Below are 72,089 nucleotides of genomic sequence, written 5' to 3' on the forward strand. Positions count from 1 at the left end.
TGAGGTTTTGTTGTTTCCGAAATCTGAAGGTGACATGGATTTTATATTTTGTTTGTTAATCAAGTTGGAGCGTCTTGAGGGAGAATCTTCAGACATTGTTGATGTTTACTTCTCGAAGGATGAGAAGCATTGTAATGGTTGTTGATATACGAGTAGAGTTTAAACCCTTGAGGTTTCTGAAGGTGATTGTTAACTAAAGAGGATAATTTTTAGAAGATGGAACTTAGAAAGTTGTGATATTTCAGCGCTGCTGGTGGACGGTGAAGTTGTCAGTTTTAGTAGCCCTTACGTATGATGTCGACATTTAAACGATGATAGAGTGGCAGATTGCTGTAGACCTTGTTGTGGGATCCTTATGCGTGATTGTAAAATTTGTTGAAGTTTTTGGAATATTTTGAATCGCGAATCAGAGTCGGAAACGCGAGGAGATGAGTACGATTTCAAGAATGGTAAGTGTTGGTACTGGTAAAAAGAATTTTTTTTATGATGTTATCGTAAGATGTGTAATAGTATGTTCTTGCATGACGTCGGTGTTCGCATTTTCGTATAACTTTGGAAATTCATATCTTGTGTTCCAAATATCGGATTGATGTTCTGTTTGAACTTAAGAAGAGATAAAGAAATATATTCTATCCTATGAAAGTTTTTTCAAATATGGTAGATGCATTCCTATATGGAGGGACTCTGAAGTCAGTTACGGAACTAGAAGCTTTTGGGCATAAATAGTTGTCAACGTAGTCGTTCGAGATGAGGTCAAGTGTAATATGTTGTTGGCGAATAAGTTGAGAAAACGAGATGTTTGGTATTAAAAAGGATGTGAAAGTATTGGAGAAGCGCATAGAGACGCAGCTAATGCCGATTAACAATGATTAGAATGAAGATGTCCTTTTAAGGGAAGATTCTTTTAAGAGGAATTGGAGTCGTGGTTATGATGCCAAAGTGGCGGCATGGGTAAAAGAAGAATTGGAAAATGGTGGAAGGAATTAGAAACCTCTAAGGAGATTATTGGAATATGGTGCTTCAGGTGACTTGAGTACAAGTTCTAAGGAATGCTATTATAGTTTGGTAATGATGGTTTATACTCCATTATGGTTGTCGGCTATTTATTGACAAATTAAGGAACTGATCACCCTTAATCTCTTGTTGATAGTAGACGAGATCGTGTTGGATGGATATACTTGTCTTGATATCTAAATAGTGTGTAGGTTTATGCTCTGGGAGATTGTTGTTGTTCGTTGTAGGTTTATGCCAATGTCGAATTGATGCTATTGTTCTTGTTGTTTGTGGTAGGCTTATGCCAGTGTTGAATAGTTGTTGTTGTTTGTTGTAGGCTTATGCCAGCGTTAAATAGTTGTTGTTGTTCGTTGTAAGCTTATCCAATGTCGAGTTGTTGCTATTGTTGTTGTTGTTTATGGTAGGCTTATGCCAGTGTTGAATAGTTGTTGTTGTTGTTGTTTGTTGTAGGCTTATGCCAGCGTTGAATAGTTGTCGTTGTTGTTGTTTGTTGTAGGCTTATGCCAGCGTTGAATAGTTGTCGTTGTTGTTGTTTGTTGTAGGCTTATGCATGTGTTGAATTGTTGTCGTTGGTATTGTTGTATTCATAATGTTGTCGCATACATCGCATAAAAATTAGGAGCTTATGCTCTGTAAATTGGTCTGGACTCGCAAAATTTTAAAGTTGAAGGCTTATGCCTTGTTGATGCCTCTATTAATTGGCAATATTAAGTTGAGGGTTGATGCCCTGTTGGTACCACATGCATTTGCATCGTAACGAGTCACATTCCAAGTTGCATTTTTGAGTTGTTGTGATGATGAGATAATTGTTATATCATGTTGATGATTTTGTTGTGATAAACGTTGTTAATTAGCTGTGAAGCGATGATTATGTATGAACTGATTCTAATATAGTATTTATCATACATCCGATTATATTGTTCGATATCTCATCCCTTCTGTTTGAATTTTACCCCTATGTTGGTAACGTGCAAGTAATCCAGAGTGAAGGTTATTTACCTTAATTAGTTTGATTCAGGTTTCGTTGCTCTGATACGTAACATTCGGGAGGGATGAACGTTTGTTGCCTTATTGTGTTATTACTTAAGTTGCTGAATTTTAAGATGATTTCATTAAGTACTTTGTTGTTTTGAAGTTGTTTTCAGTTGGTGTTGAAGCGATAACGCGGCAAGCAAAAAGTAATAGGTTTATTATTACCGGGTGATATAGGTTATATCGTATCGTAGTCCAAAGAGATTGGTAGAGAAGAACTGCCGTTCAACGTTCTCGTATTCTAAGTTTCATGATTGGGTTACGGAAAGTAAAATGCGGGAAAAGTAAATAAAAAATAAACAATCTATTGTAGCTTAAGAGATTTCATTCTGAAATCATATTTCTACTCAACCCGTCGAATACTTAAATCTGAAGATCTTATCGTAACACACTCACAATACGCATCAAAATCACCAGGCATCATTCGAGACGCCACTTATCAGTGTCCATTTCTGCAACACCAATGAGAGCTCAACCGTAATGCTCTTTCGCCGATTTCTCCACCGATTGAAACAACAGAGGCATTAAACTCGATACTCATTATGATTGCCAGCCCTAAATCTATGTCTAGAGTTTAGAACTAACAGATATCATTCCTAATCAAGATTCGCGATGTCTATTTCTACAAAAACACAAATCCAGAGCATTTAAGCAAAAAGATCAAGAACAACACCAATAATGATTTGTAAAGCAAATATATATACGATCCCAAGATCAACAAATGTACATACAAGAGAGGCAAAATATACATACAAACCCCACTATTGGAATGGGTCATAGGGAAGAAGAAGAACAAATGGAAACTTATTGTGTTGTTGACACAATCGGAGCCACCCGAGCTCTATCGACATGATGAGAAACCCAATGATGTTGCTTGAACCTCTAAACTACAAAGAATGGATCAGAGCTCAACTTTGTCCAAGAAGAGATGATAAAAACCCTAAACTACAAAGCTGAACTATAAATAGAAAAACTGAAAAACGCAGACCGCACTAAGCACAAAATAGTGCGCTTAGCACGCTCATCAAAACATCAAAATTTTATTTCTTCAAAACACATTCGCAGCCGTGTCTTCGACACTTTATTCCTCAAAGCTACGAATACGCAGAAATATCTACAAAAAGACAACAAAACTATCCATCGTTACATATTTACACGAAAACGTAACAAAACGTAAACGATAAAAATATACACAAAACGGGGAACTATTCAAATGGTATAAACAAAAAGTCTCAATAAGTGCCACTATTTACATACACAAAATAACTTCATTTTGGCACTTATCAAACTCTCCCCAACTTGAATTTGTTTGTCCTCAAATAAGGCCAAACACTCAAATCGCAAAAGTAAAAATCCAAAGAATCAAGAATCAACAAGATTTGGTAAAACGAAACAATTGTACGGTTCAAACAAAAACGTACAAACTGTTAGAACATAGTTTGGTTCTAATCTTATCTTAGTGTTTTGATGATAACAATTAAGTAAATTTTGTATAAGTGAATATGATACTCTAATTATGTATGTCTTATTTCCGAAGAAGTTCTAATCGTATTCTGAAGATCAAACAAAATTAGTACCATCAGAACTTGGACTACATACAAATGCTGAAAGACAGTCACGCTGAAGAAGTTCTAATGAAGAAGCTTCGTTAACCACCAACCGCTGAAGCATAACTCTGATAGACATTATCTCTACAAAGTCAGAAAAGAAGTTTTCTTGAAGAAATACAAATATAAAATACTCTGAAAGAAGAAAGATTACCGTTGGAGACATAATGATTATTAACGGCTAAAAGCAGATTTAGTTACTAGTGTCAAGAAGCGTGGAAAGCAAGTTTATCCAAGATAACACGCAAACATGAAAGGCTAAGGTAGCCTATTATCCAGCATTGGACGAAATATTCTAAACGCTATAAATAGAAGATCATTTGTACAAACAAAAGACTACAATACTCATACAATAACGCAACACAAGAGAGCTAGAATACAAAGCAAGAACACCTGCTCGTATTCAAACGAAGAACTCTTACGTTGAAGAAATTTATCTTTATTCTGAGTTCACAGTTTCTGTACTAAACACTTAGTGAAATATCACAGTTGTGATTAAAGCTTTTTAGAAGCAAATCTTAAACACTATTGTTAACTTGTAACAGTTACTTGAGAGACCAGTTGGGTCAAAATTCTCAAGAGGTCTGGGACTAGTTTAGTCTTAGAGGTTGTTAGTCACAAGCAGATGGTTTATGCGTGGTTATTTGTCACAAGCAGTTGGTTTGTGCAGTGTATTGTTAGTCACGACAGTTGGTTATGCAGTTGTAATCAGTTTTGATTATAGTGGATTAAGTCCTCGATTGAGAGAGACGAAATCACCTTGGCGGGTGGACTAGAGTAGGTAAGTTATAACGAACGAGGATAAAAATATTGTGTCAATTTTTATATTGTGAACAAAAAAGAAACTACTTATTCAAACCCCCCCTTTCTAAGTGTTTTCATAACCTTCAATTGGCATCAGAGCACTTGGTTCTGGGTGCAAACACTTAACCGTGTCAGAAAAAGATCCAGAAGGAAAAAAATATGGCAAATGAATTAAACAACAATGGTTATACAAGACCCCCTGTGTTTGATGGAGAAAATTTTGAATATTGGAAAGATAGAATAGAAAGTTTCTCTCTAGAACAAGATCCTGACCTATGGGATATTGTGGTAGATGGCTACAATCATTTTGAAGATGCGGGTAAAAAGATAGACAGGAAAAACATGACTGATAAACAAAAGAAATAATTCAAAAGTCATCACAAAGCCAGAACTATCTTGCTAAGTGCTATCTCACATGCAGAATACGAATCACAAACAGAGATACGACACACAATATATTTGAGTCACTCAAAATGACTCATAAAGGTAATGCTCAAGTCAAAGAAACAAAAGCTCTGGCCCTAATCCAGAAGTATGAAGCTTTCAAAATGGAGGATGACGAATCCATTGAAGCCATGTTCTCAAGATTTCAGACTCTGACTGCTGGCTTGAGAGTTCTAAACAAAGGATATATAAAAGCTGATCATGTCAAGAAAATAATCAGAAGTCTACCAAGAAAATGGGGACCAATGGTTACAGCATTCAAAGTCGCAAAGAATCTTGATGACGTATCCCTTGAAGAACTCATCAGCGTATTAAGAAGTCATGAGATTGAACTCGATGGAAATGAGCCTCAAAAGAAAGGTAAGACTATCGCCCTTAAATCTGTTAAAAAATTTGAAACTAACGCTTTGCAGGCTGAAGAAGAATGCTCGAGTGAATCCAGATCAAAAGAAGAAGATGAGCTATCTCTTCTCTCCAGAAGAGTCAACTAACTCTGGAAGCATAAGCAAAGGAAGTTCAGAAACTTCATAAGACCAGAATACAAAGGAGAATCTTCTAGATACAAGAGGACTGGCAGAAAAGGAACTGTATGCTATGAATGCAATGAACCAGGACATTTCAAGAATGAATGTCCCAAACTGCAAAGACAAAAGGCCAAAGAAAATATTCGAAAAGAAGAAGAGTCTAATGGTCACGTGGGATGATTCAGAATCTTCTGATGAAGAATCCAACTCAAAAGATGAACGCGCCAACATAGCATTCATAGCCACCACAGAAGATGACTCAAACTCAGAATCAAAAACTAACGAGGTAGTTTTTGAACTCACTAGAGATGATCTTGCAAAAAGTTTGTCAGAACTTCTGGAAAATCATAGTAAATTAAGAATAAAATACAAGAAACTTAAAAACACTCTTGCAGTTGAAACACAAAAACTTAAAGCAGAAAATTCTGATCTTAAAGAAAACAATCTGAACTTCATAGAGGAATTGAAAAGTCAAAAGATTTCTAAGTCAGATAGTGCTTCAAATTATAAAGATATTTTGAAAGAATATGATGTCAGCTTTCAAAAATTCCTAGCTAAAAGTATAAACAGAAGCAAGATAGCTTCTATGATTTATGGTGTAAGTAGAAACAATAGAACTGGAATTGGCTATGAGACACCCAAGGGAAAAGAACCATATCAACCTAAACCGATTGATGAAATGAAATTCACATATAAACCCTTGCACACACAATTTAATTTTGGACACAATCATGACATCAAATATACATCCTATTCTGATAGTTTTCATGCTAGACCTAAGTTCAAATAGAACTTTAGGCACACTAACACAAAAGGACCCAAAAAGATATGGGTATCTAAGGAGAAAATGATTTATGTTGGAGATGTCCTTAGCATTGAAGTTAAAACACTAGTCATGGTACCTGGACTCTGGATGCTCGCGTCACATGACGGGAAGAAAGTTTATGTTCCAATGCTTGGAACTTAAATCAGGCGGAGACGTTAGATTTGGAGGGAACCAAAAAGGAAAGATTATTGGTTCAGGAACTATCGGTAATTGTAACTCACCCTCTATAACTAATGTTTTACTAGTAGAAGGATTAGCTCATAACTTGTTGTCTATAAGTCAATTAAGTGACAACGGCTATGACATAATCTTTAATCAAGAGTCTTATAAGGTTGTTAGTCAGAAAGAAGAATCAATCCTTTTTACTGGTAAGAGAGGGAACAACATTTATAAAATTGATCTTTCTAAACTTAAAACTCAAAAAGTAACTTGTTTTTTGTCTGTTAATGATGAGCAATGGGCTTGGCACAGAAGATTGAGACATGTTAGCTTGAGGAGATTATCTCAACTCAACAAACTCAATTTCGTAAGAGGACTCCCAAATCTGAAGTTTAACTCAGATGCTATTTGTGAAGCATGTCTGAAGGGAAAGTTTTCGAAAACCTCTTTTAAATCTAAAAATATTGTTTCCTCCTCTAAACCATTAGAACTTCTGCATATTAATTTATTTGGTCCAATTAAAACTGCATCAATCAGAGGCAAGAAGTACGAATTAGTTATTGTTGGTGACTACAGCAGATGGACATGGGTAAAATTCTTAAAACACAAAGATGAGTCACATACTGTGTTCTTTGACTTTTGTAACCAAGTTCAAAATGAAAAAGAGCTTAAAATCATAAAGGTTAGAAGTGATCGTGGAGGAGAATTTGGAAACCATCAATCACAAGAAAGTCACTCCAGCTTCCGAGTACATCAACGCTGATCAACAGGTTCTGTTGTACTTCATCTCCCAAGAGATGAAAGTTCACCTTCCTCATATTCTGTTCAAGCATCTGAAGGACAGTGTCAAAGAGACAAGAGATGATCAAAAGGTCAAATATTATTGGATACCGTTCGGAAGACTCATCTCAGCAGTGTTAATGGAAAACATTATGATTAAGTATTTGAGTGAGGCTCAACAATCTGATATTATAGAATCTACATCTGAAAAAGTAAACTCAGGAAAGAATCTGAAGAAGCGGTAGAACCTAGCAGATGATCAAATTTTTTTTGTATATCATGTTTATATTAGTATATTTCTATTGCATGTTTTTCTATTTTCTATCAATCAAATTTGTTCTTTGTCTCGTCCATTTTATTTTGCGCTTTTTGATCATGACAAAAAGGGGGAGAAAAGGGAGAAAGTGAAATTTTTATCTGATTAAAACATAACAGTTACTGGGATAAAATCTCAAACATTTCTAACAAAGTACAAAGTACAAAAAGTTTCTTTTTGGAAGTTTGCAGGTAAAATAAATTTTGAAAGAAAGAACTTCTAAAGAAGTACAAGAACTCATTCTGAAATAAAGATCTTCTAAAGCAAGTGCTCTATACGATATCTGAAAGAAAGATACTTTAGAACTTCTAAAAGATGCGCTTATGAAAAGCCATATCCATCAATCTTTTGAAGAAACAAAGCTGAAGAGAAAATTACTCAGGGAAGTTATCTTTTACATTTCGCTCTAAATATTTATTTCAGGGGGATATCGTTTTCTCTTATATGCAAAATTTCTGATCAGAATGTAAATGTTTTATCATCATCAAAAAGGGGGAGATTGTTAGAACATAGTTTGGTTTTATCTTATCTTAGTGTTTTGATGATAACAACTAAGTAAATTTTGTATAAGTGAATATGATACTCTAATTATGTATCTCTTATTTCAGAAGAAGTTATAATTGTATGCTGAAGATCAAACAAAATTAGTACCATCAGAACTTGGACTACATACAAATGCTGAAAGACAGTCACGCTGAAGAAGTTCTAATGAAGAAGCTTCGTTAAGCACCAACCGCTAAAGCATAACTCTGATAGACGTTATCTCTACAAAGTCAGAAAAGAAGTTTTCTTGAAGAAATACAAATATAAAATACTCTGAAAGAAGAAAGATTACCGTTGGAGACATAATGATTATTAACGGTTAAAAGCATATGTAGTTACAAGTCTCAAGAAGCGTGGAAAGCAAGTTTATCCAAGATAACACACAAACATGAAAGGCTAAGGTAGCCTATTATCCAGCATCAGACGAAATCTTCTAAATGCGATAAATAGAAGATCATTTGAACAAACAAAAAACTACAATACACATACAATAACGCAACACAAGAGAGCTGAAATACAAAGCAAGAACATCTGATCATATTCAAACAAAGAACTCTTATCACAGTTGTGATTAAAGCTTTTTAGAAGCAAATCTTAAACACTATTGTTAACTTGTAACAGTTGCTTGAGAGACCAGTTAGGTCCGAATTCTCAAGAGGTCTAGGACTAGTTTAGTCTTAGAGGTTGTTAGTCACAAGCAGTTGGTTTGTGTAAGGTTGTTAGTCACAAGCAGTTGGTTTGTGCAAGGTTGTTAGTCACAAGCAGTTGGTTTGTGCAGTGTATTGTTAGTCCCTACAGTTGGTTATGCAGTTGTAATCAGTTTTGATTATAGTGGATTAAGTCCTCGATTGAGAGAGGCGAAATCACCTTGGCGGGTGGACTGGAGTAGTTAAGTTATAACGAACCAGGATAAAAATACTATGTCAATTTTTTATATTGTGAACGAAAAAGAAACCACTTGTTCAAACCCCCCTTTCTAAGTGTTTTCATAACCTTCAATTGGCATCAGAGCACTTGGTTCTGGGTACAAACACTTAACCGTGTCAGAAAAAGACCCAGAAGGAAAACACTATGGCAAATGAATTAAACAACAATGGTTATACAAGACCCCATGTGTAAATACTTACCACAATCCTACAACGACAACATGAAAACGAAACAAATCCTAAATACAAAAATCATACATAAAATTCTAAAACAAAGCAAGCTCAACCACGAATCACGCATAGCGAAAATTCATCGATAGATGAAAAACACCGAAAGGTGAGGACTGTGACACACACCCAACAATCTTGAAAACAATAGCCAAAATTATGCACTCATCCAAAAATAGTATTGAAAATGCAACGACATGAATCACAAGGGCTTTAAAGGTTGTAATGCGGCTTGGTTAATAAACATTTGAAAGTCCTAAAGCTAATCGAAACAAAAAATTTCCTAAACCTAAGGGAGTAATTACTTCCACAAAGTTTCAAACAATACAATTCCAATCCAACTTTCTTATTCATCACAAGTTGTCAAACCAAACACAAAACTTATTAGCACAATTTTATTTCACTACTCTTTTTGTTATTTTCTTTTTCAAACTTTTTCTCTTTTTTCTTTCTTTTTCTTTTCTTCTTTTTCACATATTTTTTTCTTTTTCTTTTCTTTTTCTTTTCACAACCTCATACCAACAACAACATAAGTAAGCAAACATCATCTCCCCAACTTGAATACAACTATCATCATAATAAGAATACTCCCTACTTTCTAAGACAAGGTAAGAATTCACACTATAAATCATAGTTGAGGGTTCAAGAAAACTAAGAATCAACATCCATACACAATTGAGAACCGAACATTCATACACAAGCATTTAGAAAAAAAATATGGACATTGACAAAAAAGTTCAAAGGGGGATTACTAATGGTCACACACTCAAAAGGTGATTTGACATTTGGCTATAGTAGTTGTGCTCAAAATCAAACAAGTGCCTTGATCACTTTTGTGCATTCACAAAATCAATATAAACGGAAGATTAAACACAATAATATCCAGTTAAAACAAGAAATGTCGGTCACTTGCATATGTACACAATGGAAAACCACCTCACATTTATGGTAAAAAGGGGAAACTAATGTGATTCAAGTCATGAGCAAGTTATGCAAAAAGAATGAATAATATGAAAGTTATACAAATGAAAAGTCTCATAAACATATTATGCTATAGAAAGCGATAAACGAGTACCTTGCTATGTACAAATTCAAACAATCATTATCGCACAATTTTCATGTTGAATCAATCAAAATTGAAGAATTACCAAATGCGAATTCAAGTAATCGGGTCCAAATTTGAGTCTAAACAACAATAAAAGAATTAACACATATTACTAATAATTACTACACTATAAGGCCTTGGTGGAAGTGGGAAAAAAGGCAAGCTAAGCGAACAATTAAAGAGAGTTCATTGGCCAAAAATAGCAGAACGCGTTAAGCGCGGTGAGCGTGCTATACCAGTTGGGTAAAAAACCAGTACAATAATAATGCAGTCCCATCCACTCTCCACTTCACACCTACACAACTCGTCTACAGAAAAATTAAACAGAATTTACAACCGTTGGGGTGCCTCCCAACAAACGCTTGTTTTACGTCGTTAGCTCAACGCTTTTATTGTCTCGCGAATGGCAAGTGACTTCCTCGCGACACGCCAATGCTTTTGCCTCAAACGCAACCTAAAGAAAGCGACCTGACCAAATACTTAACAAACGAATCAAAAGCCAAAGTATATACAAGTATGTGTACAAACACAAATATACATAAAACGCAATATTTACAAAATCCTTAATTTGCTAAACAAATTGAAAAGTGGAGATTTAGAATTTATGAACTATCCGGATTCAATTTGTTTAGCCAACTTCACCTTGCTAAATAGCAAAAGTAAAGAGGAACAAAATCAAACACACAAACATGTACAAGAATGAAAATATAAACATGGTATCAATATACAAAACTAAACAAGTATGAGAATATGCATAAAATATACGATATGGACATATTTACGAAACTTAGAACGTGAAACCATTGCAATGCGATTAATCTCAAAACTAATCCCCGACAACGGCGCCATTTTATTGAAGCGGTAAAGCGGCAAGAAAAAAGTAATAGGTTTATTATTACCGGGTGATATAGGTTATATCGTATCGTAGTCCATAGAGATTGGTAGAGAAAAATTGTCGTTCAATGTTCTCGTATTCTAAGTTTCATGATTGGGTTACGGAAAGTAAAATGTGGGAAAAGTAAATAAAAAATAAACAATCTATTGTAGCTTAAGAGAATTCATTCTGGAATTGTATTTCTACTCAACCCGTCGAATACTTAAATCTGAAGATCTTATCGTAACACACTCACAATACTGATCAAAATCCCCAGGCATCACTCGAGATATCACTCATCAGTGTCCATTTCTGCAACACCGATGAGAGCTCAACCGTATTGCTCTTTCGACGATTTCTCCATTAATTGAAACAACACAGAGGCATTACCCATTACGATTGCTGGCCTTAAATCTATGTCTAGAGTTTAGAAACTAACATATATCATTCCTAATCAAGATTCGCGATGTCTATTTCTACAACAACACAAATCCAGAGCATTTAAGCAAAAAGATCAAGAACAACACCAATAATGATTTGTAAAGCAAATATATATACGATCCCAAGATCAACAAATGTACATACAAGAGAGGAAAAATATACTTAGAAACCCCACCACTGGAATGGGTCGCAGGGAAGAAGAAGAACAAATGGAAACTTATTGTGTTGTCGACACAATCGGAGACCACCCGAGCTCTATCGACATGATGAGACACCCAATGATGTTGCTTGAACCTATAAACTACAAAGAATGGATCATAGCTCAACTTTTTCCAAGAGATGATAAAAACCCTAAACTGCAAAGCTGAACTATAAATAGAAAAACTGTAAAACGCAGACCGCGCTAAGCATCGAATAGCGCGCTTAGCACACTCAACATAACAGCAAAATTTTGTTTATTCAAAACGCGTTCGCAGCCGTGTCTTCGACACTTTATTCCTCAAAGCTCCGAATACACAAAAATACCTACAAAAAGACAACAAAACCATCAAACGGTACATATTTACACAAAAACGTAACAAAACACAAACGATACAAATATACATAAAAATGGAGAATTATTCAAACGATATTAACAAAAAGTCTCGATAAGTGCCACTATTTACATACACAAAATAACTACATTTTGGCACTTATCAGTTGGACAAGACGTTATGTCATTTAAGTTGAGTTTGTGATTCCGCTGCTTAAATAATGAAAGTTTTTTTGTTTTCAAAGACCAAATTATGTTGTTATCGGTTCATCCGAGTTTAAGTGTTATGTAATTGTTTCATATGTGATTAAATGTCGTTGTTTTTGAGAAGTAAATGCAGCATCCTATTTGTTGTTGAAATTTTGTAACTATAATTTTAATATTATTTGCCAGGGAAAAAGGGGTGGTACATTTATCGTATCCACAGGGATTGGGGCGATATCAAAACCGTTCAACAATTTATATAATTCTAAGTAGAAGTTTCAAGATGTTCGTTTTATAAGCTACGAAAAGTAATTGCGAATGTTAAAGAAACATAAGTTTCAATATGCAAATCTCAGATCACTTATACACAATTTAGGCATGTTTCATTATCATCACGTATTGCTCACAAAAAAGTTTATGTCTAAACGTTTGATGAGAATTCTACCTTATGGTTTAATCGACGATTTTTCAGCCTATTAAACAATACAGTAGCATTAAGGTTTAATACTTATAGTTAATATTAAACCTAAATTTATCTTTAGCATTTAGAGTTTAATAGATGTTATCTTAGATCGAGATTAGAATCGTATTTGTCAATATCACTTCAATCCATGAAATGAACGATGAAAAGAAGATAACATCAATAATGATTCAAACATAAATTTCATATAATGCCATGATCAAAGTAAATACATACTATTTTGGTGAACTACGACCAATCCCAACAAGAGAGGGATTTAGCTACTCATGGTAGCTTGATGAACAATGGAATAATTGAGTTGAAACGACATCAATGACGATTTCCTGACTCTTGATGTGTATCCAGCTCCCTCTACCTAAAACCTCCTCTATTCCTACTTATGTTATAAGGATATAGTGTATTACAAGATTAAAACTCGAACCCCCCTGAACTGAGATGAGTTCTGTCCTATTTATAGAAGTTCTAGCCACCTGAGTTCGTTAAGTGAACTTTACTTCGCTAAGCGAAGTATCTATTTCTTCTCCGTTAAGTCTGTCATTCAAACCGCCTTCAGGAAGCCGCCAAAGTTCGCTACGCGAAGTCCTGTTTCGCTAAGAGAACTTTATTCGCTTTTGCTCACTATTGGCGAAACTGGATGATTTTGCTTCTAACTTGGTTCGCTAAGCGAAATATGGCTCGCTTCGCGAATCAGGCTTTCGCTACAACTTTCGCTTAGAAAAGTGTTGTCTTCTAGATTTTATATCTTTTTGTCTTGTTGGTATATGTATTACAAGATCAACCCTTATAAGTATTCATTCAACCATGCAGTTTCATACATGCACAACCTCAGGATCCCTCTCATTATGATGTGAATTTGGTTTTTTTCTTAGAAGCTTCCAGGAGCGTCTCATTATCAAGCCTCATGCACCGACAACCACCCCTATCCTCATTAGCCTCAGGTGTTACATTTTGCATCAGTGCAAAATTTTGAAAATACATTGTGACAATCGATAGCACAAAAACAACAATCGATTGTTATGTTGTTTGGGTCTAGAAGTGGTGAAATCATGTTGATAACAATCGATTGTCATATGGTAACAACTGTTTGTTGTTGTTTAATTTTTGAAAAAAATTATATTTTGAACTTATGACATGCCTTGACATATGACCTCATAACTTTTGATCTGTATATCCAAATGACGTGTCGTTTGAAGGGTTTGGAAGCTAACACTCAGAGCTATGACATGATACCGAAAGGTTAAATGTTTAAATACTATGCATATGTCTACTATATTGATGAGTTTATTGGGGTTACTGAAGGTGTGAGAAACACAAGAAAAGTGGTGTTTGAATTGGGTTGCATTAAATATAATCTTTTTGCAACTCAAAACAAGAGATTAACAAGTGAATAAAAGTAGATAAACACAATTATTTTTATCATGGTTCACTGTTACGAAGGAACTCCAGTCCACCCACCAAGGTGATTTTTCCTTCTCAATAAGGACTTAATCCACTATAACCAAATTGACTACAGACAACCACATTGACCACAACCAATGTCTTCTTGAGACTCCTGACTAGCACCTAGTCTTTGAAGGAAACAACCACAATAAATTTATGACCAACCTTGCTGATAACCCCAATAAGTTCAGTTGATCCTTGTCTTACCCCAAAATTTGTCCATCAGATTTCATCATATTTTGGCTCACATGACTTTCAACTGCCCAAGACTATACAAGAATTGGGCACACTTGCTTGTCTCCTAAGCAATCAACCCAAAAATAAGGTTTTCTCTCTCTCCAAGTAAAATCAACTTATGATAATTCAAATGGATCCCATGGCCTCTCATATGCCTCAAAGAATCCTCACATCAAGTTTCAAGCTCTGATTCCCAAGATTGTTCAGTCAATAGTTTAAAAGATCAACAGTCGACTAGTTTGACCTAAAAGTCAACTATGGTCAACATACAGTTAAAACTCCTGATTTTTGGTCAAAATCAACATTTTAAAGTCACATTCATCATTTGATCAAGGGTTGATCATGATTCATCAAGGAAAGCTCAGAAATCAACAAAACTCATAGTTTCCAAATTAGGGTTTTCTAGGAGAAAGTCAACTGAATTTTGACCAGCCATAACTTTCACATGGAACATCAGAAATTTCCCAACCAAAGCCTATCTTGAAGGAAATTGAATTCTCTTCAATTTTGTCCCTCTAAAGCCAAGGCCAAAAATGCTTCATTTAAGAGATATGGTCCAAAACATTACAGGTCCTTCTAGAAGATCGCCAAAAGCAGTTTTTTTCGAAGCCCGTATCATCAAGATAAAATCTCCAAATGGAAAAAATGTTCCAAAGTGGCTTGTAGAGGATATCTTGAGCTTTCCAAAAAGTCTTATACCTCCTCCATATCTTAAAAATTGAGGGAGATATGCCTTGTCAAAGTTGGCCAAATTTGAATGAAAAATGTGAAGTAAATATGGTCCAAAATGAGTTTTCTTGCAAATGGGCCCAACTTTTAAAGATTCAATCTTGATCCTCAAGTTATCCAAAGCATTTTAAATCTAATTTCCACGAATTATTGATGATTATTTGATTTTATATGAATTTTTATTAATTAAAAAAGTCGATATAAAAGATTTGTTTTGGTTTTATTTTCCAATCAACTTCAATCACATAAATGCCAAATATTGGTCTAATTTTCGTGCAAGGAGAGATGGGAAAGAGATTGGATCAAATTGGCCAAAATTGGAAGTATTTACAAATTAAGTTTCAATCAAATCCAATCTATGATTCCATGAAGATTCATACATGTTTTAGTGACCTAAATGGCTCTCCTATAAGTACATAACCATTCCAAACCTAAAAAGAGGAGGATTGGCCGCTGAAGAACCCTGTTCCAGAACTCCAAAATCGTGAATTTAGTGGCCATGGCAGAAGAGTTTTGAAGCCAATTTGAGTTGTTCCACACTTCCAGATCAAATTCTCGATCCTTTCTGAATCGTTCTAGATTGTCACAAGCCATAAGCACCTCCAGAATCACGCCATTATTGATCACGGTTTGAACAAATCCTTTTAGCTCCAATTTTCACAATACACGTATTATGAATTGATTTTGATCGTATATTCGTGTTTAGATTAAGGTTTATGAGCTTTCTGGATATTTAATTTGATTTTGGTGCTTGTTTGCAAGAATCACCATGGCTAGGGTTTCAGGTTCGTGATTTGGGGCTGCAGGACTAGAGATCAAATTAGCCAAAATTAATAACGTTTTCACGCTTGGGGAGTAACGTCTAACCGATTTGGGCTATTAGTTGTTATTTTTTTTGTGACAATTCGCAGGTTTAATCATTGCAGGGCTATCGCTACGAATGAAAACCGTTGCCATATCTCTTAGAGTCGTGAGGAAGGAGACGACCAGGTAGCGCGCGATTTTTTTCAAATTCAAACTTTGATTTGGCTTATATAAATTTTGTATCCATTATATATTGAATACTAACGCGCAGCTCACACGGTAACGCCCACGTTCACTTGACCCCCATGCCTGGGTTCGAATCCAGGCTCAGACAAGTATTTTTTACACTCAGTTATCAATTAATCCAATGCGCGCGTTCCATGAAGGACCGTCATGCGCCTCCAAGCAGCAGCCATTAGATCTTCCCAGATTCGAATCCAATGCTCATAAAGACGCAGGACCACCATGGACCCTCAAGGACCAGCAACGCAAGATCCAAACCCCAGGTTTTTCTAAATTTTTTTATATTTATTTATATAATTAGTTTTTGTTCTTTTCTTTTTCTTCTTTAAAATATTACAAATCTTTTTAAATCAAACTATTTTTCTTTTAATAATAAAAATAAACTAATTTAGTTTTTTAGGATTATACTAATTAAACTAATTAAAACTTAATTTAGGGTTTTTGTAATAATTTTAATTTAATTTTTTAAATCAATTAACTTAGTGTTAGGTTTAACCAATAATTAATTTTTTTAGACTTAGGCTAATTTAATCAAATTAGGATTTTTAGGCTAATTAGATCTATTTAGCCAATTGACTTTCCTTGTCATTTCACTTTATTGTAGTTAGGCTTAGTAATTACTAGTAGGCGTTGCCCATTAGCCATAGGCTAAGGTTTTACCCTTGGGTTTTTTAGCCATAAGGTTTTTTAACCCTGATTTTTCTGGACTCATATTTTATTCGCGATTTCTCTTCTCATCTCCACTCTATGATTGTCGCATGCGTGTTTTAATTTTTATTTTAATCTCTGCCATTAAAATTTTGCCTTTATTTAAATATGCCATTTATTTAATTATTTAATTTCCGTCATTTAAAATTCTAGAAACTATGTATAGGTCGCTCAATTGGTTTTTCATGTAATAGTAACTAGGACCTTTTATTTTCCGCATTTATTTTCTGCAGAATATAACTGTTATTTAACTGCATGGTTAGTAAATAGGGAGTGACAAGCTTGCTAATTAAAATTAGTTCACTAATTACAAGATAAAATACCTGAACTGAATCACTTGATTGTTGCACACACACACCTTTAATGGTGACCCTTCTTATGCTGCCTTCGATATAAAATAGTCAAGTCCCTCGAATACGAGGATGCCTTAGCAAATGTTGCCCTCAGTTCATTATCATCATAAAAAGATCACAAGTCCCTCCGATGTTGCCTTAACAGAAAATGATCTTCTCCCTCGAGGTTGCCTACGATAAATGATGATTGTCCCTTCGAATGCTAAGGTATCCTCATTAGTTGCCTAAAATGACTATTATATCCTTCCCTAAAGACTACCTGCCCTCTTTATGGTAGGGATATTCTTATGGAGAACGATAATTCTGGATGACCCTTTCTCAAATCCAATGAAAGGACTACCTACCCTCCTTATGGTATGGATAACCCTTTCAAACGAAAAACTTAAAGAACAAGAAAGACAATCTTAGGGTAGGTACTCTTAAATGCTTGCTCACATTCAAATAAAATTCTCAAATGCTTTTCCCACTCCTTTTTCAAATCAATTCAAAAAGGCTACGCTTATTTACAAGATAAAGTCCTTAACAAATCTTTCCTATTTACACACTACTCTTCAAACAATTCAAACAAACAAGTGAGCTAAGAAATTAAGAGCCCATGGATACAAAGGGTGCTTACACCTCCCTTTTGTATAACCTACCCCCCAAACTCAAGTCTTTTGAAATGGTCTTTCCTGTTCTTTTTGCCTTTCCAATTGGATAAAATAAAATTCGGGGGCGACTCTTGTTATCCGCAACATTTATAAAAGTCAGTTCTCCCACCGAGTTACAATCCTTATCATGAAACCACTATGACCGCAGTCATAGTCTTCTCGAGGCTTCTGACTAGCACCTAGTCCCCCAAGGAATCTAATCAATCACGTAGATTACAAGTGTGTATAAAAAGATGCTTCTAATAAGCATATTACACAATGTTTAAGTACAACAACACAAATGTGTCGCTAAGCAAGATACGAACAAAAGCTCCTTTCTAGAAATACAAAACTATACAAAGAATTTTTCAAACAAAGTTTGTGAAGCACTTTGGTGTAGTTTTGTAGAACTGATTCGTTGATTTCAAATTCTTCCAATGGCTTTCTTTATAGAGAAGGATAGATGCGTTGGAGTGTAGAATAGGAAAGAAAAGTACAGTTATTTCCAACGGTCATGGTGGGAATGGTTGATAGCAAGTACATATTGGACTGTCCTTACGCCACCCTATAAGAGTCGAGGTCACAGTTTACGTTAGTACTTTTATGCGCACCATCACACATAAGCTGACCTTGATCTTCTAAGTCCTCAAAGGCTTCTGATTGTATGTTGATTGAAGCATGTTGTAGATGATCAGAACTTGACTCTTCAAAACCTAAGTCTTTGAGTCTTCAGAACCTGTTTAGCAAAACCTTGTCTTCAGAGTCTTCAACACTTAGTCTTCAAAAGCGATGTCTTTAGATCTTCAGAACTCGTTTAGCAAAACTTCGTCTTCAACATCTTTAGAACATAGGACACAGAATCAAATCTTTAGAAGATCTCCAAAGCTTCCTTTATAAGTCACTATCATAAGCTCTTGTACTAACGTTCCTTAGAACCGTTGCAGAAGTAGCATTCCAGAATCTTGACTTCCATTGTAACATAGAACTAGTATTCTTCCAAAGTGTTGAGTTCATAACCTGATGACGTCACACGCTTTCTTACCTGAGTCAGAACTTCCAAGACAAAAGCCACACACTAGAAAGAAGTTGTTAGCGTATACAATTGTTCCTTAAGATAACATGTAACATTATCATTAAAACTCCATGCCAGATGCAAAACCAATCTTCTTCTTACAGTTACATGTTTGGTTAATGGATCGTTGCATTGTGTGATAATGTTGTGTGAATATGATATTGTTAGGTTGATATTATCATGATTATGTAGTTAATGATGACGCATGTTTGAATATATACATGATATGCTTATGGTGATTATGTTGTTAGTGGTATACACGGTTAAAAGAGGGGCTAAGATGTATGTGTTGTTGTTACATGATTGAGAGTCCAAGCACTCATGTTGTCTGAATTTCGGTTCTTTATGTTAAGCCTTGATCCTATGGTGATGGTTTGGGTGCAAGTAGCTAATTCATATTATGGGGGATTAGAGAAGTGTTACCTATGGTGATGGTAGTGTTGAAAGTATTTTGGGTAAATATTTTCTAATATATCGTATCCACAGAGACTGAGTAATATTGTTGCCGTTCTATAGTCGAATTATAATGAGTTAGTGAAAAGTTTTGGTTTTGATTGTTTGTTCTCAAATTGCATATAACAGAATAATAATTGAATGATAAAAAGCTTAAAGACGAATAACAATGGTGAATGAATATGTTGAGTTCTAGGGTTCATCAACCTATTCATATGCAATAATCAATTAATCCACAAGTGAACCATATCTAAGTTATTATCTTCATTCATCCTCAAAACTAATATTATGTCTAATGATCAATCTAGAATCACCTCTACCGGTATGATATTCGATCTCTCAGAATAACTATAAAGATAAAGGGAATTAACCGCGATGATTTATGAAAACTTCTTCAAAATCTCATCTCTGAGTATTAATCAACAAGTCAATGTAAAAACCTAGGGCGAAAGTATAAACCCTATCTCTCGATTGATAGTTCAACAATGATATAAAATAAAAGCAAGGTTTTTCATTGATGATAAAGCTTAAACAATTGTTTACAGAAATTAATCAAATTACTTGCATCTTCATAGGTTAAATACTACCTTAAACTCAACACAATGGGTTTTAGCTCTCCATAGCCATGAAGAACACACAAGATTTCATGGAGGGATTCATCTTCATCAAGGGAATGTCTTCAATTGATGTTGAATTCTCCGTCGGAAGTTGTTGTTGGCTCTGGAATAGGATTGCTCTCTCAATTTCGTTCACCAAAAGATCTCTCTCTTATGAGGATTAGGGCTTCTATTTATAACAATTTGTCCTTGTAACGCAGCCATCGCGGCGCGACACGGATTGGCGAGGCGCGAGACCAAGTCAGAATGTTAAGGCGCGTCTCGCCCATGATTGGCGCGGCTCGGCCTTTGCTTTATCCCATTTCTTTGTGATTTCTCTTCTTCAGAGCCTCTACGCCTGCGTGTTCCTTCGTCTTTGCTTCTTAACTTCAATATATGCACAAATAACACCCAAAGTGACGCAAATTGTTCCACAATTAGCATCGAACCTCTAGAGTTCAATTCTAACCGTAAAATCCTTAAAAAGCACAAGATATGTTCACTTTCAGCTCAAAGGGTAGCTAATTTGACACATGCAAATACTACTAATGGTTCAACTCAGTGACCAACTCAGATACTCTTCATTTCCCTGCAAACTCAGACATACACATGAAACAGATTTTGAAAGGAAATTACCTCCAGAAGTTCAAAACACTACACAACCACAGTTGAATCAGCACTAATCACTCTCATCAAAATGTATGATGAATAACAGAGGGGTTAAACACTCATCCAAACAATTAAATCGACCAATATCCATATCATACGTTCACCATATTGTTAGCATCAAGTTTTGTGGAATCTGAGAATCGAAAGGTCTTTATAGGGTTGTAATGTGGTTTAGATTCAAAGAAAAGAAGATGTTCAAGGGTTGTTCCTATTCTAGGGAAGCATCCGAATCACACAACTCATTCCTTTTTTCTTTATATCATTAGCTTTCTCACTCGTTCATCTTTTCATTCGTAGCTCGATGTGTCTTTTCTTCTTTTTTTTTTCTCAACAACTTTCTAGGTTTAGACGTTGTCTTTTTTTTTGTTTTTCTTTATTCTCAAGCTACTAATTTCTTTTATTCTTTGCAAAACACACCTGTACTTACTCTTCCTTTGAGTATGAATCTCCCCAACTTGGAGATCAACCTGTATTCAGACTCTATGAATGTTCCCCTACTTACTAAAAAGGTAAAAGAGAAAACACATCACCAAAGTTTATTGTTGGGTGTCCAAAACAAAACTTTACATTGAGATCAAAACTCACCAGGTGTTTTTCTTGGTGCATATTATGAAATTTATCTTGACCTCAGGCTCAAAGAATGGTTAGCAAAGGATCACACTCTCACAGAAAAAAATTAAGTTTTAAGATGGATTAGGCTTAAAGAAACTCTCAGATTCAAACAAATGCCTAAGTCCTTTACACAGATTTCCACAAAATGATGCAACAAACGGTTTAGCATAATACAAACAAGTCAAAGTAATCGATGGTCTCCTGCATATAGTAAACAATGGAAAGCTTTCCTCACAATGGTTAAGGCTAAGCCGATCCAACAAAAATAATTATGTACCATAAAGAACTTCTGCCAGTATTTACTAACAACCTACGTTTCATGCACACACTAAGAGTTTAAGTTCGAAAATTTTATTTTTGAAAAATTCCCATTCACTACCACTTTCATGCATGTTGCTCCCTTGTTGGTACTCTCATTATCTTGCTTGAGCTTTTCATTATGTTGTAGAAACTACTCATTCTAAACTGGGGATAAAACAAACAAATAATAGACAGAAAATTGAAAAATGCAAAAGAGTAAATCCACCCCCAAACTTGAACTAAACATTGACTTCAATGTTTCAGAACACGCCCGAGAGGGTTGCCTCACAAAGGGTATTGCCAAATCAATTGCTTCTTCCTAGCTTTCACCAGAAAGGTCCCCTTATTGTTTCCTGAAATAAAAATAAACAAAACAAAATAAAACATTAGAAGTGTGGGTTACCTCCCACAAAGTGCCTCGTTTAAAGTCGCCTGGCTTGACGGTTCATGGTTGAATCATCAGCCATTGACTCGTTTCCTTGGTACTTTTCTTACCAATGTGAAGCCCCAAAAGTATTTACTGTTTGCTTGTTTGGTTTCTTCATCCTTAATTCTTACCACTTCAACTCGTGATCTCTCTTCCTTCATTTGTTTTGTCCTCTCCTCAAGAGAGATAACCTCCTTATCCGTTAATATCTTCTTCTGTGAGAACCTATCCTTGATGAATTTGACACATTTTGACTTTAACTCTAAACCTTCTAAAAATGGGATGGTGATTTCCAAACGGCTAAACATTTCCATTGGCCGAAAGTAATGACTCTCATTCCCTTCTTTATTAGGAACTTGTAGAGGAAGTAATTCCAATGAGAGTTTATGCTCCTTTGCATTACTACTCTTATTCAACTCTAAGTCCACCATATTCTCTTTTGAAAAAGTTTCAACTTTTGAAGTTTCTAACTCATTCACGACTTCTTTGATTATATCCTCCTTTTTTGTTCCTTCGACGAACACATCATCTACTTTTTTAGGAGGTCTTGGATAAGGTAGCTTCATTGGGGGCTCATACTCAACTTCTATATTTTTCTTGACGTTTACATACTCTATATTATCCTTTTCAACAACATCTTCCTTGTCATCAACTTCCTCCTCCACTCTCTTCTTTCCAACATCCTCACCAATCACTTTTACACTCCTTATAGAAATAGTATTGCAAGTTTCTACACAAGTCGTAGGGTTTTGAAAAGTTGAGACTTGACTTACGTTTTGCTCAGTTAAGAAGTTGGTAAGTTGAACATCTTGAGTTTCCCGGTTTTGTTGAATGGCTAAAGAGAATTGCCTGAATTGATTCATGGTTTCCTCTAACTCAGAGGGTCCTCTTTGATAACCTTGATTATAGTATGAAAACCTTTGTTGTTGATATTCATGGTTAGCCATATGATACTCCACCGCATCTTCCGGTGTGCACCATCCGAGATCATGAAACTCATTAACTTGAGGTGTGAACTGTGACACACTTTGAAGGAGATACTCCATTTGTTGAAATAGGATCTCGTTTTGAGCATGAATCGCAACATTTATATTTGGGTCAAACATTCCGATAAACAAACATCTACAAAACTAGCAAACGAGTGAAATAACAAGATAAAAAATTATAATAATAATAAAAAAAATCAAAATTAAAAGACTATTGTAATAACAAAATCTAAAATAAAGTAACTAACTAAAAATCTAAAATAAAGGAACTAAACTAAAAATCTAAAATTAAGTAACTAAACAAAAAATCTAAAATTAAGTAAATAACTAAAAATAATACGACTATTGCAATGCGTGCAATATTGACACAGTCCCCGGCAACGGCGCCAATTTGTTGAAAGTATTTTGGGTAAATATTTTCTAATATATCGTATCCACAGAGACTGAGTAATATTGCTGCCGTTCTATAGTCGAATTATAATGAGTTAGTGAAAAGTTTTGGCTTTGATTGTTTGTTCTCAAATTGCATATAACAAAATAATAATTGAATGATAAAAAGCTTAAAGACGAATAACAATGGTGAATGAATATGTTGAGTTCTAGGGTTCATCAACCTATTCGTATGCAATAATCAATTAATCCACAAGTGAACATTATCTAAGTTATTATCTTCATTCATCCTCAAAACTGATATTATGTCTAATGATCAATCTAGAATCACCTCTACCGGTATGATAATTGATCTCTCAGAATAGGTATAAAGATAAAGGGAATTAACCGCGATGATTTATGAAAACTTATTCAAAATCTCATCTCTGAGTATTAATCAACAAGTCAATGTAAAAACCTAGGGCGAAAGTATAAACCCTATCTCTCGATTGATAGTTCAACAATGATATAAAATAAAAGCAAGGTTTTTCATTGATAATAAAGCTTAAACAATTGTTCACAGAAATTAATCAAAGTAATTGCATCTTCATAGGTTAACTACTACCTTAAACTCAGCACAATGGGGTTTAGCTCTCCATAGCCATGAAGAACACACAAGATTTCATAGAGGGATTCATCTTCATCAAGGGAATGTCTTCAATTGATGTTGAATTCTCCGTCGGAAGTTGTTGTTGGCTCTGGAATAGGATTGCTCTCTCAATTTCGTTCACCAAAAGATCTCTCTCTTATGAGGATTAGGGCTTTTATTTATAACAATTTGTCCTTGTAACGCAGCCACCGCGGCGCGACACGGATTGGCGAGGCGCGAGACCAAGTCAGAATGTTAAGGCGCGTCTCGCCCATGATTGGCGCGGCTCGACCTTTGCTTTATCCCATTTCTTTGTTATTTCTCTTCTTCAGAGCCTCTACTCCTGCGTTTTTCTTCGTCTTTGCTTCTTAACTTCAATATCTGCACAAATAACACCCAAAGTGACGCATATTGTTCCACAATTAGCATCGAACCTCTAGAGTTCAATTATAACCGTAAAATCCTTAAAAAGCACAAGATATGTTCACTTTCAGCTCAAAGGGTAGCTAATTTGACACATGCAAATACTACTAATTTCCTCCTAACAGGTAGCGATTTGGTGTACTCCGATTTCAAGAGAGAATCGATCCTATGGTGGGGATCATGGAGTGAAATGGACCTAAGTGTTCATAATTTGGTACCACAGGCATGTTGAGTCATTTGTTGAGTACATTTGCATTTGTGTTGCATTTGGTGATTTATTTCGGTGTTATAATATATGTGTCATGCACTCGGTTTTTTGCCATACCTCTCGTGGAGAGATACGCGAACTGACTCTTTTTTGTTTCTGCTTTTGTATTTTTTTTGAAAATCAGAGAGTCGCCACCGACCTTTTATTTTATCCAATTAAGGAAAGGTTTATAAAAGAAACAGAAAAAAAGACCTTTAAGAAATTCTGGGTAAGGGGGTAGGTTATACAAAGGGAAGGTGTTAGCACCCTTTGTATCCATGGTTATCCATGGGCTCTTTAATTTGCTTAGCTCACTTGTTTTCAATTACTTTTCGATTGCCTTGAAATGCTCGTATGTGGTTCCAAATACCTTTGTAAATTGACTTTGTAATGATCCTTGTGCGGATGTATACAAAGTGTTTTTATCTTTCAAAAGATGTTTTTGAAAAAAGAACGTTAACTTCGTAATGATCCTTGTTTGGATATATACAAAGTATTGTCTTTTTGAAAGTTTTATTTTGAAAAACAATGATATATGAGAGATTTGTTTGTTTTGATTTGAGCAAGCAAATTAGGAGGTCTACCCTGAGTTATAAGGTCTTTATCCTATTTCCTTTAAAAATCTATCCTTTCACCGGATATAAACAAAAGTTCGATTTTGCGTTTGAAATAATAGAATTTGATTTTGATTTTGAAAAGAATGAGAAAGGGATTACCCTAAGAGGTGCAAGTGTGATTGTGTTTGGATTCAAATATTTTATCTTTGAAGTTAGTGATCTAACGATTCAATTTTATCTTTGGCATACACGCAGTTTATATGTGCTGGAATTTAAAATGCGGAAAGTAAATCTACGCTATTACATCGATTGTGCAGGAAATGTAAACTACGCTATTTACATGAATTTGACAACCTATACATTTATCTAGGAATTTAAATTGCAAGAAAATAAAAGAAGTGTTTTTGGTTTTTTATGATTGTTTTTAATTATAATTAATGCATGATTAATTAAATTAAAATGAGGAAAAAAGATGAAAATAAATTTCAAACCTAAAAATTAAGTTCAAAATATGTTCAAAATGCTTGTTAATTAATTTTAAAACAAAACTAATTTTTTTGGGATTTTTGAAATTGATTTGAAATTTATTAAGTTAATTAACACATAATTATATAAATAATTACACAAATAATTAAAACTTAAAGAGAAAATTATTCTAAATATGTACAAAATTAGCCTATGATATATAAACAATATTTAATATAAAGAACAATTTTTTTATGATTTTTTGATTGGTTGAAAATAATTAAAAGATAAATATATGCATATTATCTAATTAATTATACAAAATATTTAAATTATGAAGAAAAAAAAATATTTTTATATCAGAAAATAAAATATTATTTTAGAAACTTAAAAATATTTTTTGTGTATTTTTTGGATTTTTAAAACTATTTTTAATTAATTTTGCAAGGAAATTAAAATAAAAATAGAAAAATAGAAAGTAAAATAATCAGGTGTGTGATGCTGATGAGTCCATGGTATGGACCACTTGTCTAGTGTGTTGGATGAAAAGTTGAGATGATCCAAGGGCTCAAATCGTGAGGGAACATGATATGATGGTGGGGAACATGCGCTGAATTCAAGGAGAATTCAAACTTTCTGACTGGGACCCATAAGTGCACGTGTGGATGGAAGACTAGTTGACCTGCCAATGATGAGGAGCCACGCGAGCGGAGGGAAGAGTCAGCTTTGACTGACGAACCACGCTTGGACGCGTGGTCGTCTTCAACCTCCGTCACCTTCATTTTTTAACATAGATAGCGGCGGTTTTAAACCCCCTCTATTTTTACGATTAAAAACACCATTTTTGGTAGCTTCACAAACCTGCAAGAACAAACGTTAGGAAGAGTAACAAATGACCCATATCCCCTAATTAGGATGCTCTGAGTCCAAATATGGTATTAGTTTCACTGTTTGAGCGCTGTAGCCATGGGTTCGATGGAGTTGAAGTTTGAACATGCATGAGCACTTGTTAATGGCATGGGATGATGCTCACGTGGGAGCTAACATGTTAGGGCCCAGATCTACCTTATGGGACCTCATGAACTCATTAGAATGATTAGACTACATTGATATTGATTAAATGTATGAAAACGAAAATTAATTATGTATGAAAGTGAAGAGTACTTACTATACACGTGTTATAACTCTTATAGGACCATATTATGAGTTCATTCTTACTCTATGCCACCTTAGGAGATGATTGAAAGTGATAGTTTGTATTGATAATGATTGGAATATGGAAATTGAAAATTACAAAGTTATGGAATTTTGAGAGAATTTTGGTGAGTTTTCTTGCTATGCCTTGGCTATAATTTCGTGTGTGTCTTGTTGTTGAAGTATTCAGCTTCATTTATAGGCCAAGAGGTGCTTAGAAACTAAGCCAAGAAGCATTGATTGCCTTTGTTGAATTCTTGATTTTTAAATATTAAAAATCTTTGAATTGTTGACCAAGTCTTGCTCCTCTTCACTTATCTTGCCTTGTACTTCAATCTTCTGCAGAAAATTAAAGATTCTTTGATGACTCATGCTTAGAAACTAAGTTATGCATTATCCTTCCATTTTCCATTTTCATTTAATCTTAAAATAGGATAAAATTAAACCAAAAATGAATAAAAATGGTGTGGGCTTTGTCTTGGTCGTGGGAGGCCCATTATATCATGGTAAACATGTTTGAACTATGAAAACTTGGCCCCATTTGGAAAAAATACATTTTTGAGCAATGTTGGTTTTATGCATTTTCCCAAAATTTAGCCAACTTCAACAAGGTGTAAATCCCTCAATTTTTGTCATATGAAGAAGATCTTGCACTTTTTGGAAACCTAAAAGAGTCCTCTAACCAATGTCTTTGGTCTCATGTCAAAATGATTTTTGATGCTCCTTGTGTATCCTTTTGAAAAAAGTGTCTTTTTGTTGACTTTGAAAATGACCTGTAATGTCTTGGTTCATATTTTTCAAATGGTGAACCTAATGACCATGGGACCAATTGCATTTGAAATATAATTGAATTTCCTTCAAAATGAGCTTTGGTTTGAATTTTTTGGATGAAGGATGAGAGAGTTATGACCAATCAAAGTTCAGTTGACTTTTTAGGAGAAAACCCTAATTTTGAATCTTAGGGTTTTGTTGATTTTTTATCTTTCCTTGATGAATTATGATCATCCAATGATCAAATGATGAATCCTTTGACAAAATATGGATGTTGACAAAAAATTTCATTTTTGACTGTCTGTTGACTTTTTTGGTCAAACGGGTCGTCTGTTGACTATTTGAGCTGCTGACGGTGCGTCTGAGTGAATTGAAGTTTGAAAATTTGTATGATGGTACTTTGAGATGTATGTAGGTCCATGAAATCCATTTGAGGTATCAAAAACTTGTTTCTCCTGAAAAAACAATAAACCCTAATCAGGGACTGTTTGTGTAGGAGACAGTTAAGCGTACCTGATTTTTGTGCAGTGCTGAGTCTCTGCTAATCATGTGATATTCAGAAGACTTCTAGGACAAAAATCTTGGAATTTTGAAATGCAAAAGTTTGATTTGATTGATGGTACAAAACACGGAGAATTGTACTGTCAGCAGTTTGACTGTCAACTGACTATTCAGGCATGTAACAGCTAGAGTGAAAAATCAACAGTCAAAGTTAATTTTCTTTTTGTTGTTTTTGTTTTATGTGAAAGATGAAAGTTTATTTACATGACTTGTTAAAAAACACAGACATAATAAATAATTAATATTTACTGTACGCGAGCAAAATTACCGATAATAACCCTGAAAATCATTTAATGCACAGAAAAATAAATATTTGACTGGCAGAAAACACACAAAATATTATCTGAATAATTAAGCAACAATATGACAAATAGTACAACATTTAATACTGACAGTACAAACATTGCATACTATAATGGACAGTACGACGAATAAATGGTACATTTAAGAAAATAAGAGATATGGCAAACTTTAAGAATGACGATTAATAACCCATGCTATGACCAACAGAAAATAGATGATCGGGAGTGTAACCATCGCAGGTCCACATTTTTCAGGACTATGCAGACAGAAGAAGGACATGATCACCGTAGCAATGGTGATGACTATAAGAAAACATGTTTCCATCCGCTTCGCCATTTTGCCGGGGAGGAAGAGAGAATGGATATGAAGTAGAAATTTGAGAAATGATTTAGAATTTGATGTGAGATTTTATGAAAAAAAATGAAAGGTATTTATAGAATGAAAAGAAGGATAGAGACGTTGGGGAATGAAGTGATTCCGTACAAAAGGAAAATTTGAGTGGAAGCAAGATTTGAAAGAAAGTGTATGATAGTGTTGGGAAAAAGAGAGATGTGTAGAATAAAGTTAAGATTTGATTTTTGAAAAAGAGATTTGAAAAGAGATTTTGAAAATAATGGAATATAGTACAAGAGTTAGTGGGAAACAAAAATTAATAATAATTTACTTGTTACCAGTACAGTCTGAATCCCGAACTCTGCGCCTGCAAAAGATTTAACTCTGTACCAATTGCGTCAGTACTACTTATCTGTAAATAAATATCAAATAAAAAGCGTGTGTGAAGTAATAAACAGTAACTGGCGTTTGCGTAAGAATAAATTCAACAGCAAGCCAAAATACTGTATAAGAAAAAATTCTAAAAATCAAGTATTCATAAATCAGGATGTGAAAATCCAAGATTATATGAAACTCTTAATTTTTAGATTGAAGTTTTCTTGAAAAAAGATGCGGGCAAATTTTGGGGTATAACAATATGGATAGGAATACTTGATATGTTTATGCCGTTGTAATTAGTGTGTAATGTTGTTAATTAATCTACTTCCAATTGTCTTTACCGTTGATTATTGAATTGTATTCTCTCCCCTTCTGTTTGAATGTTGCCTTTACATGGGCATCATGCAGATACTCATGAGTAGCATCATTGAAGGAAGTAGAAGGTAGCTTTGGAGTTACTTCCTTAGTTTATCGCTATTACTAGTGGTTCCTTGCTATGATCATATAACATCAGGTTGGGATAAACGCTTGAATTGATTCTTATGACGTTTATATTAGAGTTAAAGACTATTTATGTGGTTAAGATTTTTAAGTTGTGTTAAGTTGAATGTATGATTCTTTTTGTTCATGCTATGATATTCATGTATGATACTAATTGTCGTAAGTTGCAATATTGTTCTTAATTGATTTTTTGATGATTCCGTTGTGATGACTCCTTAAATAGTTGGGCGAGCGTGCAATGACAAGTTATGAATGTATTATTATATGAATATATGATATTGATCAGATGAGTTTGATGTCGTGTAAACATTCTAATTACAAATGTGTGTGTCTTTGAACTATTATGTTGAAACCCGTGTAAGGGGGCAGGATGTGTGTTTTTTTTTATGTGTGACACCCTATGTGGTTTTATATATAATTAAATTATGCGATATTTTATGTGCGGGATTTAGGGTGTTAGAAAAAGCTCTTACGAGTATAAGTTTTATAATCCCTACCTTCATATGACGCGAGCCCTTCTTTGTTAATCCCATGTCCTACAAAAATGTTGATGTACATGATATCACACAAACTTACATTGTTGATAAAGACTCTTAACATTGTGTGGTTATCCATTTTGGCATCACCACTAACAAAAGTATCATGTTAGGGATCCATTCCAACTTATCATTATCTCAGAACCCTAGGATGAGTCTTTCTTTGTTTGGTCTTCCTTCGTTGTCTAAGAGTTTGAGTAATTTTTTGGTGAATGTTTCTCGTCTGAATCTTCCATACTGAATAATCCTCCATCAATTGGCGAAACAAGGAGGTTTGTGGATGATCTCAAGGTATGTGCTCGGGAGGTGACTTTGATGGTCATATTGAAGATTACCATTACAGATCGTGTGAGATCGCTTTTAGTGAAATGTGACTTTCAGAACTCGATGAATCTGATGTGGAAATTTGTGAAAATCAAAAGTTGATTCCCATGAATTGTGCCACTTTTTAAGGTGGAACAAGAAATTTGGGTGATGAAGTAACAAGCTCTTACGATGCGCGGAGAGAGCTTTTGATAGGATGGAGCCACGAGGACTTGAAAGGTTAGCTCTTCAATGCATAAGTCATTAAAGTTTTAGAAATGTAGTTTGAGAATAAGAGTGAGATAATACCTAAAAATGGTTTGTATGAAGCTTATATAGGTATTCTATGCGCCACTGCTTGTTACGATATTAGAATATTACTCTTGTCCAGATATGCATCCTTCGTCGGTGCATTTTCATCCGAAGTCAAACCTGAATGAGGGGTAAGCGTATTCTTTGCCAATGCTTTCTTCCTATTGATTATATCTTGGATGTCACCGATGCTATCTCCAAAATATAGTGATCACAATGGTTAAGATATATATTAAGGCAACAATGAAGTACAATAATAAAATTAACCTATATCCAGCACCTCTAGGTCAATCACTCAAGTGTATGAGGAGGCATTGCTTATTTCATCTCCATTGAAGAAAGAATAAGAATAACAATAACGGAGAGAGAGAGAGAGATAGATAGATAGATAGATAGATAGATAGATAGATAGATAGAGAATACCTTAGAAAAACTACAGAGGTAGAAATAAATAAGACAATAAAAAACCATCTAGAAGCTTAGAAATGTTACAGGAATTCGAAATCGAGGAAGAATAGGCAGATAAACCGATCAAACAGTATCACTCTAATCCAAAGAAGAGCATAGGGAAACTTACAAGGAGTATACCTTTTGTTCAAAAAGATGAAAAAATCGTTATGAGTAAGGGGTCATCCTTAAATTAGAAGCCGAAGGCGACAAATCTACGACCAAATATGAAGGATGGCTTAAAAGAAGAAATCAACGGTGGAAAATTAACTGTAACATCAAAGAGACACTCGAGTGCACTCAAGTACTCTAAACGGTAGTGTTACTCTCTACTCTAGGGTCCTGAAGCTACGCGCCGAAATAACGTTACTAAATGTTTCAATGAGGAGACTTGAATTTAATGTGCATGTTCTCAAGGCTACCTACTCTCGTTCACCACACTTTTTTACTTCCACCTCCGCAACACATAGGCTTGTCCAAGGAGAACAAGATTGAAATAGAGAGCAACTTGACAACCTCAATCCTTATGCTATCTAGTAACAAGGACTAGAGGAACAACTGTCCAGACCAGTCAAGACCCAGAGCGGCACACCCAATTATGAAAGTGCAATCTAAAACTTCACCAAGTAAGACAATATTATTGTGCACTTAAATTAGTTTTGTTGATTGTCTATTTAAATTGCACGACTCAGAAGAAAAAAAATTCATTTTAAATAAATCAAATTATTTTCCAACATCACATATTTTAAACATACAAATATATTTTAAACAAAACTTAATATAAGTATACATACACATCATATATTTTATCATACAAATATTTTAAATTAAACTTAAAAAACACCATATTACAAGTATTTATTAAAAATAAATAAATAAATTGAGGATCTTTTATGCTTAAGCGTCGGTCCAAGTTAAAATATCGTCAATGATGTTACAATTGAAAGGATCCCATTGTGTCCAAATCCATAGAACTTGATTAATTTGAATAAATTACTTCTATAACTTAAACAATTCCTTTTCATTTCAAAATTCAAAGGCCTTATTTTACCAAAACAAAAAAAGAACAAATAAATAATACATTAGGCTTTTGGAATTCCAACAAACTCCTCTATGAGATGCTCAACTATTTTTCTGGATGTAATCTTATCAATCTGGTATGCTTTCATCTCATTTTTCAGACCTGTAACAACACGAGTAAATTACTACTATAAGCATTGCACTAGAATGCATGTGAATGATGCACATAAATATTTTTTATTTTAAAAATACAAAAATGGGAAAGAAAAACTTTATTAAATAAAATAAAATTAGTAGCAATTTTATGTTTCATCAGAAAAAAAAGGTAGAATTAAAATTGAATTCTAACCTGGGATTTGTAAAATTTTGAGTGGCAGTCGAGAGGCATTAAAATCGAAGAAAAAGAGCAAACTCTCCAATAGCTTCACGGATTCAGTTGATACTAAAACTTCTCTCTGAACAAATGCATTTACAAAAAGTATTCACAACATTAAGCCAAACACCAAAGGCAATATCATGTGTGTTGATGCATAGGAACACTGACATCATAGATGGTGTAATAAAAGAAATTAAAATAAATCTAATAACTCACTTTCTAACACACTCTTAAAGTAAACAATATCTTAGAATGCAATTTTTCTCATAATGCATGACAATCATGTTGCGAAAAATCAACCGGCGTAGAGAAAATAAAAGAACACAATAATAACTAAGGATAAAATATGGAAATTTTAAAACTGGAGAATAACCAGAGAATAACACTATGAAAATTGTTATACTATTTAATATACCTTCAACTAATCTAGGTACGCAGTACATCCACACTCTTCAAAAAAATATTTAACTACATCTCACAACTCTCTAATACAAGAGTATAATAGAAAAAGAATGTCAATACAAGTTTAAGTATTTTTTACTGGTGCATCTTGTAACGAAATTTTTTAATCTTATATATAGTCTAGGACCTCCTCTTCTTTCACAAAACTAAGCGATGTGAGACTTCTTCAACATGTATATTTTCAACTAACCCCAACAATCTCCAGCTAGATTGAAAATAATTCATTAACTTTCATTGTCTTCAACCACAATCATATTCCACCATAAAGAGTATAGTCACTTGAAGCTACACTACTCCAAGAATATTCACATTGTCTTCACTGACTATCATATATTTTAAAAAATATTATACTCCATCAAAGAATAGTATAATTCAATTGAAGCTAAATCACTTCAAATATTTTAATATTTCAAAAATCAGGTTAAAACTTTATGTTGCAATTTTCATGTTGGTGGGAAGCTCTTCAACCATCGACATAATCTCATACCTTGTGTAAACTTGATTGTATCAACACATCTTTGACTTGAACTTTCTACAGGTCAAAAATGATTCTCCCATCTAATTTCTCTAGCGCAAACAGTACAGTTGAACCTGTGACTACAGCTCAACAACTCTTTTACAACACTACCCTTCTTTTCTGATGTGGAACATCAGACAAAGCTGCAACCACAGAGCATACTAAGAACACTTATCCTCAGATCAAACCAAAAACTCTGATACCAATTGTTGAGAAAAACTGACAAAGAGAAAATAAAAGAACACAATAACAATACAAGGACATAACGTGGAAACTCCAAAACCGGAGAAAAACCACGGCTGTTGTCAATAGACAACCAGAGAATAACACTATGTGAAAATTGTTACAGCACATAATATACCCTCAACTAACCTAGGTACCCAGTACACATACACCCTCCAAAACAATTATTTAACTACATCTCACAGCGCTATCATACAAGAGCATAAGAGAAAAAAAAGTCAAATACATGCTTAAAGTGCTTTTGACTGGTCTATCTTGTAACGAAGAACTTGAATCTTATATATAACCTTGGACTTCCTCTTTCTTCACAAAATTAAGCGATGTGGAACTTCTTCAACTTGTATATTTTCAACCAACCCCAACAAAGCATTGTCAAGTATTTTGCCCACTCGTGAAAGACCATATAATATATAGACTAAACTGGCTATCACAATACAAAACAATAAAGGAAATAAAACTCACTCATGTTGGGCGATCGATTCGAAGGTTAACACGAGAGATCGTTTACACTGAGATTTTTTATTTATGAGCAACGCACATTTGTGAAAGACACACACCACATACTCATCCAAAATCTTAATATGATAGGTGTGTTGGTTCTATCACTTATAAATGCTCAAGTCTCCACTTTTATAATCAATGTGATACTTCCTCACACACATTTCTTACCTCACACTTGTTATTCTCAACACTCCCTCATAAGTGTGAGTCTACCCACAAACATGTGAGGATATTTTCGATACAAGTGAGTTGGTCCCTTCACTCGAACTAAAGGCTCATGATATTAATGTTGAGACTATCTTTTTCTTATTCCTAGCTGTGTGTGTTAGTTTTGACACGAGCCATATATTAAGTCTTGGTGGAAGAACGAAAGAACAATGCTATTTTTTTTGGAACACCACCCGATGAGAGAATACTATAGAAAAAAATGCAAAGCTCATTGATATAACGATGAATGTAATGTTGTTTCTTTAGATATATCCATTTAGATAGTTTTCCCTATACTTGTGTGATATGTGGTTTGCTAAGTTCTAATCACTATAATAGGAAATTGTTTTATTATTTAATAATATTTGTGTTTATTGTTATGAATTGTTTACAAACATATCTTAAATTGTGTTTGAGAATTAATAATAGATAACACAATTGTAATCAATATTACACAATTAAGATATTTTAAATAATATAATTTAAAAATTCTAATCATGTCCACAAACTAAAAATTATCCACTTCTTATGGTTTTGTATTCTCATTTGAATCTTATATGAGTGGCAAAAATAATCCACTTCTTATGATCTTAAGAACAAAACGCAGAGTTAAACTGACAAAAGAAGTGTAAAAGAAATAACAAGCACAATAGACGGGTGAAAATCCAACAACTAGGGAATTCCTAGAAAAGAGATCAAACTCTAGAGAGAACACTCACTCTACGAATCACCGTCCAACCGAAGACCCAACTAGAGCTCAAATATCTAGAGCCACTATCAATATACCAAAACATGGAAGAACTCTTGACCTGTTAAGGATTTAGTCTCTATGTAGGGTTTTGAAGCCGATCAGTGAGGAGAGAGTTCAATGTTGGCTGATTAAGAAACCAGTCCCAAATCAAAACAAAAAGCTCTTCTCCCCCACTTCTTTCATGATTGTTGACACACTAAAAAATAATTTATCATTACCCATTTACCAAATAGGCAACTCCACCGCATGCCAAATTATAACGAAACCTCCCCTTAGCTTAACCTTCACTCATACAGATAAGAAAAACTCAAATAGAAAACTAGGTTCCTTAGGAAGAGCCGACTACACCCCTAGCCACTTAAAGATCTTATAACTGACATTAGAAGCTAGATTACAAGTGACAAACAAATGTGAGGCATATTCAAGTGAATCCCCCACCAAATACAAGAGAGATCCTCTGGGTCAACAATGACCTTTCGCTTGAATAAAATATCTATAGAAGGGAACCTATCGATCAATAGTTTCCAAGAAAATACCACCATTTTAACAGGAGCCTAACTATTCCCAATGAACGGAATAAGTATGTTCTCCCCAACTAATTGGCCCTCAGGGAGGGGAGAAATGTATTATTAGGATGAGTAAATAGACACCACAGAAAAGAAACCATATTTGATGAATGCCAAAAATTCATACTTACTATGTATTATTCTTTTTGATTTAATCTCTAGGGTTTGAACATGATAAAAAGAAAGTATGTACCATTTTATTTTGTAGATTTCTTTGATCTAATGATGAAAAAAAAAGTATGCTTCTTAAAATACTAATTTCATTTGTGCAATTAAGAAGTTAATATTGAATCAATTGTCACTAATAAAAAATGAATTAATATATGCAAGGTATGTGCAAACCTTGAAGTTCTTTTCCTCGTTAAAATACCCTGAAACGATGATAAGTGCTCGAAGTTTCTCTGCAACTGAAGTATTAAAATTTTTATTAAGCCTTTAAATAGTATACATATTTTGGTAAATGTTGAAAATTAAAGGTCATATGTCATTCCGTAATAGGAGATGAGAATGAAAAAAATAAATACTATTTAATTACTTAAATGCGCTTTTCTTAATGTAAAGAATTTGGGGTGAATGACAATTTAGAAAGTTTATACAATTAAATTTTAATAGATAGATAATAGAATAGTAGATAAATAAAACACCAATGTGGAATTTAAAATAATTTAAAATAATAAATAATAAATCCACGTCGGCATAACCGTGATTAAAAAAACACTCAATTAGCGCGCTTCATAGGCGTTTTTCTCTAGTAAAATTTCAATAGGGTCTAAAACAATAGAATCTTCATGTGGCAAAGTTAGTTTCATAAATTTTTTTATAAAGTAAATCAAAAGTCGCCTATATGGCAAGGGAAAAAAATATTAACCCAAAAATATAACTGCTCAAGTTGTTCTCTCTGATGTTGGTATAAAAAATTGACCCCTTCGTCCACTAGATGTTAATAAAAAATAAAAAATGCCCAATCAGCATGCCACATAGGCATTTTTGTCCATTCATATTCCATAGGGTCTAAAATAATAAAATCTTCATGTGGCAATGTTCGTTTCACAACTTATTTATAGAGTGTAAACCAAAAATCGCCTATGTGACAGAGAGAAAATGATATTACCCCAAAAAACTGCTCTAATTTTTCTCTATGATGTTGCCATAAAAAATTGACATCTTCATTCACTAGACGTTAATAATGCATTCTTTCTTAGTAATTTATATGAATATTTATATATGAAATTACTATTGGATTTTAGGCGTCAGGGGAGCCTCTTATGTGTAAATTATATAAGTTTCTATATGGTCTTAAATAGACATTAAAAATCTAGTATTCTAAATTTTCATAAGCTCTAATTGAATTTGATTTCATACATACTACAACTAATCCCTTAATTTTTTATCTGCATCATGAATATGGTTAAATTTATTTGCTTCTTTATGTGAATGACATTGTTTTAACATGCTATGACCTCCCTCTTATGAGTATGGTTAAAATCTTTTATACTATAATTTCAAAATTAAGGACTTGGATTATTTGAAATATTTTTTTGGGTATTGAAGTTGACGGATATTTTGGATAGTGGTTCACTGAAAAATCTATAGACTTTCTCATGGAATAAAATTTAAAATTATCATCATCTAAAATTATCTCATCGTCTTGTCCGTCGTCTTATTAATTTTTATGATAACACGTTCAAATATTGCCTACCATGTTAACATTTTGAGTCAATTCATTTATATTCCTTGTCAAACATACATGATTGTTATTGTAACACTCTGATTTAATTTTAAATAGTATTAATATTATTTTAGTATTATTATTATTATTATTATTTTTAATTATTTTAATTGAGTATTGGAGTATTTTAAATAATAAACGGATATTTTAATTAATCAATTATTTTTAATTAATTTATTGAGATGGTTGAGTTTATTAAAAAAATTAGAGATATTTTAGAGTTGTGAGAAAAATAGAATTTTTATTAAAATTACGTAGTAAGGGGTGAATTTAATAAGAGCTAGAGGTGTGATGAGATTTAATAAAATAATTAAATTAGAATAATATTTAATTAAAGTCAAATAATAAAATTAGAGTGTTAGAAAATAAAAAGAATAAGGGTGTAATGAGAATTGAGGGGGAGAGGAAAATTAGGATAATTAGGGTGAATAAATAGATAGAGTGAGGTAGAATTTTGTACTGTACATGCAAAACTTGGGAAAAGAGGCAGACCTGGGAGAGCAAGGAAAAATCTCAAAGAGGACACAAGTTTTCATCAATCTTCAATTTCGAGGTAAGGGGTAAAATTATTAATATATGGGTGGCTAATTAAATAGAGGGATAGTGAGAGTTCCTTACTATCTCGTCTTCATCCTTTACCTATAATTTGTGTTTTTGATGTTTGTGGCAAAAGAGAGTTTGGGTAAAATCCTTTTAGGAGATAAACTGATAATATTTTCTTGAGTAATATAATATGTATGTTCATTGATATGTCTTGGTGTCTTGTTTATGCTTTTTGATGCCTTTGTGCTGATTGATGAGCTATGGTTACACCTTAAGGCAAAAGTGTAAAAATTGAATACATGTGTATGACTATGTTTATCTGTATGTTTTTGGGGCGGCGATAACTCAAAATAGGTGAGTTTTGGATATGTTCAATAGAGAGAAAAATTCAGAAAATCATAGGTAGACATGGAAGGGGACTAACCGCCTTATTTCATTCGTAACTTGAGTTTCATAAGTCCGTTTGAGGTGCCGCCAGTTGCGTTAGAAAGCTAACACAATAAAATTTCGTTTGAAATGGAGAAATTTAGTCTAGGATCACAAAAGTAGTAGCAATTCTCTGGTTTTTATACCAAGGCGTAGTCAATTTCAGCCTTGCGTTGGTCATCTTGTTTCACATATAAATTGAGTTTCGTAAGTCTGTTTGAGGAGCGATCAATTGCGTTAGAAAGAGGATTTAACGATCCTTAAAATGGATAGTTTCATAATTTTATGACGAGTACATAATTTTTGGTGTTATTTAAAAGCAAGACATTCTGTTTTAGAGTTTATGCAGGAAATATTGTGATATGACTGAACTGAAACAAATATTTTGAGTTTCGTAAGTGCGTTGGAGGTGCGGCCAGTTGCGTTATAAATAGGGTTTAAAGGAATTTTAAATAGGAGAGTTTCAAAATTTTATCATAAGCCTAGAATATTTGATGCTATTTTGAAGTGAGACAATTTTAGAGTTAAGTCCAGAATTTTGGGAAATTCTTTAGCAATTTAGGGAATTAAATATATTTATAAATTATTTTAATTTAAATAATTTGATATGATTAGAGTCTATTGATATGTTTAGAGTTAGATTTGAAGTTATTTGACGCTTTAGAGTTGAGTATGAGTCATATTTTTATTTGTTTAAGTCTGCCAAGTTAAAAGAGTTCAAATTTGAATTATTTAGTAGTTTAGAATAAAGTTTTTGAGTTGTTTAGAGTAATGCATAGCTAAAAGAATTGATCTTGGAGTTATTTAATATATTATAGTCATGTTTAATAATCAAATGAGTAGTAATTAAGTTACATTGATATGTTTGGTGTTATGTGAATCAATAATATTAAAATTGAGTAATCTGACGTGTTCGGAGTCATGTTGATGAGTTGTGAGATAAGGCTAGAGTACGCATGTGAACATTGTTGACCTGCATGTAACCCTTTTGACAATGTTAGGGTTGGAAATATTTATTATTTAGAGTTATGGAGAGAAACTTTATCAAATAGCAGAAATGTTGTAACTTTAGAGTTAGGGTGAAGGTTAAAGGAACCCTTGCCAATGGCGTAAGATAGTGTTAGAGTCAAAGGTAAATAATAATGTGTTGTGTTGAGTTATCTGAAGGGTTATGAGTTGACCCTATTTAGTGTAAGGGTTATAGGATATTATTCTTACCTTGTTGATGAGCTTACATAAGTAATAATATGTTTACCCATACATTAATATTTTCCTGTTCGTGAGTGTTGTATATATAGTTATATGTTGTGAAGTTGTGATTACATATATATTGTCGAGTTATAATTATATGCATATGTTGAAAAGTGTAGTTAGATAACAACTACTATGGTGGCCTTATTATGCGATGTTTACTGTTCAAAGAGGAACTAGTTGTGATTATTACACTTGTATGTTGTCGTTGCATATCATGCATCATGTGTGTCGGTGATATATGTACAGACCTCGGTCTAGTGACGAGTCTCTGGTTTAGAAATGAAAACCAGTGACGAGTCAGAGTTAGAAGGGGAACCTGGTTCTAAAGGGAACCATCAGTGAGTAGACGGAATCAATAACATAACTCTGACGGTTGCTAATGTTATATATGATACTATACTAATTGTTTGCTACACCTTTAACATTACGAACGTATTTCTCACCCCTTTTGTTTGCTTATGTGGCTCATTGTGTCGATGGTATAAATACTCAGGTAGAGGAGCATTAATTGTTGCTTTGTTAAAGGATTGGCATTAATGCCTACTTCGTTTTATTTATTGTTTTGTTGAGTTTAGTTAATATTTCCACATTTCCCTCTAATAAGTAACATCCAGGAAGAGTTTTTTTTTTTTTTTTTTGGTGTTAACAGGAAGAGTTGTTTTGTTGCATGTTATGTTTTATTGAGTCGTTCAGAATATTTAATTAAGTAAATTATACCAATAAATAAATTATTTGAAGTTTTCAAGTTTTACTCCGCTGCATGTTTTATGTTATTACGTTGATGAAAGATGCATGTTGAACATGTGTAACACCTATACTTGAGAAATTATTTGTTTATCTTTAATATGTAAAGAGTCGGATTTTAGGGTGTGTTACAGTTGTTACATGTCTCTTTTTTCTACCTTAAGTCCACTTAGGGTCAATATCTTTTCTTCATTTTTGATTTCAGTCCTTCTCTTCAAAGCTATTGTTTTCCAGATTGAGTTAGTTCTTTAACCACCCGACATTCCACTACCAATTTTTTTTTTTTTGATACTAGCATAATTTTTTATAAGACAAAGAAGAAAAGTATGCTCTCTCTTTCATCTGCTAAAGTAGAATATAGAATAATGACCAATGTAACTTATGAATTTATCTGACTTTGTGATAATGAGTATGATTGATCTTCACATTTCATTAAATCTAGTATATCATGATTGTATTAAACACCTAAAAATTGTTTGTTATGTTGTTTGTAAAAAAATCACATGGCTTTATTACTACTATGAAAGTTAATTATGGTAATCTTGCTATTTATTGAACAAAAAAGTTCAATTAATGTTACTAAAGAACAAGATGAGCTTATCCAACTAACACATTCCATCTTGAAGAGGCGTGTTAGACAACATATCAACCATTGTCTTGATATTTTGTTTTACTAGCTAGAATTTGATTGTTTGTTATTATTTATTTATTTTTGACATTCCTTTTTGCTAGCATCACATTTACGCTAGCCTTTATTTCTCTTTCCATTAGTATTTTTATTTAAATTTAATTTACCATTTATAATTTAATCTTATATCAATCAATACTACATATAAAATTACTTTCTTCACAAAATTTGATACATAAACTTGTTAAATTTAATCATATTAATGTATTTCTTTTTTTTTTTATAAATTTTTTATTGTTACAACTATGTATTTCAATGCAATGCTATTTTTTTCCTTTCATTTGTACCTTTTAATAGTATGTATTTCTCTCCCAATTATTTATTATTATATTACTTTAAACTTATAATGATAATTAGAATATACTACTAATTAATAAAAACAATTTGATAAAATTATTATTTTTCTATTTTATTTATCATATTTTTGTTGTTGGTATAAAATAGTCAAATGTCACACTTATTTTAGAATGTAGAAACTGACTACTTAATATAATTTGTCTAAAAAAACTAATTAACAAAATACTTTAAAGTTTAAACTATAGCAATTAGAATCATAAAAGATGTTCTCTTTTAAAAGTTAAGTGACTTTTAAATACTTCAATAATAAACCTTTTATATAAGACTCACATTGGAAACATGTTATATCTTGTGCTAGATTCTCCGTGTAAGAGAGCAGCTGTCCAATTGAAATTCCAATACAACTCATGCCAATTTGAGATATTGGTCTTGAATCTGTATTATTTTCTGCTTTATTAAAAGAGAAATAAATATTAGTAAGATATAAAAAGTATCATCCATTGGCAAAATATGCTCGGTTTATCGGACATATGTGCTTTGGGCACATGGAAACCAACATTTTAATTACACATCTTCTAATATGTTTGTCTTAGGATAAATCATTTTTGTAGACTTTTGCAAACATTTATTTTAACATATTTTTAAAAATTTTATAGATATAAAATTTGCCATGTCTGCTCTGACATTGCTTTGTTCGGTAAAATTAGCAGTTGAGTGATAAATTAGTTAATAATTTATAGCTTATGACTGATGACTGATGATTGATAACTTATAATTTATAGCTGATGATTGATAGCAGATAAGCTAATTAAAATGTTTGATAAGATTAACGGTTTAACTACTTGATAAATTACTTGATAAATATAAAATGACATAAAAAATATATTTCTTACTTAATAATTAAATTTATATTTAAAATAATAAATTATAAACTAAAATTCTATTTGAAATAACGTCTGAAAAATAAACTATAAATAAATAAAATAAACTATAAATTTATGATTAAAAAAATTGTTAATAAATAAATCTTTTATTATCATAAAAGTTTATAAACCATACACTATAAAATATAAATTCAAAATATTGCCACCAAAACATCAGTCTCAGTCATTATTTTTTTTTAATGGAAAAAGTCAGTTTTATTCTCAACCCTTTACTATATTCATTCTATCCATCTATTTATTTGCAAGATTCTAAGTTGAATAAGGCGAATATATTCGTTTGCCAACCTAATGTATTTAATTGGACCCATAATATTTGCAGGGATAAGATTTGAACTGTGGATAAATTATTATGTCTATACCTTTCACTACGTGTCGACAATTGCTGCCATCTAGAAATGACAATTCCATTAAAAGTGACTAATAGCACTCACTTGAAAGCAACCCCACTCTCTATTTGTAGCATTATAGTAAAATGAAATGAGAGAAGATGCTTGCTTATAAATTAACCTAATGTAATGTGAAAACTGAAAAAAGAGTAACCAATCATCGTTTATAGACGGCTAGTTGTGCCAAAACCAATACAAATGAACACACTTTCGACGCGGGATATGGCCCTACTTATGCTTGGATACTTGTAGTCAACTTTGGAATTATGTCCCAAGAGAGGCTATCAGTGTATCTATCACTCATTCAAAAAATTTATTTTAATTTATTTAGAATTTTTAGGATTGTTTTTTTTTTACAACTGGATTAAGAAAGAAAATACAAATTAGTCATCAACTTTTCTTTCCTTCTCTTTTTAAAAGTATTTTGTTTGTTTAGAAAGATTGTTCCTTTGAAAATCTAATGATGAGAAGATAGAATTATGGTTGTGTATATCAACAAGTTGTATGAATGATTTTTATGATAAATGATAAAATTATGTTTGTATAAATGATTTTTTAATAAAAATTTAAAATATTTTTATATATGTTATAAGTTATTTTTATAATAATAAATAAAATAAATTTAAACTATTTCTATAATATTATAAGTTATTTTCATAGCTTAGAAAAATTTTAAAAATAAATTATAAAAATTGTCAAAAACTGTTTTTATTAGGTTTTTTAAATGTTGTTATAAAATTTATGCAAGTAATAGACTCAAATGAGTTAATCTAAACCGAGTGTTACCTTTTTAATTCAAATAAGCACATTGATTATACCAACAACTCTTTTGAATATAAAAAAAAAAGAATATATTTTTATATCTTAAATTGGTAAAGTAAAATATAATATTTAATTTAGGTGTGTGCAAGTGCATCTGAGTGCGAAAGTATGAGTTCAAATTCACATATTTCGCTTACTCACCGTTAATAAGTAGGCTATTAAATTAAAAATAAATTTTAGTGGGTGAGGTAGTTCAACTTATATGTATTAGTTGAGTTAAATGATTTGTAACATTGTCTTTACATTTCTTCGGACATTGAAATTTTGAATAAATTTTTTGTTTCTCTACATCATATATAGGAGAGTAAAAAAAATAAAATATTGTGAATATCTTTTGGAAGCTTCCTACAATCTATTGGATTAAGGTTAGGGTCATGCTAACGAGTGCCCCAGGGACACTCTTTAAGCATTCTAATTAAAGAATATATTCTATAGAAAAGTTAACAATTTCAATTTTCGAGGCAATTAATACACATATTATAAAGAAAAACTTACTATTTTAAGGCCTTAAAGAGTTCCCCTAGGGCACTCGTTAGCATTTCCCTTAAGGTTAATACTGATGGTTCAGTAGTAGATTTACATATGAAGCATGTAGTAGAATTTTCAAAGAAGATAATGAGTCTTAAACAGTTGTACAGATAAACTTGCTAATCAAGATCATCTAGTTCAAGACACGATTTGGTGGGTATCCATGCCTAACACCATTAGCTTTTGTTCCCTAAGTTTGTTTTTTAATTTTGCTTTTAGGCTTCCCTTTGAGGGTTTGGTCCCCTACCCATATCTCTTGTATAGTTTTTTTTTTCTTTTTTATTTAATAATATTCGAAGTGAGAGGCAGAGGATAGAGGATTTTGTGCCGATTTAATCAGAATGTCTGCACTTAATTAATGTTTATCTTTTTATTTTTTTTCTTAAAAAATTCTTAACAACGATATATATATATATATATATATATATATATATATATATATATATATATATATATATATATATATATATATATATATATATATATATATATATATATATATATATATATATATATATATATATATATATATATATATATATATATATATTGATTAAAATAACAATATTTATCAATCAACATTTTCTTAAAATAAATAAATAAAATATTTATTGTATTCGAACGGGAATTGATATTACACTTTATTTGATAATATTTATTTAAATAGAAATAAATAAACATATTACTAATTTGAAAACCTATTTACATTTATAGATATTTTTTTGACAAATAAATATTTATATTTAAGAACAAATTAAATAACTCTTATATTAAAACTAAAAAAAGAGACTAGTTCAACAAAAAAAATTCATAACTCAATTTTATAATTTAAAAAGAATTTTTATCTCTTCCAAAAACTTAAAACCAAATATACAGTATACACCAATATCACCACTAATAAAGTGAGGTAGGGTACATTGGTGAAATATATGCATGGTGTACATTAAAAGTGATTTTCAGTTGAATGTGCAGAGCCTTAACACCATTCATATAGTATACTAGTACAATGCATATTAATCTGTGAAATGATTCATAAAATTCATAGCTGAGTAAAAAAGAATACCTTGTCCTTTCCACTTTTTAAAGTCCTTTCTCAGTATATCCCCTACCTGCATAGAGGATAGGTCGTGCATTTTGTACCTCACTGAAAATAATCACAGCATGTAAATAAATTATTAAACCAAGTAATTATATACAGTGATTAATCATTGATAGAGATTTATATGTACTATAATAGTAAAATGGTGTGGGACGTACGTAGTTGATAGAGACCATTGCAGCCATAACGACCAGCACCATTGATCAATAATGAAGCCATGTACTTATCCTTAGAGGTGCAATGAGGGTCCCTTAGATTTGTAGTGTCCAATAAGATTCCAGATAACTGCAAAAACATTTATCAACATCACATGGAATCTGATTGAAATTTGGAAGAAAATACATCATGCTACGAAATAATGTATTTTTGTTAATATTCTATCTAGATCCTATCACTAATCTTAGATCTATTTTTGAAATAAGAACCCCATATATACTTCATTCAATAAAAGATAAATGTTAGAGGGAATGATAAAAAAAAAAAAAATACTCAAGAAGAATTCTAGTAGTTAAAATACTAATAAAATTTATCTAATAATTATTCTAGTCTTAGCTATTCAAATATTAATTTATGTTGTTGATTGCATGTGGTAGATTAAAATGAATGGTTGTAATTGAACGGGATCATTCGGCCACTCCAACTGTAGATGATTCATATCCTAAAATCTCCATGTCAGATTGCATTCTTACAACCAAAATCCTCTTTCGTCATTACTCAAATTCACATCGGTCAATCACAATATCAATAGTGATTGCCATTTTTGTCACAACAACAACAATGAGCCTTTCCATCACGGAAACCTTGGCCGCACCACTGTGTTTGTATCCAATAATACCTAATTGACATAATTAGTCTCTTTCTCATCGCTAAGTAGAATTCTTATGACAGTCACATTAACAACAAGCTTCCAAGTATAATATGCACTAATTGGCATTCAAGTTGCGTTGCTTCTTATGGCAGTCACATCAACAACTAGCTTCCAACTATAATATGCACTAATTGACATTCAAGTTGCATTGCAAACTATATATGAGACTCATTTTGATGATAAGTTCTACATGGACACTAGAGTCACTTCTCTCATGACTGAAATTAAGGTAATTTCACGTCTTATTCCAATATGAGCAATATTATTACTGTTGGTATTGGTCATAATTTTGTAGTTACTTGTTGTGAAACTACATTAGTACCTAATCTTCATCTTTAACTACCCTAAAAAATCTTACAAGCATCTAAGTTAATTAAAAATCCTTTTAAATTTTTTTTACCGTTAATAATGATATTTCTATTGAATTTGATCATTTGGTTTTTCCATGAAGAAGGTTCAAATTAACATATATTCTTTTAATGAGATGTGACAACTTGGGTGACCTCTATCCAGTTACCACAAAATCAAGCAATGTCAAATCCTCATCATCCACCTTTGTCGCTCTATTTAAAGAATTATAACACATCCAAGAACTTTTATTTTAAGTTTTCTTCACCAAAACAATTTTAAATTACGTCACTGACTTTGACTAACAAATTAGGTAGAAAGGACTAACGTGATATGTTTTGAAAATTCAAGGGATTAAAACTATATTTTTAAAAGTTAAAAAGACCAAATTCGACCCCGAGTCAAAACCAAACTGGACCAGGCTCAATTTGTCATTCTTATCCTCTTCGAAAATAAATAAAATTACCTTTTTACGAATTTTTTTCAGGGTCATGCTCATTTTAAAACACAAATTGAAAGAGACGTAAAAAAATTTCAAATGTGGTAATGAAAAATAGTATGACAATGAAAATTTTTATAAGTTTTTTGAACTAAATAGAATGTTATTTCTATTTTCTTGACCATACACCTCTTCTTAAAATAGAAAAATCATTGAAAAAAATTGTATCGTCAATAATATTATCGCACCCTTCTAGCTCATGTCTTTCCCCACCTCATTTTTGGCATCATATGTTATAGATGGTCACTTACCTCCTCAACAAAAAGCTTTTCATACAAACTCTCACTAAAATTCTCCACCAAAAAGGGCCCATCATACTTTCACATTAAAGGTTTTGGTTGTCTATGTTACCCTCTCATTTCATCTACCTCTAGAAATAAATTACAGTCTTGCTCAACATGAGTATTTTGTGTTATCCTTCAAATCATACAGATTATAAATGTTATGAGTTGTTGAGTCGTAAAATAATTATTTCTAGGCGTCTCATCTTTGATGAAAATACATTTCTATTTTCTACATTTAATGCCCCTCTAACCTCTAATTAAGATTATTTAAATACAAGCTACACACCATTTCTTAACTTCGGTCTAACCTATTATTTTGAAAAGACTAATACAACAAATCAACTTTACCCTACTCAAATTTTTACCCCATCAATCACAACTACCGCATCCCTAAATCTAACGACTATGACCGATACCTAGAGACAAATGTCATTGCATACACAAAATATCATATTGTCCTCATAATTGGCCTCACCACAAACTGTCGACTCAATCATTTCACTGCACCACTCACATCCTCACCTAAAATGATCACCCAAGAAAAACCAAGAATTTTTAAGCTTCACAAACTTTTTATTCTCCATACCTCATCTCCGAACTCTATTTCTCTATTGCCTACTAATCACATTGCCTACTAACTCCATTCATGCATTATGATGCTATTATGGAAAATAAGACGTGGAATTTAATGCTAACATTAATCAAAGTTTATGGATTTTCAAGCATAAAATGAAGTCTGACAAGTTCTTTGAAAGGTACTAACCTCACTTTTAGGTGATGGTGCCAGCCAATAAAACAATATCAATTATGGAAAAACTTTCAATCATGTAGTCAAACTAGGCAGTATCCGAACGATACTCATGTTACTTTATCAAAACCTTAATTTCTTCATCAATTAGATGTCAAGAGCATATTTTTGCATGGTAATATTGATGAAACAATCTACTTGCATCATCCACCAAATTTCAGCAACCATCAACATCCTAATTATATATGGTTGCTCCGGAAGTCATCATATGGAGTTAAATAAGCACCTCATGCTTGGTATCACCTATTTACTGACTATGTCGTTACCTTGAATTTATCTCATAACATCTCTGATAATTCCTTATTCATCTATCATCGAGGTAATGATATAACTTTTATCCTTTTCTATGTGGATGACATCATTTTGCCTACTTCCTCAAATTCCTTTTTCCAATTCATAATAACTGAAATCGACTCTGAATTTGCTATGAAGAATTTAAGTCCTCTTAGTTACTTTCTCGGTATATCTGTTACCAGATCAACATGAGGCTTTTTTTGTATCAAAATAAATATGTCAAGGGAATTATTGAGTGTACATATATGTATTCTTGAAAAACATTCACTACAATAATGGACACAGAATCCAAACTAAGTGGATCGTTTGTAAATCCATATCATGCTCCCACTAGTCTTGCTAGAGAAATTTAATATTTGACTTTAACAAGACTCAATATCACATATGTTGGGCAGTAAGTGTTTTTTTATGCATGACTCGAAAACACAACATATATCTTCCTTAAAGTGTATCATTCAACATATTCAAGGGACTCTTAATTTTTAGTCTACATTTATAGCCTTCCTCCATTTGTAAGCTTATCACATATTCTTATGCAGATTGGGGTGAATGTCTAGACAGTAGATGGTTCACAATTGGGTATTGTGTACATCTTGGGGACAGCGTCATCTTCTGTTATGTCAAACAATAACCTACATCGTATCATTCTAGTGCTTAAGATGAATATCGTAGAGTCCTAAATGCAATATCCGATTCGTGTTGATTTATGAATCTTCTTTTGGAACCGCATTTCCTTGTCTCGAAGATCACATTAGTCATTTGTGATGATGTAAACGTTGTGTATCTCTTTGTAAATGTCCATCAAAATCAGCACACTAAATACTTTGAAATGGATATTCACTTTGTGCGTGAGAAAGTTACTTGTGACCAAGTTCGTGTGCTACATATCTCTTCCCGTACCAAATAATCAACATCTTCACTAAGGACCTTCCACGCCAACTCTTTAATTATTGTCGACTTAGTCTCAACATCTGACTACCTCCAATTTTGATCACGATGGTATATTTGAATATGTAAATATTTTTTATATCTATATATATTCATATGTGTTCATTTAGCAAATCAATCTCTTTAATTGAAAAAAATCCTTATGATTTAGTAATATGTTGATATTTAAATTATTATACAATGAAATATGCTAGACAAATATTCTCTTTCAAGTACATTGGACATATGTTATATTTTCGGGCCTATGTTATTGGGGTCTTCTTCATGTCTGGATTGCAATCCGAAGGGTTGCAGTTTTGAAAACGGCAGTACAGGTAGTAAACAATTTTGTATTATATTATACAATCCTAATTATAAGATTTTAACAATATAGAGAGTTAATAAAAAATAAAGAAAATATTCCAACATCATAAGACAGTTTATAAACACGAATTTGTAAATCTTTACACAAAACTCAATTATAAAAATTCAAAATTCAAAATTTAGAGGTAGTAATTAAGAAGTTAAAATACCAATAGTTTACTGAAGGATTTGCTAGTTAATAATTCTGGTGAATAAGCTGCAAATTTTTCAGCTATAGCTGTACAACAAGAACCTTCCTGTGGTAATGTTAACATAATAATCACTTTCACTCTTATAAATAAATTATTAAATTAATCAGAAAATTTGATTTATGAATTTAAGGCCTAATTACCTCTCCAATTGTCACATTTTTTACCCATGAATATATTGTCTCACCCTGAAAAATAAGAATCGTTAGGATGAAAAAAATATATAATTTTAATAAAATTAAAAATTTATTTTTTTAATTTATTAAATAATTGATATATTTAACTTGTAATTTAATAAATAAAAAAAATAAATTTTTATTAATAATAATAATAATAAAAATAAACTAATGTGTAGTTATTTTATAAAATGATGGTAACTGTTCCCTTAAAAATGACCAAGTTTAGGAAGTAAATTAACCTTTCTACTGTGAAAAATTTCAACCACAGCATGCTTCAATTTCTGTGGTAAAAAAACAAAAAGTTAATATCGATAATTAATTTCTAAATTCTTTGGTAAAAGTAAACAGAACTTATAATTTATAATTTTTGTACCTCTTGTTTATTGGCAATCTTGCTGCTCTTCAACAATAATATCTTAAGACTTCCAAATAAATCATAATATGACATATCAATCTGTTTATAAACACATTCAATTATATATCAAAAATATTATTTTATTAAAATATAATTGTTGGAGTTTATATTGTAAATTAAACTAACCTCATCAGCAAAAATTAAGGATGATTGATCAATTTGACATGAATCAAGTAACCATTTGAGTTCAACATGTGATCCAAGATTCGCTCTGTTAATGTTGATAATTGGTACTATGCAGATTTGATCATTTTTTGAAGTTAGATTCAGATAGAAAGAATACATGATTGTTGAAGCCACAGTTCCAACATCTGCATGTAAATAAAATTTTTATTTTATGATTGCAAGCTTTTTGAATTTACATACTAGGCATGAATTTAAATTGCGGCTGCCGTCGTGACACACATTGCAGCACAAAATTTAATCGAGAGATATTTGAAAAACACAATTGAGAGTAGGAATAGTCTCCGTTAGGTCTGTCCCACAAAATCTTGAAAAAAATGGGACGCTGTGAGACAGGCCTAAAACCTAAGTCCACCCCGTGAAAAAGTGAGTGCGGATTGCACATTATTAAAGATGCGATCTAAAATTTAAGTTCGTCATACTACAGATGAGGGTAGGACAGACATGCGGACTTTGCATCCTTAAAGGATAAAAGGTGTAAAAAATCTTGGTAATATCCACGCTTGCAGAAGCTCACAAAGAAAAAGGCAGGGTAAATATATTAGTAAAACTTTGATTCATCCTGCAAAAAAATGCAGATAAAATGGACATGCCCAACTAATTGGTTCTGTTTTACCACCCCTAATTGAGAGACATTTTTCATTACCGTGTGTAATTAAATCACACTACAAAGATTTACTTTATCAGCAATATTACTGCCACAATTGCGATTAGAGACCTCAATTTAAAACCATTAAATCAAAGAAAGAAAAAAATATTTACCAGCATCATCTGATCCCATTACAGCATACATGAATTTTCCAGGAACACCAACATTAACATCATCCTTTCTTGCCTTCAAAAATGCATTGAGCTTATCAATACTTTCACATGATTCAACAATTTGAATTTCTGGTGACACTCCATTATAATACGAAGCTGCTGATAATGGAAGAAGAACATTTGCTAGCTTTTCTTTTCTTCTTGTAACTGTATATATCTTTTCCACATGTTGTAATATTGGAGGTGCATGTGAATTCTCTTCTTCTTTTGGTTGAATATCTAGTTGTATAAATGGAGCGATTTTGCTTGTTTGTAACCAATTTTCAGATGGAGAGTGTTCAATTGATTCATAGTTGAAATCTTCTGAGAATGTTGAGTTGTCAAATTGAAAATGATTTATGTCATTTTTAGAGATATCCATGACAAGTTTTGAGGTTTTGGTTTCATCACTATCTGTAAAAATTCAAAGACATTATTACTATTAGTGGCTAAATAGGTGGCAAATCGACATATCCGTCTCATTTAAGTTCGCTTCACAAAAACCAAAAAAAAAAATAGAGCAAGGCGGGGAGAGCATATTTGAAAGTCCTAGTCTAAAATCTTGATCTATTCTATAAAAAAATAGGATGTGGCGTAAGGCTCGCAAGCACTAGACATTAAAAATTTAAAAATACAAAAATTTATGTTAATCTTGCATCCCCAAAAGTCTCAAAAAAGCAGGGCGCACACATTAAAAATTGCATAGTTAAAATCTTGATCCTTTCCAGAAAAAATGCTGTAAAACGAAATTGCCCGACGGATTAAATCCATTTTACCTCCGTAAATTGATCTCTAAATTGATAATCATCATCTATGAAACATTGACACATTCACAAACAATGAACATGACACTATCATTTAGTTATTGATCATTCTCACCTTTGCTTAAAAGACCATCAAAGAATGGATTCTCTCTAGTACGAACATATGGATCCTACATGTATTTAGAATTGTTTAGTGGAAGAAAATACATAGCTGAAATAAAAATAATATAGAAATAAAATTTTGAGACATATCAAAATCAATTTTCCCTAAAAACATTCAAATATTATCAAAATTTCACACATACTATAAGATTAAGTAGTGTTAATTGAGAAAGAAATTAAAGCATGATAGTGGTACTAATTATGAACCTGGTGATTTGGTGCCAAAGCTCCATCAGATTTCATGGTTGAAACAATATTCAGGTTTAGAAAACTATGAGAAAAAGAAAAAGATGATGGTTTAAACTTATGTTTAATTAAGGGTACGGCAGATTAAGTAGAGAACAAAAAATAAGAAGTAAAAATTGACAAAGTTGGAAAATGTTGGAGACTCCGAAATAATGTGAAACCTATGATTTATTTAATATTATACAATTATGTCTCATTCTTGCTTGTTTTCTTCAGTATGCTTAGTGAAATGCAATGGAAATAGATGGTGGCTTTTGCCGCTCTTCATTTAAAATTGTATGATTCTATAATATCAATAAATCAACCATTTTTTATTATCTACACATGGCTTGTTATAACATGATCTACAACAATATATGTGATTAAAGAAAAATTAAATAAATAAAAATAAAAGAAAAATAGTATAGTATGAAGCTTACACTATGATAATAATAATAATAATTATTATTATTGTAATAATAATAATAGTAATAATAATATTTAATAATAATAATAATAAAAATAATAATAATAATAGTAATAATAATAATTGTATGAAAAAATTCATAATTATGTTACATGAATATAATTTCTGGCCCATAGTTGAATTTTTTACTACAACATTTATTTATATTATACATTAACGTAAACAACTAGTTGTTGATATTTATAACTTTTTTTTTTTTTGTAATCAAGATTTCATTAATAGAACCAAAAGTTCTAACACCGAACACGATTACAAAAGGCGGAGTATAAAACAAAAACTCCGAAGAAAATTACACACCAAATACTACCTATGACAAATACAATAAAGGATTATTGATAAACTCATAGAAATTGTAGTTGGTTCGGGTAATTTTCCCAATGAAAGACCATCTCCAAATAAGCTCTTTGATGCTCCAAATAATATCGGAAACGTTCCAAGTATCGTTCCGAAATATTATTCCGTTCCTCACCTTCCATAAAGCCCAACAAATAGCTAGTCAAAAAATACCTTCCCTACCCCGCTTCACTTTCCTTTTTTTACAAAAAGAGTACCAAGAGTAGAAACTACTCCAAACATCCACAAAAACATAGTCGGTGAAACCAATCCACAAGGCCAAGTCTTTCCAAACCATAAGAGCAAACCGGCAAGAAAATAAAATGTGGGACAAAGACTCCTCCTCCCTTTCGCAAAAACTACAAACATTCGGAGAAGAAGTAGTAATTCCTCTACAAATGAGTAAGTCCCTAGTCGGTAACCTATCAAGCAAGACCCTCCAACCGAAGAACTTGATTTTAATAGGAATCACCAAATTCCATATGAGGGAAAAAACTTTAGCAAGAAAAGGATCCGGTCCACGCGGAAGATGAAAGAAATTAAACAAAGTATAACAACTACGTACCGTGAACACGTTATCCGTCTCCGCTAACCACACGACGCCGTCCCGAGCAACCGGAGTCGGCTGCACATGCTGAACAGCGGCTAACAGGAAAAATTGACAAAGTTGGAAAATGTTGGAGACTCCGAAATAATGTGAAACCTATGATTTATTTAATATTATACAATTATGTCTCATTCTTGCTTGTTTTCTTCAATATGCTTAGTGAAATGCAATGGAAATAGATGGTGGCTTTTGCCGCTCTTCATTTAAAATTGTAAGATTCTATAATATCAATAAATCAGCCATTTTTTATTATCTACACATGGCTTGTTATAACATGATCTACAACAATATATGTGATTAAAGAAAAATTAAATAAATAAAAATAAAAGAAAAATAGTATAGTATGAAGCTTACACTATGATAATAATAATAATAATAATAATAATAATAATAATAATAATAATAATAATAATAATAATAATAATAATAATAATAATTATTATTATTATTATTATTATTATTATTATTATTATAATAATAATAAGAGTAATAATAATATTTAATAATAATAATAATAAAAATAATAATAATAATAGTAATAATAATAATTGTATGAAAAAATTCATAATTATGTTACATGAATATAATTTCTGGCCCATAGTTGAATTTTTTACTACAACATTTATTTATATTATACATTAACGTAAACAACTAGTTATTGATATTTATAACTTAATAATTTTTTTATAATAATAATAATAATAATAATAATAATAATAATAATAATAATAATAATAATAATAATAATAATAATAATAATAATAATAATAATAATAATAATAGTAATACATGAAATATGATGATAGAAAAATGTTTTGAAAGAATTTGAAAAATATCACGGATTTGAATAAAATTGTTGGTATGTATAATTTTTAAAAAAAGTTCTCTCAAAATTTATCCCAGTACCGGGGAGTTTATTAAAAACTATAGAATTTAGAATATCAATAAACATTTTATAAGTTATGAAAAATCTCAATTGAATACTTATAAATTTTATTGTTTAACAAAAAAAAATTAGAATTGTCTTAATTAAATTCAAAAAATTTATTAATGTTTTATAAGTGTCTTAATAATTGACTACTGGATAATATTTTGTTTAAAATATTTTGAAATTCCAAACCAATACACTCTCCAGCTTACAAATTGTAAATGAAAAGAATAAACTTGATAGACAAATAATGTCGTTTATCATGAAGTATATGCAAATTGCAGTTTTGCTAAATTTAAAGATTTATGTTTTCATTTTATGAATAATATTAGTTTTGCAACTTAAAATTTTTATTTATATTTTGATAAAATAAATTTAAACATAGATTTTGTTTATATCCATTTTCAATTTTCTTTTATGTATATCTAGATTCAAATTTTGTTCTTGACTATCACACAATTTTAGAGTTTGGTCCCTAATTAGGGATGATTATCTAAGGTTTTGGGTGAGTGTTGAATTTATGGTGAATAGCTCTTTACTTTAGAAGTTAAGTCATCCTTATATAGTGTCTTTTTTAGGGTTTATATTTTTATGGGAACTCAAATCATTGCTAGGTCCAAACCTATATATAATTGTGGATTCCAGAAAATATTCTGCAATTAATCATAATAATTTGGGGATTTACAAATAAGATATGAATTGTACTATGGGGTGAGTAAAGTCGCTCTAACAAGTCATAGAATTTGAACAACAAAACATAACTCATACAAAAAACTTTTCTCTCAACTTTCTAAAGTTATTTTGAGACTTTGTTTTAAGATTGCATATGAAATTAAATCAGTTTCATCTTCAATCTCTAGTTTCCATCATGTTCATGTATAGCCAAACAACGGGTTCTTCTCTTAAAGAGATATCACATAAGAGACAAAGTCCTCTTAAGTAAATTACAAAATAAACTCAGCACTAGAACAAAACTCTCACATATATTTTTCTATTTCAAAGCACTAAGGCAACCTCGTGAAGAAATTGAAGAGATGAAGAACACAGAGTAGATGAAGAAATTGAAGAGATGAAGAACACAAAGTAGAAAGTGAGAAAACCCTATTTATTGGAGAAAATATGTCTGAAAAAAGAAAATGATATATGGGGGTTTTTAATGCGCTTAATCGATTAAGTATTAGGGTTAATTGATTAATATTTTCAAAATGAAGATAACCTTATTCTCCAAATGGAAACCCTACAGATATTATGTGATCTAATCGGATAAAAGTGTTTCTAATCGATTCCGAAGCCTTTTTCCTTCCTCTAATCAATTGGATTAAGTCTATAATCATTTACATAGTGTACAAATACTTCCTAAAGGATTAGTAATACTATTGGTCAATTCCGTACGCACATGCATAGTTCTAACATATGTTATAAGGTGATTTTATCAAATTTAGAGATATTTCAAAATATATTTTCAGATATGTGTATGAGTTGCCTTAGTAATTTGAGAATTACTCTTATAACTATACAATGATTAACCACTAGACACAAACCAAGTGAGCTTTCTCACACTCTCTCTTTCATAATCTTGAAGTTTCAAGATCCATTGCTTGATTCAAAAGAAACTCAACACTTTATACATGACTTGAATCTTCTAACCGGATAAGGCTTACATAGCGTCTTTGATACACCCATCATTAGAGGTTTCTTAATAGGAAATCATCAGAGACTTCATCAAACGCAGTTTGATCTTTAGGTGTTATCTTGATTGAGATAACTTTTATATTTGATGAAGATCAACTCGACCGCTTGAATCATCTTGATTGATAAGGACTTCACTAAATTTTGTTTTAAATAAAAGTGTTGTCATCATTAAAATCAAAGTTTTGAAATCATCTTTTCATCAACAAAACCACTAGGGTCATCTCAACGGTTGCAGATAGTTGTACTCAAGTTTGTCAGACTCACGAGTCTACTCAAACTCGTAAAGGGTCAGTAGACTCTATTCGCAGACTCGATATGCATACTCATACAAATCTATGGAAAATTCAAAATGATTTTCAAAAACCAGTAAGTGACACATATATGACACGTACATATATTTATAAACATGTAAATGCCTTATATATGACACACACACACACACGCACGCACGCACGCGCGCGCGCACACACACTCACACACACACACACACACACACACACACACACACACACACACACACACACACACATATATATATATATATATGGGACGTATAAAATGAGAACTTTAGTTATTATAAGAACTGAGAACTTTTAATAATAACCATACGATTTAAAATCAATGTTGAGATTTGCATTGGTGTGATATGTGTTTAAACCAGAATCTATTTATTAATTATTATTTCTTAACATTTGAGTGAAATCTAAGGCATTGATTTTAAATCGTATGGATATTATTAAAGTTCTCAATTCTCATAATAGCTAAAGTTATTATTTGATACGTCCTCATATATATATATATATATATATATATATATATATATATATATATATATATATATATATATATATATATATATGAGGAGGGATATATTTACTCCAAGAGTCAGTGTTGAACACTTACTCCAAATCTTAACCATTGATATTCATTAATCTAACGGTTTTAATTGATCATTTAATTTAATTATTTTTGGAAATATTTTTCTATATAAAAAATTAATTAAAGTCGTTAGATTAATGGTAATCAATGGCTAAGATTTGGAGTAAGTATTCAACACTTACTCTTGGAGTAAATATATCCCTCCTCTCTCTCTCTCTCTCTCTCTCTCTATATATATATATATATATATATATATATATATATATATATATATATATATATATATATATATATATATATATATATAACATCAATCAACACAAAATTTGAATTTCATACTCAATAACAAACTTCTTAACAAAAAACTCCATTATAAAACAAACAAAATAGAAAAACATGTAGTTAAAGAATTAAAGTACTAACTCCTTTTTAATTGACTACTACATAAAAAAAATCATAAAACAGATATGCTAATGGCTTCAAACATACAAAGCTCAAATGAAATCACCACCACCAATATCATCACCATCATCTTCATCAGTATCTTGACTATCATCATCAAGCTCTACCCTTGATTAAACACCTTCTTCATCATTAATCAAAGTTAGATTTCTTTAACTTTCAGTTCCCTTTACACAATATTAGTAACAACAACATCAACTTTCATAACATTGTTAACAAAAATGTCATGTTTGTTCAAGTGTGCATGAACATATATCAAAATTCTGATTCAAAATCATTTCTGACACTGGATTTAACATCAAAGAAAAACCTTAAGATGCAGATTATGAAGATCAGACTCTGAAAAATTAGCTTCTAAAGAGATCAGCTTCTGAAGACTAGAGTCTGAAGAAGTCAACATTAGAAAGATAAGGACCAGAAGACTCAGACTCTAAAGCTGATCAAGGATCAGAACTTGAAGATTTAAGACTCTAAAGAAATCAAATTTTGAAGATTAAGTCAACCTCTAAAGACTCTGAATCTGAAGGATCAGAAGCTGAGATTCATCTTCTAAAGACTCAGAACCTAAAGATATTCAAAGCTCAAGGATCAAGAAATTCTGATAGGTCACCATCAGACTCTGAAGAAATATTGTCTTCTTTTAATTTTCCTCTTCTGATCAGGTGAAGACTTAGTAGAAATCTGCAGAAGGCAGAAAGACAGAAACTAATAATTTCTCTTGTATCAAAGGATGTTTAAATGGCCTCTCAACGATATTAACCATATCAGGAAGCTTTTCAACGTCTCTGATGATGCTTCTCTCAAAGACTCCTTGTGTATGAAGTCTTCTCCGACGAGTCTTTTGTGTCCCTCTATAAAAGGAGCTAAAATACTTGGACAAACTACAACACTGCACCTTGACAAGCTTAAACTTAGAAATTCTTATCAATTGTACATTCTTAGAAGTTTTTAAGTCTTAGAGTCTTTCTGTGATGTATTTTGTTTACACCTCTGATTGTATATCAAGTGTAAGTCTTAAACAATCCTTTATCTGTAAGATAGGTCATTAGAAGTATCTTGCTTGTGTGCTTGAGCATTGAAGTTTCTTACTTTTGTGTTTGAGCATTTAGAAGTCTCTTGCTTGTGTGCTTGAGCATTTGTAATCATATTTGGTTATAGTGAAAATCCCTTGGAAGTTCAAGGGGCCTGGACTACTCCAGTTTTGTGAGAGGAACCAAGATAATTGCTTGTGTCTTTCTTCTTTACCTCTGAACCTTTATTGCGCTGCATACTTCAGTCTCTGACTCTAATTCTAACCTTGTATTATGATTCTGGTAAGATATTTTAAAGAGTAAAAGAAGAAAAAGTAAACACAATGCAATCCCCTTTCTTTTGTTTTTCTCACCTTTATAAGTACTAGGGTAAATCGATTAAGAGTTTCAAAATGATGACACACCTAATCCCAAAATGGAAACCATACCACAATTATGTGATCTAATTGATTAAGAGTAGTTCTAATCGATTTAGGAGATGTTTGTCTTGCTCTAATGGATTGGATTAAGTCTCTAATCATTTATGCAATATACAAATGTTTCTTAAAGGATTAAGATTGATTTGGGTTAATTCCACATGCTCCTTGATAGTTCATCCATAGGTTTTAAGTTGTTTTAGTAAAATCAGAGAGGTTTAAAAACATTTTCAAGTGAGTGTGTGAGTTTCCTTAGTAATTTGAGAATTACTCGTATAACTTTACAATACCCCGGTCACTCGACATTGACCAGGCAAACTTTGACACACCCCAAGAGTACAACTATATCAAAGTAGTAAATGAATTTTGTCCCCCAAAGACTAGTTCGATTACCAAATTATGTTATTTCTATGTTTATCTAAGACGATAGTCAAAAGTGGTTTGGAAATTTTGTTTGAATTTAACTTAGAATTTTAAAACATGGTTTAGGATTGTGAATTCTATCCTAAATTCTCTCATGCAGATTCTCAAATTTGTTTATAACGAGAAAAAGTAATTTTGTAGAAAAATAGAAAAAATGAACAACATCTACTTTTGTCAGGGTTTTGTTCTATCCTAAACCAACAAACTACCTTCTTTTGTCAACATAGTTTGTTTGTTTATAATTGATTTTAAGTACAATTTTTGAAAATGGAACTTTCTCTATTGAGTTTGAGACACTTTTATAGCTTCAAATTCAACTGTTTAATATTTCTAATTCAGATATCAATTCACACCTTTTCAATATGTGATCGGTAGCTAAGTATATCTCTATTTTTGTGACGATATTTGCAATTGAAATAGAAACTCAACAATTTTAATATTTTTTCCTATAATGAAACTATAGAGAACTCATACAAAATCTGTCATTCAACCGTCCTCGCCATTCTAAATCCTAACAGAAACCTTAAACTTTGTATGAAGATAAAGTGCAGAAAACTCTAAATTGCTTTAAAATGAAAATTGCATATACATTTGATAAAGGTTCAGAATTTTACAAACCAATATATAAACTTACGACCATAAATTATAAAAAATAGAAATTGCATATAAACTTGATATTGTGTTCATAGAAAATGGTAGAAAAACGTGCACATCTCTCAACCACATGCACATTTTCCACTTTCGCCAGATTTTCCAACAAAAAAACACCTCGGTTTTAAGGGATATGGGCACAAATCAAATGGACAATCAGAATGATGAGTACAATCAACAAATGCTGTAATAAAAAAAAGTAATAGAATATTATTATTAAAATGAGATAAAATATTACTTTATGAAGTAAATAAGAAACTTTAAGAATAATAAAAAATGTCTTACTGTCAATGTTCATTTCAACAAGAACTAGAGAAAGAAATATGATGATAATAAAATAAACAAATTTAACAATTTCAACCATATTTTTCTTCTTTGCATGTAAAATATATATATGATTTTATCAATGTATAATCTATAACCTTCACCCACTTTTAATATGTATTAAATGATTTTTAAAGCTTATGGATTGAAAAATATATTTTCAATACATAGAACTAGAGACGTCTTTTAAGTACATCAAAAAATTGTGTTTGACTCTTTAGTCCACTTTGTTAAGTGGCCACATAACAATCATTCTTATTTTAAAATATTTCTCTAGTTTTATAGATTTTCATGACATTAAAGGGATCTTCAAAAAGGAGAAATAATATTTTAAAATCACAAATAATTCTTCAAGAGAGCATGAAACGTTTATGGTTGGCAATTATATATGTTTAAATTAATGGAAAGGGGTGTAAAGAGAACTTCAAAAGCCAATTCATTGGATAATTTTCCATTTTATTATAAAAGAAACTTCTCACATTTCCATATTATAGCATAAACACCATCCTATGGGTCACACGGTTTAAGTATTTTAGGTAATTAATACAAAATAATGAAGAAAAAAAAAATATAAACCATCAAATTCAATTTGTGCAGCGGAAATGGAAGATGGATGGTCTCATGAGTTTTATATGACATTAAACTATCACTCAAACTTAAGAAAAACGTTATCAAACAATGATAAGATCTGGAATGTATGTACTTATTATAGTAAAATAAATCATGTAAAAAACACATATTTACATTTAAAATGTAAAAAACACATATTCACACTTAAGATGTTACTCATCATCAAAAACATCGCATGCTCACCTTCACTTAGGATATCATCGCAACAAAATTATAAAAGTAAACATGTTTCACAAATCATATACGTCTCATGAAATCACTTTATTAAATTCAAATAACACATAGTAAAAATCTCCATAAAGTAACGTAGTTATCATCACGACGAGAGTATAACAACTAATTCCTATTAACGAAACATAAACAATGAAATAATAATGTCCGCCCGCCCAGTGTTATAGATCATGACACATATTCTAAAACGCAAAATAAAAAGAAAAGGAAGAATAGACTCGCTTCATCCTCCCACTCTAAGCAGCTATTCATTTACTTGTTTGTCTGTACTCCGTAGAGGAGCACAAACCACAACAATAACAACAAAGGGGGGAGAAATCACATTAATAAAGTAAACGGTATATACTGCAAGGTAGAGTATCAACACATATACATATTTTACAACAATTACATCACAACATCTCACGAACACATTCGCACGCCAAATCTCAATAGTCCACACAAATTAACATTATGTGTAACACCTTATAAACTCCATGGAAAAAATCTATTGCATAATCAGAGTAAATTAGCATGCATATCAAAGAGAGCGTCTCATGTATTGAAAACTAAACACAAATCTAACACATATACATCTGGTCATGTTCATAACACACATTTAAATTCATGTTTCATATGCAGATCACAGCAGAATAATGAATCATTTCAAAACGATACCAATAATTGAAATCTCAAAATAGAAATCATGCATTAAAGCATAGGCACCAAAGGCCATTCATTACACAATCTCAAATACACCAAAAATATAAAAGAGAGTATAATAAACATCTCTCAACAAACATGAGTTCAAACATTTTCCTGTGTTACATAACCAGAGCATGACTCACTACTTAGAATAACAATAAACAAGAAACTAGCTCCACGACTAATCCTTGCAAGCAAAGCACCTCTACCCCTTAGTACCTGAGCGATGTCGTACAAAACATCATTCCAACATAAGGGTGAGAATTCATATCATTATAGAAATATATAATAATAAGTAATGCATAACAACATACATCAATATAATTCATCACACTTCATACATTCATGTATTCAACACTTTTTAAATACAATTCACATGTTTACATGTACAACATAGCTCAACAATTCAGGATAACAAAGTAATCAATCAAAATTACCATAAATGTACCATTCACACAATTACTCCAAAAGCACACCAAAATAACATTTTACATCGACACATATGACTCCAATGCGACTCAATGCAATATGTATGTGGTATCAATTGTTATCCTTAACGATATCACCGCGTCCATCCCCAAGCAGATAACCACAAAAAATAAGTCTGTCCCCTAAGCTTTAAACTCATCTTCAAGGCTTGGGACAAGTCACTAGTTTCTACGAAACTAATGAACATTGCCTCTTTCACACCGAATGAATGCATGTGCAAATACCAACAATTATATGCAATTAAGACCATCTCCAAATCTTCATCATACAAGTATATATCACACCATTCATCACATATGAATTATCTCACCTTTTGCACAAACATACATATATCATGTCATCAATCATATATGAAAATACTTTCATAGTACTCACCAAATCAACACAACACAATTAACATGTAGCAAACAAAGCTCAACAATGTTAACCTCAACTAATTGCAATTCACAACATACATATACACAAATTTCAAGTATTATGTTCATACATGATACAGTTCTGTTCATAAAAATATAAAACTTTTCATGTCAGACCGCCCTAAGCGCCCTTGAGCCCGCTCACAAAAAACCATAAAAATTCTGCTACGGAACAAATTTTGTTTCACACGATTTTTCACCATAAAACTCACTCAAACAACCATTGTTCATGAAATAGAAGCCTTCTAACATGCATTCATCATATAACATCAATTATTAACATCTAAACATGATTCAATCATCAATTTCATGGATTCCACATCAAAAATCGGGGTGTTACATTATGCATAAAATTCATTTATATAATGTAACTCGACGATGCAACTCGATGCATATGCGTGTGGTACCATATCATCAAAAGATTCTTTAGTGAATCGGGATCACCCTACTCGAACCTTGAATCCACCCTGCTCGGATTCGGGACAAGTCACCAATCCACCCTACTTGAATTGCAACTTACCTCTTTCATCAATAACAACGACATCATGAATGCATGTCAAAACACACCAATGCAACAACAACATAATATTTAAAGTGCCCTCCCGACAATAAACAAAACATGCATTGACCAAACAATAATAGTCATCCCTACTCGAACCATTATTCACCAATCTCATAGACAACATCAATATTATTTTCAACACTATAACACAACAACATCATAATCATCATCAACATCATAATCATCATCAACATCATACACAACAACATTATAATCATCATCAACATCATACACAACAACATTATAATCATCATCAACATGTTAACACAATACACAACCATTAATCAATGTTACGACAATCGACAAACAACACCAACATTAGCCACTCAACAAGTACATATTCACAATCATTCAATCATGTTATTCATTATAACATTAACACATCATCAGATAAACACAATGATTTGTTAAATGATCATACAAGTTATCATAAACATCCATACAGTAGGCACATGACTACTACTCAAGTATTTCACCAAGTACTACCATGAGGTAGTTTTGCGCGTTAGCTTTCTAACGCTTTAAACCATAACTCATTTAGACTTATGGATAAAAAATTATGATCAAAAGAACCGGCAAACTAATCTATTGTTGTCGCAGACAATTCTATTGTCCCAAGTAGTTGTTACTTCATTTTTCAAAAATTAAAGAGAACCAATCAATTGGTCTTATGATGTTAATCAATTGGTTTGTGTTGTTGTTTCAAAATTTGTCAATTTTTTAAATCAACCAATCGATTGCTTCCTGGATCAATCGATTGATCTAAGCAACTGTTTTATATTTTTCTAAATTCTTCCAAGAGCCAATCAATTGGTCTCCTCATGTCAATTGATTGGGCTTCAGTAATTTTATAAAAATCCCAGTTTTCCTCACGCACATTAAAATCACTTATTTTAAGACTTTATCCAAACACTCCCTAACATGTCAAAATAACTTATTTCGAAAATCTAACATTATAGACAAATTATGTACTGTAAGTTCATCATAATTTCATTTATAAACAACTAAATTTATCAACCAAACACCATCAATGATTCGAATATGCTCATACCCTAAAACATCCAAATACACATCAAAACTCAAGAACACAACCTCATAACAACAACACACCACTGCAAATCCAATCAATGCTTATAACAATAGATCCATCATCATTATTCATCAATATTGATCAAGAATCATTGAATAAACAAACCATATTGGAGGTTAAAGACTCATTTACCCTACCCCTCATGCATATACCCTTTATTAAGGTTATTCTCCCCCCTTATCTTGTGATTTCAGCAAAAACATACAATCTCTATGGCCTCCTCTCCCAAAAGTCTAACTCTCCTCCTGTGCTTCTCTTTTCCCTGACTCTTCCTCTATTTTTTTTCTCTTTTCATTCTCTCATTAGGATATTCTTACCTTACCCTCACCTTTTTCCTTAATTCACACATTGTCCTCAATATCTCTACAAACTCATATTTTCCCTTTATCTTATTATTTTATTTGAATAATAAAACTAGAACATTGTCTTAGTTAATAAAATAATTCTAAATAAAATCTACTAACTTCTAATTACTCACTACACTCTCCCCTCACGGTCACATACCCCCATCACCCTTATTTAAATAATTCAATTGAAATACTTTTATTCAAATTATTAAGATTCTAAATAAGTTATATCAACTCCAACAAGTCACAACTTATTCTCTACACCTTATAAATAGGACATACACCCCTACCCTCTTATTTATCTAATTATTCACACACAATAATTAAATTATATATATATATATATATATATATATATATATATATATATATATATATATAATCACAAAGAATTCACAAATAACTCAATTAAAATAATTTAACAAAAACTATGGTGTTACATGCAATGTTGTACGAGATATAATGTTATAAAGTTTAGAATCAATGCAAAAATAAAGTAAGTGTAGAAGATATGAAAATGTTGTGTTAGATATGTGGTAAGACTAAAGATTGTGACATTATAAATGTCAATATAAGAGAATGTTGGGGTAACATCTATAGTAGAATATATGGCGAAAAATAGATTTGGGTAAGTTGGACATGTAGAGAAAAGACATGTAGATTTTTTGTAAGGAGAGTAAGTCAGATAGAGACGCGTCAAACAACTAGAGGTAGGTGACAACCTAGAAAAAGCATAAACGAAATTATTAGTGAAGAAAGATCTTGAGATAAATAAATTGAATAGAAACATGATCTTGGATAGAACATTATGGTGGAATTTGATCCATGTAGTCGACCTCACCTAATGAGATAAGGTTTATTATTTATTTGATGTGGTGATAGAGCGATGTATTGAAACAAATTTGGTTCTCAACTGGGAGAAATGTACTTTCATGGTGACAGATGGGATAGTTCTCGGCCACAAGGTATCTTCAAAAGGCCTTGAGGTTAATCCAGCAAAAGTCGAAGTTATTGAGAAGCTTCCTCCTCCGGTGAATGTGAAAGGCATAAGGAGCTTTCAGGGACATGTTGGGTTCAATATACGATTCATCAAAGATTTCTCCAAGGTCGCAAAGCCGTTGAGTAATCTGCTCAACAAAGGTACGGAATTTATTTTTGATGAATCATGTTTAAAAGCTTTCCTGGAACTCAAAGAAAAATCGACCACCACACCCATAATTGTCGCTCCAAATTGGTCGCTTGATTTTGAACTCATGTGCAACGCAAGCGATTATGCGGTTTATGCGGTTTTAGGCCAAAGGAAGAACAAAATTGTCCATGCTATACATTATGCTAGCAAAGTTTTGAATGAGGCACGGGTTAACTATGCCACTACTGAAAAAGAGTTGCTCACAATTGTATTTGCATTGGAAAAGTTTCTTTCTTACCTTATTGGTTCTAAAGTGGTGTGTTATACTGATCATGCCGCAATCAAATATCTGCTCACCAAGCCTGATTCCAAATAGAGGCTTATACGGTGGATTCTTTTGCTTCAAGAATTTGATCTTGAGGTGAAACATAAAAAAGGGACAGAAAATTTGATTGCGGATCATTTATCTCGGTTAGTGAATACCGAGGTAACGAAAAATGAAAAAGAAGTGAAGGATGAGTTCCCGGATGAAAAAATGTACATGGTACAAGTTAGACCCTGGTTCGCGGATATGGCTAACCACAAAGCATCCGGGTGTATACCTGAGGATCTAACTCGGAATCAAAAGAAGAAGTTTTTAAATGATGCAAATTTTTATGTCTGGGATGATCCTCATTTGTTCAAGCTGAGTAGTGACAATCTGTTGAGAAGATGTGTCGCTGAAGATGAAACAAAAAGCATTTTGTGGCATTGTCACAATTCGCCGTATGGTGGTCATTATAATGGTTTGCGTACGGCCACGAAAGTCCTGCAGTCGAGATTTTGGTGGCCTACTTTGTTTAAAGATGCTTACCACCATGTAGCAACTTGCGACAGTTGTCAAAGAACGGGTGGAATTGGTAAAAGAGATGAAATGCCCCTCCAAAGTGTTTTGGAGGTAGAAGTATTCGATTGTTGGGGCATTGACTTTGTTGGACCATTCCCTTCCTCTATGTCGAATGAATACATCTTGGTAGCTGTGGATTACGTGTCAAAGTGGGTGGAAGCGATTGCTTCACCCAAAGCGGATGGTAAGACCGTGATAAAATTTTTGAAGAAAAATATATTCTCACGGTTTGGCACGCCAAGAGTGTTAATTAGTGATGGTGGATCTCATTTCTGTAATGCCCCGCTTGAAAAAGTGTTGGAACAATATGGAGTGAAGAACAAGGTAGCTACTCCATACCATCCACAAACTAATGGGCAAGTTGAGAGGACCAATAGAGAGATAAAGAGAATTCTTGAAAAAACCGTGTCTAGTTCTAGGAAAGATTGTTCGTTGAAACTGGATGAAACCTTGTGGACGTATCGGACTGCTTTCAAATCACCGACCGGTCTTACGCCATTTCAAATGGAGTATGGTAAAAGTTGCCATCTTCCTGTAGAACTGGAGCATAAGGCATATTGGGCCTTGAAACCTTTGAATTTTGACTACAAGTTGTGTGGTGAAAGAAGAAAAATCCAAGTTCATGAGTTGGAAGAGATGAGATTGCATGCCTACAAATCAAATTCATTGTACAAAGAAAAAACCAAATTCTATCACGATAGTAAGATCCGATTGAAGGACTTTAAGGTAGGCCAACTGCTTTTACTTTTCAATTCCCGGTTAAGACTTTTTCCAGGAAAGTTGAAGTCAAAATGGTCAGGACCATTTCTGGTAAAGAATGTTAAAATCTAAGGGGCTGTTGTGATAGAGGATGAGAAAACAAAGAAAGAGTGGGTTGTTAACGGTCAGAGGTTAAAGGTCTATCGAGGAAGTGATTTTCATCGTGAAACGTGTGTTTTATCGTTTGGTGATCTTTGATTGCCTTTGACCGTCGAGCTGACCGACGTTAAACAAAGCGCTATTGGGAGGCACCCCAAATTGTATATAATCACCTTGTTATGTGTCAATTTTGCAGGTTTGGATTTTAGTGTTGTCGTCGAGCCAGAACTGATCTACCGGTATTTTCGAGTGTGCTGGTAAAATTAAATTTTCTGTTGTTTCTGTTGTAGGGCACTAAGCGCGCTGTATGACTTCCTTGACCCCTTCCTGGCAGAGATGAGGGCGCGTCGCGCCGAGATAGCGTGCGTCGCGCACTTTGTGAAATTTTGAAGAAAAAAAATAATTTCAGTTTGGGCCCACCCATGTTGGGCCCGACCCAAACTGAAAAGGAGAAGGTTGAACTAGGGTTTGGAGGTCTGTTGCCTCCATTTCCCTCTTTCTCCTCTTTCTCTCAAAAAAAAAGAGGGAGAGTTTCACAACACACACATTTGCTTCTTTCACTTGCAAGTTCCTCCATCTTCATCATCAACAAAGGTATGAGCTTTATCCCCTTCTCTCCATTAAATTAGGTTTTGAAAGATAGGATTTTAGATTTAGGTATTTTCTTAAATTTATGGAAATTAGGGTAGAAGACATGTTTTCTCTGTAAATATGGCTTGCTGGGAACTTTAGAAGGGAGGAGAAACATGTCCTCCATGTCTGTTTTGCAAAAACAGAAGGAATTTTTCTGGGTTTCGCAGAGGGCGCGTCGCGCCAGGTTCAACGCGCGTCGCGCCCTGGGATCTGATTTGAATTTTTTTTAATTCATCCTGTGTGATGCAGTTTTGCCTGTTTTCTTGTTTGACGATGATTTTGGACTGTTGTAGGCTTTAATTGTGAGGAATTGCTTGATTATACTAATTTGTTTCAAATTGTGTGTGTTTCATTTATTTTTTTAAATTGTGCAGTTATGGCACCTCCTATGAAAAGGAAGAAAGTTGGCTCTGGTGAGGGATCTTCCTCACAGTCTGGTAGGTTTGATCGGTCCAAATTTCAGGGACCAGAGAAAGAAGCGAGGTACCACGAGCTAGAGAGCCGAATCGTGTGGAGTGAGCGCACGGTGGTTCCCATTGATCACGGCCACTTCCAAAGGGCGTGGAGTAAATTGTCCGACACATGCTGGGACAAGTTATTCACTCTGGGCCAGTTCTACCAAGTAGAGATAGTGCAGGAGTTCTATGCTAATGCCTTGCCTTCGAGTAGTTGGGTAGGCACTGAGCCATTCCCATTCAAAATATGGGTAAGAGGTAAGGCTATTGATTTTAGTAAGGATGCGATTTTTAATTATCTTGACAACCCCCTGGCTTTGGTAGAAGAGTGTGAATACCATCCTAAGTTGAATAGAGGTAATTGGGATGTCAAAAGAATTAGAGAGAAGATTTGCCAACCAGGTTTTACTTATACTTTGACTAAGTCTGGGCAGCCGAAGACTTTTACACGTAGTCAGTTGACGGAGGATGCTCAATTGGTGACCTCGATGGTCCTTTACAACATAAGGCCACGAAGTCACACTTCTTCCACCACTATTGATACTGCGGGCCTGGTTGATTGTATTTTGAACTGTCAGGATGTGGATGTGTCAAGAATAGTGGCTAATGAGCTGAAGAGAGTCGCCCTGAATGGGACTCGTCATGGTGATGGTGTGAAGTGTAGGTTGATTTTTCCTGGGCTAATTATGGGTTTGTGCAGGAAGGCAGGTGTGAGATTTCCATCTGGGGGAATGATTCCCATGGATGGAGTCATTGATGATGTATTTGCTAACAGGTACTGTCTTCCTGGTGGCCGTCCTCATGGTGTTGCTGCTGATGCTCCTGACCATCCTGATGCTGCTCGAGCTGTTCCTGTTGCTGCTGCACCGCCTGCTGGACCTCAGTATGGTGATGCGAGTGATTGGAACTATCAGATGCACATGGCGCATCAGAGAGCTTTTATGTTTTTGCAGGACTCTATCTGGCAGCTGTCTCTCCAGCAACCTGTAGGTTCTAGGGACAATCTTTCTGCTTATACTTCATGGCATGAGGGCAGGCCAGCTCCTGAGGGGGGGGGGGGGGGGGTTAGGGCCTGATGATCAGGATACCTCTGAGGAAGAGGTGTAGAGTTTTATGTTGCCATTAGTTGTTTAAGTTTTTTATGTTTTTGTTGTTTCTTTAGCATGTTAGAACATTTTGAATTATGCTTTAATTTATGTTTTTGTTGTTTTTGTTCCATCCTTTTGGATGAGGTATTTTGGAAGGCTAAGTTTACGCCTGTGGATATTTAACACCGTTTGGTGTGGTTTTTATATATATTAGTTCAGTTATATTATTATTGCATTTATTTTTAAGTAGTTTTATTTTTAGTTTAGTGTTTTATTTTAAAAAAAAAAATGGTTTGTGAAAGTTTGTCCTGATGGTTAATTAGACGGAACATGAATTTTTGTTTTCACGGTGAATGTGAGTGATGCAAAGCAATTGGAGTGGTGATGATATAAGCTGAAAATTGTACGTGCAAGGTACATCTTTTATCATTTTCTTTAAAGTACCTCTGATTCTGATGCTTTTAATTGTACAAATTAGTTGTCATTAATTTCTGTTGGTAAAATTAGTTCAATTGTGAATCACTTTAGTACCTAGATGTAGTTGTGAGGAGACTTTCCACTGTATATATATAATTGTGCTGGATACCAGTAATGTGCGTTTTAACTCGTTTTTTCTTATGATTAATCTTGCATTTTTATTAAATTATGTTAAGCATGAAAGTGATCAAGGCGTTTTGTTTCGCATTATAAGAATAACTTCCTATCCAAATGTAACGTACCCGGTGAGTGTGTGAGTATATGCTAACCACTTCGAGCCGTTTGCCAAGATTCTTATCGGTTAAGCACTTTTGTTGTATTATGATCTCAATACCGATTTTTGATAGAATCTTGATAATTTTCTTTTTACCTTGAACTGTTGCCATGAAAGATGGTTAGGATCAATTCCTTTTCGCTTTAGATTAGGGAGCATTCTTGATCATGTGATTGTAATATTCAAGTTGGGGAGAATAACATAAAGGTGTACATTGGTGTGGAGTAGGGATGGCAATGGATACCCATGGGTACGGATACCAGTCTCCCGCTACCCATCCATTTAATAAAATGATATCCATACCCGCCCCATACCCGTGTGGATATCTGCCGGTGGATATCCGTGAAATTTTAAATATTCGTGGGTATTTACGGATACCCATGGATACTTTTTTAATTGAAATTTACTAATTTTTTATATATTGAATAGAAAATGTATCTTTTTATTAATAGAATACATTTTCTATATTAAATTCAAAAGCATCTTATAGTGAATATTGATGTAGAATGTGAGAAAATGTTAACAGAATGCATAAATTTCACATAAGATTTAGTAGAAATGTCATAAACTCCATAGTTGATAATTAAACTACCACTTAGTAGAATCTATTCTATAATATTTTTCAAAATAGAAATAACATGAATGCAGCAAACTGAATTAAATGATATATGTAAGTGATATCATTGAGGTTTCATTAGTCTCTAACAAATGTTGCTCCAAATAAATTC

General features: G+C 32.5%; 1 protein-coding gene and 1 long non-coding RNA gene across 2 annotated transcripts; both read right to left on the minus strand.

Annotated features, from left to right (window-relative positions):
- Positions 1-32,360: 32,360 nt before the first annotated feature.
- On the minus strand, positions 32,361-53,009 carry LOC131616817 (uncharacterized). The gene is made up of 14 exons (XM_058888262.1): positions 52,862-53,009; positions 52,608-52,662; positions 51,690-52,142; positions 50,871-51,055; positions 50,703-50,783; positions 50,569-50,610; positions 50,294-50,338; positions 50,112-50,198; positions 45,709-45,835; positions 45,515-45,595; positions 42,102-42,218; positions 36,433-36,497; positions 32,817-32,922; positions 32,361-32,630 (listed from the first exon to the last, which is right to left on the minus strand). Exons 1-14 carry the CDS (start codon positions 52,895-52,897, stop codon positions 32,530-32,532), a joined length of 1,581 nt encoding a protein of 526 aa, XP_058744245.1. The 5' UTR covers positions 52,898-53,009; the 3' UTR covers positions 32,361-32,529.
- A 7,674-nt stretch (positions 53,010-60,683) lies between these two features.
- Positions 60,684-61,433, minus strand: LOC131618550 (uncharacterized). Its single transcript, XR_009288886.1, has 2 exons — positions 61,074-61,433; positions 60,684-60,972 (listed from the first exon to the last, which is right to left on the minus strand). It is a non-coding gene; the product is annotated as an uncharacterized LOC131618550 (long non-coding RNA).
- Positions 61,434-72,089: the final 10,656 nt, after the last annotated feature.

The sequence above is a fragment of the Vicia villosa genome, linkage group LG7, assembly GCF_029867415.1.
Source record: "Vicia villosa cultivar HV-30 ecotype Madison, WI linkage group LG7, Vvil1.0, whole genome shotgun sequence".
NCBI lineage: Eukaryota > Viridiplantae > Streptophyta > Magnoliopsida > Fabales > Fabaceae > Vicia > Vicia villosa.

Coding starts and splice junctions, on each gene's coding strand:
- LOC131616817 (XM_058888262.1), bottom strand. CDS start 52,897: ATGAAATCTGATGGAGCTTTGGCACCAAATCACCAG. Junction 50,199..50,293: donor AAAATGTGACAATTGGAGAG/GTAATTAGGCCT, acceptor ACATTACCACAG/GAAGGTTCTTGTTGTACAGC. Junction 42,219..45,514: donor TAAAAAGTGGAAAGGACAAG/GTATTCTTTTTT, acceptor TTAATAAAGCAG/AAAATAATACAGATTCAAGA.